General features: G+C 31.9%; 2 protein-coding genes and 1 pseudogene across 3 annotated transcripts; all 3 read right to left on the bottom strand.

Annotated features, from left to right (window-relative positions):
* Nucleotides 1-1,385: 1,385 nt before the first annotated feature.
* Nucleotides 1,386-4,473, bottom strand: LOC126721438 (probable LRR receptor-like serine/threonine-protein kinase At1g56140). Its single transcript, XM_050424470.1, has 7 exons — nucleotides 4,463-4,473; nucleotides 3,391-3,462; nucleotides 3,235-3,306; nucleotides 2,015-2,086; nucleotides 1,737-1,808; nucleotides 1,580-1,651; nucleotides 1,386-1,461 (listed from the first exon to the last, which is right to left on the bottom strand). Exons 1-7 carry the CDS (start codon nucleotides 4,471-4,473, stop codon nucleotides 1,386-1,388), a joined length of 447 nt encoding a protein of 148 aa, XP_050280427.1.
* Nucleotides 4,474-26,866: 22,393 nt separating this feature from the next.
* Nucleotides 26,867-44,116, bottom strand: LOC126720660 (probable LRR receptor-like serine/threonine-protein kinase At1g56140). Of its 2 annotated transcripts, XM_050423398.1 has the most exons (24): nucleotides 43,899-44,115; nucleotides 41,672-41,858; nucleotides 39,764-39,835; nucleotides 39,475-39,546; nucleotides 39,309-39,380; nucleotides 38,844-38,912; nucleotides 38,264-38,335; nucleotides 38,074-38,145; nucleotides 37,799-37,870; nucleotides 37,642-37,713; nucleotides 37,455-37,526; nucleotides 36,909-36,980; nucleotides 36,753-36,818; nucleotides 35,955-36,020; nucleotides 35,794-35,838; nucleotides 34,512-34,576; nucleotides 33,516-33,892; nucleotides 32,704-32,905; nucleotides 32,437-32,604; nucleotides 31,779-31,897; nucleotides 28,954-29,164; nucleotides 28,632-28,863; nucleotides 28,351-28,501; nucleotides 26,867-27,454 (listed from the first exon to the last, which is right to left on the bottom strand). In XM_050423398.1, the coding sequence occupies exons 1-24, from the start codon at nucleotides 44,068-44,070 to the stop codon at nucleotides 27,077-27,079; spliced, it is 3,156 nt and encodes a 1,051-aa protein (XP_050279355.1). In that variant the 5' UTR covers nucleotides 44,071-44,115; the 3' UTR covers nucleotides 26,867-27,076. The 2 variants fall into 2 exon arrangements, with proteins under 2 accessions (XP_050279355.1, XP_050279356.1); XM_050423399.1 differs by lacking the exon at nucleotides 38,844-38,912 and having other exon boundaries at nucleotides 43,899-44,116.
* A 4,805-nt stretch (nucleotides 44,117-48,921) lies between these two features.
* LOC126720665 (probable LRR receptor-like serine/threonine-protein kinase At1g56140) lies at nucleotides 48,922-55,620 on the bottom strand (annotated as a pseudogene).
* Nucleotides 55,621-72,089: the final 16,469 nt, after the last annotated feature.

Raw genomic sequence — 72,089 nt, 5'->3', positions numbered from 1 at the left:
GAAAATGAGGTATATTACAAGTAAGAAAGCAAACTCAAATTGAAAAGCAAGTCTGGAACCTGTCCTATTATATTGTTGAAGCTCAAATCCCTAAAAAAGTTATAAAAAAAATTATTATTATTATTATGTATTGATAACAACGCTATTATCACATGGTTGTGTGATACATAAAACTAGCTATCTACAAGAAGTAATTAAAAACTACAATCTTTATGCAACTACAGCCAGTAAAATATAAGCTAGATACACCATCCCTACAAGAAATAAGGAACAAGAAAAGCAGGGATGGACCTAGGTGGGCCCCCCTGGGTCCGAATTTTCTTTTTAGTTATAATATTTTTCATTTTTGTAATTAGCCCCCTTCCAAAACCTTAAGCTCCCTTTCTCCACAATAAGTTTAACTAGCCTTACCCAAATAGCAACTATCCAACCAAAAAATTTAATAAATACAATAATAAATATTCAGAATGGTGATTGTATTTTAGCAAAAAAAAAAATTTATTTTACCACCAAAAAACCAAAAAATCATGTGTTATTAGAGAAGGTAAAGTTTTTTTTTTTTTTTGGTTACACTAAACTAGTATAAATGCCAATTGGCTGTAGAAAGTTGTTCAAAATAAATATAATATCTTATTAAGATTATATCTCTTCCTTCAATTAAAAAACTCAAATTCTCTTGCTTTCTTTATTATTTTAATGAATTGTTTATATTATTTTAAATGAAGTTCTAATAAAAAAAAATTTAATATTGGGTGTATTATAAAGTGAGGTGATAAAATAGATAAAGTAACTTTTTGAGGTGCTAAAAGCTAAAATTTTTAGCACCACCAATGTGAATGCTCTAACTTCAACAAAAAAATAAAAAAAAAATCCTAGCTAACCATGTTTAAAAAAAAAAAGACATTATTTTGTTTTTGTTTGTCTTTGTTGGTAAATGATTGCATCTTAATGTATTTAGAAACAACAATTTTGAGTATTTATAATTTTTTAATACTATATGGATGCCTATTTGGAGTTTTTTTTTTTTTTTTGGTTTATACTCTGGCCCTGCTAACTTAAAATCCTAGGTCCATCCCTAAAGAAAATGATAGAGAAAAGGTAAGAGAAGTTGAAAAGAAATAGGATGAGTTTAAAATACTATGAAAAGGCCCCTTATTCGATTACAAACAGGTTGAAATCATTTTGCATGCCATGAGAAACCTGATAACAATATCACTTAATTGAACAGTATTTATGATTTAAAATTTAGTATAAGAACCCATAAAAATTTCTTTCTTCAAGTTGGGGTTGTCCAACCTAATAAATAGCAGAGATGTTCCTAGTTCCATTGCTTTGAACCAACAATCAAATTCAACCTAAATTCTAGCTGTGACAATGGGCATTACTTATAGCTGTGACAACTTTAGGTATTCTCCTATATTGGATGGAATTGAATTAGAAATACTAGTATTCCTTAGCACCCTGCAACACATGTAACTAAACTGTTATACCATATTCTGGAAGAGCAATAAAGAAGGAAAGAAAACATGTATATTCTTCGTTAGGAATTTGAAAGATAGCTGCTTTTGTGTTTTCTTAAAAGATACTTAGAGATGTCATATCCTTTATAAATTCCAGTGAAGAGCTCCCATTAGTCAAGTCACTTATTCTCCTACAATTTATATCACACATGATATTGTTAGCTTTATAGATCTACAAAATACAAATAAAAGTAACCAAGTGATGTAGACATTCACAAGTCTATCAGAGAAGTCAAATTGGCAAACATTAAGGATATTGGACCTTTAAAAGAGTTTCCTTCAAGCCTCCTGCAAAAGCATTTTGGAGTATATAATCATAAATTGTGCACAAATGAATATTTTCTGTAGATTGTAGAAGTAAACACTAATTTTTTTTTTTTCAATAATAACTCCTACAATAAACAATGTTACTTTGACTTTGTAATGAAACTTGAGCCTTATCAAGCATGATTTAGGGATAAGCAAATAGGATGGGGCCAGCCATATTGTCTTACAAGGTAGTAAGCTTTGACCAATTCCCTATGAAGTTGGGTATCCTGCCCGTGAGTTTAGTGTCGAATGCCCACCTGAGATCACAAGAAGTATTTCCTCACATCTTATCACAATCTTTTGTTTTTATATTTATCATTATGTGTATGTTGGAAAGTTTGCAATTGAGAAAAGAAGGATTCTCACCACTAACTCCAGAACTATCAAAGTAGCTGTCAAGGTAAAGAATTTACATGAATCAACTGATATTTGATATCCTATCCTCAGCCAAAACCAAATTTTAGCAGTAACAGTTAATGAATGTAACAACAAAGACAGGCCTCAAGCCAAAATTAAGTTCTCTCTACTAACTTCTTGTGAGAACAATTTTAAAAAAATTTCATAGTAAGTATCTACAAATCAAATATCAAATATAATGTGATTACTGGCACCAACTCTCTACAATAGCTATATCATTTCTATATCATGTAAATTATATTTTCAAAAATTATGATTCACATTTTTTTCAGTCCTGGGATATGGTACACAGTCTTGCACATGAAAAACCTTGCAATATGTCAAATAATATTTGTTGTCACAAAGTTCTTACAATCTTGAGCCACAGACATGATATTTCAAGAAGCTTTACAAGAAACATTTCCAAAGTCTAACTCACTGAGCTATATAATTCAATCATATAGATTTTCAAAACTTACACTGAAAATGGAAAGACATGTTGTACTAAAACTTACATCTATTCTAATTTCACTAAATTCCCAAGCTCAAATGGGAGAGAACCAGTGAAGTTGTTTGTTGAAAAAGACCTACAAAATCAACAAGTAAAACAATAAATTATAAACCAAGGTTTTGATTCTCTTCATCAAGATCAAGTGTGTGAAACACAGAGTACTAGCCCAAAAAATGTTGTGAAATGTAGAAGGCATTAGAATTGTACACTTGCATCTGGGTGACTACTACATTCATATTTTTGTAAAATTCTTCTTCAAAGATTTTTATTGAGAAGTTAAACATGCATCCTATGGGCCTTGAACCCTAGAACTTACCCTCAATCCTATTATTGAGGGAAGATGAAATGCTATTTGAGAAATTCCTCATTCACAAAACCCTTCTTGAAAAATTTTACCATAGAGAAATGGTTGTATTTGAAGACAAATAATACCTATAAAAACAACTCCACCAAGATGCCACACAGATGACTTACAAATTTTGAATGAGATTTACTTACAATGATATTAAGTCTGTAAGATTTCCAAGTTCCTTTGGAAGTGTCCTTGATAGTGCATGGATGCCAAAACTCCTACATCAGAAGAAGAGAAAGCTTAACTAACATCAGCTTCACTATGTCCTTTTGAGTTTTAAACCAAAATTCAGATAGGCTTACAGGTATTGCATGTGAGATAGATTGCTGATGGATGAACACAGGTTACCAGTCAAGTAATTTTGGCCCAAATTCCTGTAACAGATGTTGCAAACTTAGCACATTTAACAGAATATAATGAAAATGAACAATCCTGGAAAACTAGTATACCACATCTACTACAATTTTCAATTGGATGACATGATGAAGTACACTTTCAAGATCTAAGTTCAATCCTAGTTCCTATACAAAAAAAAAAAAAAAAAAAAAAGGGTTCAATTCTAGCTTACATGAAAAAGAAGGTAACTCTTCCCAAAAAAAGGAAAGAGAGAGGGGGGGGGGGGGGGGGGGGGGGGGTAGAGAAGTTAATCACACTATTCATACAAAACACAAGTAAATTCATACCAAAATTTTTAGAATATCTCAAGAATATTTAATTTTAACAAAGATTCATATACATAATTATTGGTTTGCACATAAAATTATACCACAAGGGGTTTAAGTGCTACACTCAAAACCTCAAGATGTGTCATATTTTATGGGAAAACATATGGGGTTTTGTCTGTATTTTTTCCTAAAATGAATGTAGGAATTGGTATTGAAAAATGACCTGGAGTATTATATATATCAATAAATGACTCTGTTATCCCTTATCTATTTCTCAGTGCAATATAAAGTAAATTTATTAACAAGCGCTAGTATGAATAAACCTCATCATTTCCTCTATAAAAACAAGATGGAAAACGAATTAAGATCTATGTTACTTACCCATAAAAAAATTATTATCGGCCATTAACTTCCCCCACCACTGTTGTTTTCCCAAGTTAAGTTCACTTTAGAGATATCCACCTCTATACCATGCTAACCACTGCTTTTTTTATCAACAAACTAACAGAATTTTCTATAATTAGTTGGTGTTTGTGTGATGGGGGACTACACACACTCAGCAGAATACTCAAGTACTTAAAAAGCTCTAGACACCCACCTTAAATATATAAATAAACAAACCTGGTCTAATAACCAAATGTTACAGACAGGCATATATAAAACAACAGATTAAAAAGGAATTTGTCTGTAATGCACAGTGGCAACTCACCTGTCAACCATTTTTTTTTTTTAAATTACTTCTTCTTTGCTCTTGCACTCTGTAAAGGTACATAAAATGATAAAATATGAGTTTAATGAGAATATATAAAAATAAGTTTTGCTTCTTCTTTGCTACTTTGTTCTGACACCTTAAACCTCTTCAACAAGCAATTAAAATAATATAATCCAACAGTTTTGATACTAATTTGCAACTGATATCGATCAATAACCTTACATCTTTTCAACAACTAGTATCATATAATAGAGGTGATCAACTAGATTATTTATTTTTGTTTTCAATTAAAAATATATATTCAACTAAAATAATTGATGTTAATATACAATCGTGACGAGTGATTACACCATAACATGGAACACCCTCACACACGTGCAATAACTTCTCATTTGATGGATAGCGTTACTTCATGGGATTTGTTTATAAAGTAATGCTACAGTTACAAACTATTTTACAATATTTTCACAAATTATTAATGTGGCCAACTTCTTACTAGTTGTCATATAAGCCCACTACTAATATCACTTTTTCATTTATCGATAGCCACTCACTACATTAGCAGTATGTAAAAAAAATTGTAAAATAGTTTATATGTCTAGCATTACTCTTGTTTATGTATTGATATATTAGTTGAAGTGGTATTTGGGTATAGGTGTGACTCTTGGAATTGATATATCTGTTCACAATATATGTCTCTTCCCAAGAGGTATATGCTTGCATATAAATACTTTGGACAATCATTTGCACAGGTTACACAATTTCTATGATTTATCTCTCTGCAAAGTCAAATCTCTACATCTGTGATTCCTAATTTCCTAGTCTAATGATACTACCATGTCAAAATATTTTACCAGTTGAACCAATTTGACATGAACCATGCAATTTAATTATTTCTTTTTTGAAAAAAATGTATAGAAATTGTAACTCTAAGCAAAAATGGCTCAAGAAACAAAACATGAGAATATATAAAAGAAAGACATCAATTGAGTGATGTGGCAAGTAGAGTTAGACGAACACTCGCATTTTATAAAGGGGTTGTGGTTTTGGTCATCGAAGGAGATGGAGTCATCGATGGCTGCTCCACTGCAGGGTTCTCCACCTATATTCCATTGATTTGAATTTGCTGAGATCTCCCATTTTTGAAATATTGTATTCAATGCTCTCACTGAAATCGAATTCACATAGTTATTAAATTAAATATCATTGTGATTAGCTTGGGAAACAATAGCAAGTAATGCTGTTCACTGACTTCACTATATCCCTACAAAACTGCCACCGTTTAAGATATTTATTGCGTAGAAGTATAATTTTATTTAGGGAAAAAAAGTGAGATTTTTTTTTTTTTATATGGAAAAAAACTATATTTAATAAATATGCTGCATATTTTTTATTTGGATAAATTACATAGTCCTTAACTTTTACAATATATATCAATTTAGTCTATAACCTTTCAATTGTGTCAATTTAATCCCTAACATTTTAATGTTGTGTCAATTTAGTTTCTACCGTTATATCTTAGATGAAAATTACTCATATTGCAAACGTCCAAAATAAAATTTAAGTTTATTATCACATCAATATAACCTAATTTTTTTATTTTGGCCATTAAACACGTTATCAATTTTCATCCACAAGATAATGACATAGACTAAATTGACATAGTATTGAAAAGTTAGAGACCAAATTAACACAATTAAAATGTTATGGATCAAATTGAAACATAATGCATAGGATAAGAACCAAATACATAGTTTACCTTTTTAATTTTAGTCCACCCAAACAGAAGAAAATGTTGTGTATTTAAAAATAAAACTTTCGAATCATTGATGCAAACATGATTATATACAAATGTAAATCTCTTTTTTGAAAAACATATACAAATGTAAACTCTACATATATGGGTAACGAACAAGTGAAAAATAGATATTCAATAAGTCTAGTGACAAATAAATAATAAAAATTGTATACTTAGTGAGCATTGCTCATCGGCTCATAGCTATTTGATTATTTACTTGAATAATTATTTTTCCTAAAAAAAGTACTAACTATTATTAATTTATTATTAGTATGTAATCCGTGCTTACGCACAACAATGATAAATTGAAGTGGTGCTATTGATGTTAGCTTAGGACATTAGTTCGACTAGGACATTTAGGATCCATTTGGAATCCACTTATTTTGTTGTTGAAACTGAAATTTTTTTACTAAAAGTACTGTAGATAAAGATAAAAGTTAACTAAAATAGTATAATGGAACCCATAAATAATACCAAAAAGAGCAATGAAACTCATGAATAGTATCAAAAATAAGCTGAATAGTAAAATAAGTTGGCAAAAATAATATTTACGAAACGGACACTTAAGGGTACTAAAATTGTTTTTCTTTAAAATTTTCATGGTATTAGTTACACTAAGTTTCTAATTACATTACTACTAGTCGCTAACCCGTGCGATCCATGGGAAAGCTATTACATATAAAGATGTAAATTATTCTTTTTCTCTTTCTCTTTGATTGTACATTAAGATTCCAGTCTTATAATTTCCTATCCTGATATGAAATATATGAAAAATTAATTTACATAATAAAAAATAGATCAATTTAGTTTAGATAAAAATAAATAAATATTTCTATTTAAATATAGATTTGCAACACATGCAATAACTCTAAAATTGAAACCTAATCATTCAATTTGAAATTCAAGTTCATCATGAATTATAAAATTCGTATCTTGAATATTCGACCATATATGAACATGACTTTGAATGCATCTATAATTTGAAAGAAGTATCACTTTGTCTTACCAACAAAGATGATTCACTCCTCTAAGTCTTGCTTTATCAACCAGCCTGAACTAAAATAAAATAAAAATTATATATATATATATATATATAAAAGACCATCAAACAAAAAGAAAAAAAAAAAAAATTACTTACTTATAGCCCTACACACAGCCAACTTGAAGATTCAAGACAAAGTGACATTAACAAAACCTTACCAGTTAGAACGAATGCTTCAAATCCTAAAAAGAATATTACTCTTGGTTCTTGAAATATATATAGATAGATAGATTATTGAGTACTGAGTATATGAGTTCAATTCCACTTGAAATTGTTTACCTAAGCATGATTTTAAGTAAAAGACTAAAAATTCCACCATTACATGTAAACACAAAATAATCAAAGTTATCTTGGTTCTTGAAATATATATATATATAAAGGTTCAGAGGGACAGAAACCTTAAGATTTTGCAGAACCTCCTCCCTCAAGTAGAAGAAGTTCACGGCACGAAGTCAGACCAAAAAATAAAATGTCCTTTTTATATATATTTATCTAACACGCACACCTCATCTATGATGCTACAGCTGAGTAGTATAGTTAACTTGTGTTGTGACGATCCACTCACAGTAAAGACCTATCACCTGTGACAAACTTATAACAAAAAAATTTTGACGCAGTGTGAGCGCGACTCTCTCTGTCTACCTTTTCTGAAATTCAACTTACTATTTTGATAGAATTATAAAACACACTAATCAATTTATACTGACTTAAGTTAAAAGAGTCCTATCATATTACTACTACTTTTTTTTTTTTTAATTTAAATAATGTTGATGTGTAAAAATGTGGGAGAAGTCAAAGCTTCGGTTATATATATATATATATAGAGAGAGAGAGAGCGAGAGAGAGAGAGAGATATAGATTAATGATAATGGTGAGTTTGAGTTTGAGTTAGACGTATTAGAAAGATAAAATTTTACTCTTTGTTAAATTTGGATTAAACAAAAATAATTTTATTTAAATAAAATGATAATTTTATTTAAATATTGTGCTGACGTGGAAAATTGTGGGAGTTTTAAAGGTTTCGGTTTTATATATATATATAGATTATGTAAATAATTTTGAAAATCATTGTTGGCTACTATATATACAATATCAAATCACAATCATTATACATGAAATTCTACTAAATACAACACAAAATAAAAAAGAATAGATTGGTCCAATAGTATCTCCTAAATTGAATGAGAATAGGTGCATGGGATCATTCAGCTTAATTACAATTTTTTAGGTACAAAATCTTCACATACAAAATATTTGAATAGAAATAGTATAAAAAATTTGCTCATTAGTTTAGAGAAAAAAATAACAGTAAAAATCTAAACAATTTAATTTTTATGGAAAACTAAAAAATGCAAAATCCAATTTTGATTCTAATTAAATTTTCTCTAAACTTTAGTTTAATACATATATTACCTAGTTAGTAATGGACTTAACATAATCACGGTATATTACATAAATAACTTATAAATTTGAATTATTTTTAGTTACACAAAAAAATGGCTCATAAATATAAAATCATTCAAACACTTTTTTCCTCTAATTTTATATATAGAGTTAGATATATGATTAGGCTTTTTTTATGGTTTATTAAAATTGGACTCGTCATTTTCCACACTGAATTAACTCACTTGGCACAAATATTAAAAACTTAGATTAGATAAGACACGTGGCGTAAAATTAAACTCTAATTGAAATCTAATTTTTACACTTGATTAACTCACTTGGCACAAAAATTTAAAAGATTAGATTAGATGAGACACATGGCACAAAATTAGACTCTAATTGAATTCTAATTTCAAATATAATTGGATTTTCTCTCAATTTTGACTATTAATATATATATATATATATAGATGACAAACCCAAAGACACCATTCACCATCTCGTACCAATAGAAAATTTTTTAGATACTTTCGGTGCATGAAAAAATAGTGCTTTCTTCTCTAGCATTCATGGCAATGAACCCCATCATAAGTTTAGTGAGTAAACTCCATTATAAATAAGAGATTACAAATATGAGAGAAAGAAGTACCATTCTCCGTGGTCAATGACTCAATCCTATGAATTACTCCCAACAATAATGTAATGGCTGACTTGACACCACAAGCTAGCCATTGAAATGATAATAATACTTCTATGTAATGGCTGACTTGACACCACAAGCTAGCCATTGAAATAATGATAGTACTTCTATTCCCACTTCTATGTAATGGCTGACTTGACACCACAAGCTAACCATTAAAATGATGATAATATCATAAGAACAATATCTACTTCGGACTTATCAGCATGATTCTTTGGTTTGTACAACAAATAAGTATGGAGCCTATATCTATATATTAATTGGGTTTTATTAAAGCATGCTCTTAGGACATATGTTAGTAAACGATTTTAGAAAAAATTTCATCCATAGAGGCTGGCCAATATTGTCAGCTTTCCCAGCTGCTCTTACCAAGAGTTGCAAGCTAATTCTAAGAGCACTTGCATTGGTGGGAGTAAAATAGAAAAGGTGCACAATTTTACATTTTTTTACTCAAAATTTAACCACATCAATCTATCTATATTACTGTTTATATACAATATTGCTGTGCAAATATATATGGATACTGCAGCTTTCTAAATGAATATTTTATTTTATTTTATTTTCTCTCTCCCTCATCCTCTACCCTCTTCCTCCTTTATCTTCTCTTCAATCCAGCTACATGCTATGCAAATCTATACAAATCATCAAAGTTGTTCTAAATCTAGATCCAAATTCATCAAACCCATATACAAATTCATATAAATAATCAAACCCAAATTGCAAAAGAAGAAAGAAAGAAGAAGATGCCGAAGAAGAAGCAGCATTTGCAAATCCGCCCAAACTATTTGCTTTCTTTGCCCAAAATCACTATCCATAATCAAACCCAAATTGCAAAAGAAGAAGAAGAAGAAGAAAGAGAGACACATTTAGGGAAAATAAAGATAAGGAAAAGAAGAAGAAAGGGAGTCTATGTGTTCAGAGAAAAAAGGAGAAAGAGTGTTAGGTGGGGGTAGATGTGAAATAATAACAAAAGTGAGGAAAAATATTATTTAAATAAAAGAGTGTGTATAATAGATAAACTGATGTGAGTGTTTTGTAAAGTATTTGTATAAAATAGAAAAAGTGGGTTCTTATACTAAAATAGACAAAAAAAAATTTAGATGGACCGATGCGAATGCTCTAAAAGCTAGCATTTTGTACAATCCTAGTTCAAGTTTTCACTTCAACAATTATAAACAAAACACAGTTTTCTGTATTCATTATTTACTTTGTAACCCCCAAAAAAAAATGTAATTTTGTATTGCTATTCATATGTATAACATATATATAGAAGACAACAAAGCTCTCAGACAAGAACTATAATATATGTAACAAACTGTGTGAGTCTAAGTGTGTGTGTGAGAGAGAGAGAGAGAGAGAGAGAGGGAGAGAGAGAGAGGAACACCTTCATCAGGATCTATTTGATTTTGAGCTTGAGCTAACCCAAACAGCTGGCAAAAGATGCAAGCAACACAAGAAGCTAAAACTAGAAGAGGTGATGTTCCTACCATGACTTTAGTAGAAGAGTAATGTAACACACACACACACACACACACACACACACACACACACACACACACACACACACACACAGAGAGAGAGAGAGAGAGAGAGAGAGAGAGAGAGAGAGAGAGAGAGAGAGAGAGAGAGAGAGAGAGAGAGAGAGAGCAAACCAAATTCCCATGTTAATATCCCTTTGGTAAATATCTATTAACTATGTAATAAGAGCCAATAGGCGTACGAATAGTGTTAGGATTAGTGCTTTGGTTTAGTCAAGGTTTTGGACTCATTCTAATGCTACTAAAAGACCTTTCATATTTATTCAAGGCATTTAGCCAATCTGGTGAGATGGATTTTTTTTCTTCTCAAGTAAACCATTTATTTTATTTTATATTATATTATCTATATATAAAAAGAGCAAATACCTTGAAGCTATAGTATTTTTGGTTTGTTCAACTTGCACTATATCACCAGCCGCTTTTTTTTTTTTTTTCAATGCGTAAAGCTACTATAGTTTTGTTACATTATTTTTGGTTTATTCAATTCGCAATGTTTCACAAAATAATAAAATATTAACACAACAAATTGGTACAATATTTTCACAATTGTTGAGGTGTTATTTTCTTATAAGTTAAAATAAAATAATAAATATCATATTGGAACCAACCGCAACTAAAAATAAACTTATTGTACAAAAAAAATGCTACATTTTTCACAACATTTTCATAACAAACTATCAGTGGTAAATTGTTATTGGTTCTAATTTAAACTTGCTAATAAAATTACTTTTTTGTCCACCAATAACAACCTATAACAACCTGCTATTTACAATTTGTTATGAAAATGTCGTAGACATAACATTTTTTTTATGAAAATGTTAAAACATCTTGTTGTCGTCACAATATTTTCAAAACTGCTGAGCTATCAATTCTTTACAAGTCAAAATAAAATATAAAAAAATTGTAAAGGAATTATGAAAATGTTGTGTCATTTTGTTGTGTTTCTAAAATTTTATTATTGGTTTAGTTAATGTTGTTGAGCCAAAATTCACTATTTCACATACAATTTTCTTCAGTTGACCTTTTGTATTTTTTTTTTCCTTTACGTACTATTTTAAGTAAAAACACACAGTTTTACACACACACACAACAAAACAAAATAAAAAACTTAGGATAAAAAAACTTTTCATTATTTATGTTTGAGGTGTTTTACAATTCCTCCTTTAACTTTAAAATCAAGTAATTTTTCCTTTAATATTTTGGAAAATAGCAAATATATCATATTGCGATTCTCTTAGTTAAACTCTAACGAAATCTTATGATTCTTAAAATATTTTATTGTGTAATGTCTAAAATACTTCCACTAAATTTTAACATTCCAAAAAAAATTTTCACGTATTTTGAGTTTTAGATGGTAGTAATGCTTAGAAAGTTGGAATGATAATATAACTATAAGGTATTTTATTTGTTATTTAAAGAACATTGGTTTTTTAGGTTTAAATTTTCGAAAATTATAATTTATCTAATGGAAAATTCCATGACACGTGCATTTTGTTATTTTTTTTCCTTTTCTTAGCAAAACTTAATTGTTTTTTGTTTGAAGATGATGATATTCGTCACATTCTTAGAAGTTTATATCGAGTGGATATATTGTCTTTAGCAAATAAATACTAAAAAAAACTATTATAGTAAAATAGATATTTATATGTTAAATAACTATCCTAATTTTGTGTTCTTATACGAATATAATTAACTTTTTATGACATAATTATCAAAAATCTTAAAATTAATATCTCTTTTGGTTAATGTAAATCTCTATATTCTTAAAAAATAAAATGATTTATATCTTTGTTTTGTGGTATAAATAAAATTTAAAATTGACCTTAATCATTACTTTTATTTCACATAATGTATCTTTTAGTTAATGTAAATCTCCATATACTTAAAAAATAAAATGATTTATATCTTTATTTTGTAATATAAATAAAATTTAAAATTTACCTTAACCACTGTTCTTATTTCACGACCAGCACGTACCCGGACTATACAGTCTATAGACTCTATACTATATAAAATGCGAATAGGGATAGAAAGCTGACCATTGTTTATAAAGTTATACACAATTCAAATTGGTGGTGCGGTTAACCTGTTACATCATGATTTAGCAAACAAGAAAAACCTCAAACCTGTTACATCATGTTCCACTCACACTCCTCTATTGGATAATTGGATGGTAGATTTTTTTTTTTTTTTCCTTGGTTAAAATGTAAGAGAATTGCTGTCATAATATTTTTATAAGAAATGTGCTAAGTTCATAACATTTTTACAACATTTTCACAACAAATCACAAGTGATTAGTTGTTATTGGTTCAAATTTGAACATAACACTAAGATTACTTTTTTGCCACAACAATAATAACCAATAATAACCTGTCATTTAGGATTTGTTGTAAAAATGTTGTGGACATATCATTTCTCTTTTTATAATATTTTCACAACAAATCATAAATGGTAAGTTGTGAAAATATTATGGATAAAGTTTTTCTCTCACACACACAAGCTTAATTTATTGAAAATGAGAGTTACAAAATTCAAAACGCAAATTATTTATATGACTTTTTATGTTTCACCAATCCTATCAAATATTTATTTTACTTTACTTATGAAATAGTTAATTATTTATAACTTTTTATTTTATTTTATATTTTACTAATTACAACTGATCATCTATTTATTTTACTTTCCTTATAAAATATCTAAAGTTTATAATATAAAAAGAAACACATAACAAATTGTAATTTGTGGAACATAAAATGACACACAAAAAGGGTAGAAAATTATTTATATTCCAAAAGATGAATACAAATCTTCTAAACCACTTTTTGTGTTCCACTTCATGCACCACCAATCACAACTTGGCATGAAATTGAATTTTTTTTAACAATTTAAACTTTGGTAATTTTATAAGAAAAGTTGAATAAATATATGTTAAGTTGTGATTGATAGAATATAAAGTGAAACATAAAAGTAATACAAAAATTGGTATTCCCAAAACACCACCCTATTGGTGGCAACTTGGTAGTCTTTATTTTATTTTATTTATTTTATTATTTATTTATTTATAATTTAGAAAAGCAACTGGGCAGTAAGTACATGTTCACACTTCGCATTTCATTTTCGAGTAAATTCAGCTCTAGGCCTTCTAGTCATAACTCATGGCCCTTTTTTGTATATTTTATACAAGTCAATAACTCATCGTGACCATTAAACCTGTTATAATTTCCAAAGATATTTTTGGGCAAGGAATCGGGTGCTTAGTCATATTAATTAATGCGGAGCAATTTCATGAGGCCCCCAGCACATTGACATATTTATCGCCTCTAGATCGCAGAGGGGCAGCTTCCAATTTTTCACTTTGAAGATTAGAACACATAACTAAGATATAGTAAAATCATATCACTAGTAAGGGAACAGTCTTTATATCTCGGACCTCATTCTCACTTGCTATAAGCACTATATAATTAAGAGAGGGTTATATATATGAAAAACTCAGGGAGTAGTTATTTTTATTTCCTTTACAGCTTTAAAATAGTATAAAACTTCAGTAATTAAAGTATTCTTACCATTTGCTTGTGTAACCCACCAAGCTTTTGCTTTGGAAATTTTAGGCAATAGAAGCAATTCAAGCCATAGTCGTCGCATTATTTTCGAAGGATTTCAACTTTGTAGAATTTCCAGAACCTTTTTCAAAGATGTCTAATCTTAGATTGCTGACAATTCATACTTTTGTGCCCATCCTGAATGAATTCAACTGTGTTCCTAATGAGGTAAGGTATCTTTCATGTGATTACTGTTCTTTAAAATGTTTGATATCCAGTTTCCAACCACAGGAGCTTGTTAAATTTACCATGCACTATAGCAACTTTGAATATCTTTGGGAAGGAGTAAAGGTAACTATATATATATATATATATATTTGTTTTAACTGCCTTTCTATTATATATTCATTATTTTCTGAAATTGCGTAGCTAAAATACACTTCCGTGCATTTGAGCTTCCTCCTTCCATTAATGTTGTTTTAATTTAAAAGAATTTTTAACTTATTAAACTAAATTCTATGTTTAATGGAAGTTATTTCTTTTTTGATTGTAACAGTGTCTAGGCCAGTTAAAGTTCAGTGATCTTAGTGGTTCTGAAAACCTGATTAAGACACCAGACTTTTCAGGAGTTCCAAAACCTAAGAGACTGGAACTTTCTAGGTGCAGTAGATTGGTTGAGATCCACCTATCTTTTGGGCATCTTGATAGGCTTGTTGATTTAGATATGGGTTACTGCAAATCTCTAACCAATCGTCCGAGCATGACTACTGAAATGGAGTGGCTCACAATATTCCAGAATTTAAGGGAATTATGGGAAGCCTTTCAAAACGTTTTTGGGGATATACTATGAAAGATCGTTAAGAGTGAAAATCTCATTAACTTGCTTAATGATACACGGCACTGATCCTTATATAAAATCAGAGGCTATAACAACTTCTTAACAGAAAAATAAAAGCTCACACGTGCACACTCACGTGCATTACTAAATCTATTTGCAAGACTAACTAAACTACACAGAGTTTAAGCTCTATTACAATACAAAGACTAAAACTACGGGTAGTTCAACCATGTACCTCTGCACTGGTCTGCTCTGCCTCTTCTTGCCCAGAGTCTTCTTGTTGCCTTGATCTCTGATATATACTGCTATTATGGAACTACCACTCTCATCAGGTGAGTGTTTGACTGCCCTTACTTATTGGATCTAAGCAGCTGCGAAAATCTTGAATGTCTTCCAAGCAACATGGATAATTTGAGGTCTCTTTGAAGAACTCATTATTTCTCGATGCTCAAAACTTGCCAATCTGCCAGAGAACTTATGGAAATTAAAGTGTTTGAAGAAACTTTATTTGAGTGGAATGTCTCGATTGGAAGCAATGGGGCTTACTGGCATTAGCTGCCTATCCTCGTTAAAATATTTAGCACTAGCTGATAACAGTTTTGTCACCCTGCCTACAAGCATCAGCCAACTTTCGAAACTGGAAGCTCTTGATCTATGCCACTACAATAACCTTCAAAAGTTGCTGGAACTTCCATTAACTGTGAGATATATATATATATATATGTGTGTGTGTGTGTGTTTATGTATATATATATATATATATATATGTGTGTGCTCAAAAGTGTTATTCTCTAGAACTATCTCTAGCACAAAGCAGTTTGTCACGACCTTGTTCTCACTCGCGTCGGTATAATGAGAGCATTGACGGAGTGGCATTTACGTTATTGAACCGTTACCTACAAGTAATCTACTCTCTCTTTCCTTTATTGTTAAATAAAGTATCTTGATTTTTTTCTTTTTTCTTTTTTGGTACAGGGACTTCTTTGTCAAAACAGGGGATATGAAACTTCTACCAAGAGGAAGAGGATAGATCTGGAACTGAATTTCATATATGTCTTCCTGGATATGAAATTCTGCGGTGGTTTACCCATCAACAGTCATAGAGAAGGAGCTAGGATTTAGAGTTAGGAGAGGCGGAAGTATTAAAAAAAATCATTACGAAACTCCAAATAAGCTTTGATTTTCCTCTAAAAAAAGCGTCTATTTAGTATTATCAAACGGTTAGTGAAGACAAAATCACAAAATTATTGTTTCTTAATACATTACAATACTATCATTTATAAAAATAGAACTAGACTCTTTTTTTTTTTTTTTTTTTTTTTTTGTGTGTTTATATTTGTGTGTGTCTTTAATGCATGCGTTTGCTACTAGTCAAAAACAAAATTATTTTGTTAAAACTTTTAAAAGGCCAGATATATTATTTGTTTTGGATAAAATTAGTTGGACTAATTTTTTGGGCTAGTTAATTTTGTTCTAGATTTTAGATCTATAACTTTTTTATGCTCTTAAAAGGATCAATAATATTGTTAAGGAAGACTAACTGTAATTTTATTGAACCAAATTACTAAAGTTAGTACATAAGTAACTATATACTAGTTTTTTTTTTTTTGTGGGGGGGGGGGGGGGGGTGTTTGCATTGCCCCCCAAGCCCAAGCATAGTTCCGTCCATGAATGGTCATTTACTAATGAAAGGCCAAAGAGCTCAATAATCATAAAACTGCCTTTAAATTGGTGTAACAATAGGTGGATGGGATTCACTCTCTGTGTTAGTTTGGATGCATATAAGGGACCTAGAAGTTATTATACCAATAAATATGGTGTTAGAGCTCATGTGGATGGTTGTGGGATCAGTTTGGTGTACAAGCAAGATTTGGAAGAGTTCAACCAAACAAATGCACAATAAGGCAGTAGCAGCATCATTACTTTTGAGGGTTGGGATGGTGCCCATCATGAATTTGACAATTCAGAAATAATCTGTTGTGACTAACAATTGGAGATCTCCATTTAGCGTTGGTTTAGGATATGCTTATTTTGTTAAAACTGAAAACATTTTACTGAAAGTACTATAGATATTTGATTCCCTGAAAGTACTGTACATAAAAGTAAAAGTTAGCTAAAATAATACAATGAGACTCATGAATAGTAACAAAAATAAGTTGAATAATAAAATAAGTTGGCAAAAATAATTCATGCCAAATGCACACTGAGTACTGATGACTAGTTCTGCATTTAGTAGGTGGGTGATAGTATTAGATCTCTCTGATGTTATCTCTTTTGTTCAATTTGCTCCTATAATGTTATTAGCTATAGAAGAAGATGGTTGTACTATTTGTTAAAAATCAACACAAATTTCTAAGTTGTCTATGTTAGGTTCTAAGTACTTAGGAACTAATGTATTAGAACTCTAATTTGTATTGTTGGTAAACCATGATCAAAACAGGTTTTTAGTCTTGCTCAAAGTATGTGTTTTATGTAAAGTTGGAATCGAGCTGTTGCAGAATTCATTGTGCAATTTGGTCTGGCTCGATCGATCAAGAATTAGACTCAATCGATCGAAAGTCAGGCAAAATGTTTTTCTGGAAATTTTTCCAACTTAGCCCTAAGCCTATATGATGTGTAGGGTTTTATGTTTGCCCTAGGTATAAAAAGGAAACCCTAGCCACGTTTTTGAGGTTGCTTTATTTGCTGTGTGTGTGAATCTCTTCTGAGATCTGAGAGGTGGTTGCCTTCACACATGCTTAGGATTATCAAGAAGGAGATTTTATTGAGAACTTGATGATCATTCAATTGCTGCAATAAAAGTTTAAAGATACACAAGAGGGTGTGCTTGTACTTGCTAGAGAATTCAAGAAAGAAGGAGTTCGTGGTCTCGGAGCTTGCAAGTGGTCGTGTCAGTAAGTTTTCTACTGATGGGTAACAATAGGATGTTAGTGGTCTAAGTCGCTATTGTAAAACTTCGATTCTTTCATAGTGGATTCAGGTTTACCTTGAGGATAGTTAGGTTAAATCCTCCCCAGGTTTTTTACCGGTGTGGTTTCCTGGGTTATCATATATTTGTGTTCTTTATATTCCGCACTTCACATTGATATGATTATATGATTGTGTTAACCTAGATTTGAAATCTGGACTAAGTAATCACTTGGCAAATTAACTAGGTTAATCTAATTGTGTTTTAAGGGATCTAAAAACTTAGTCTAGAAGTTAGGTGAAAGATATTTTACGGTTACTAAAATTTGGACTAGAACATTTAAGGTTGGTGGCTTTAACGGACTTGAACAATGTATAAGAAGTTCTGGTGCTCATTTGATGTGTGTGTGTCATAAGCACCAAGTCATAGTGTATTTAAAGGCAGCTTATCCCCTGAAATTAACTAAGGTGCAATCCCAGCAATGTGGCTTAGTTGGTCTAATTAGAACTTGTCAAGCCAATTAAAAATCCCTCTCTCTCTCTCTTTCTCTCTCGTTTGTTTTTATCGGCAACCAAACAAACCTATTTTATGGAATTCACATTTTAACATTACCTGAGCCACTCTCTTGGCATTGTAATTGTTAAAATCACTTCCTCACATGAGCTCACATTGAGCAAATTGAATATTTTAAAAATGTTTTGGTAGTATCTACCATTAACCCAAATCTCAAAAGTAATTTTATATTTTACCTTAAATTTTAGCCAAATTAAAAATTTTTGTTTCTTTTTAATTTTTCCTTTCAATTCTTTTACTGTTTGTGGTAAAAACCAGTGGATAGAAAATTGAGGAGCGAAAATGGGTAATGTGTGTGTTTGATTGGGAGGAGAAAATAGTGAGGCTCGACAGTTTTCTCATAGTTTTAAAAACCAAAACGGACAAAAAATCGAAAAGAGGATTGGTTCTCACTTCTCTAGTCTGATCAAAGTTCGACCGATGGTCAAACCAATAATATCATAAATATTTTAATTAATAATTTTATAATTTTAGATATATGTAAAAATGAAAATTGTTTTCAAAAACTTCTCTCTATTTCACACTTAGGATATAAACTATTTTATAATCTTATTTCTAAATATTTTCAAAACTTTATGAATTGATTCTAGAGAGTCTTTTATCTATGTTCTTTAGGATGAATATTTTGTCTTACTAAGTTGTTCATGCAACAATGTTTTTGGATTTTCAAAACATCTTTCTAAAAGAGTATATTTCACAATAAACCATTTTTCAAACAAGCTTTTCAAGAATCATTTTTATTTTGAGTTGTGATAACTAAAGTTCCATTGAATTCTTTAATTACCTTGATATCTCATTGATTATTGTTGTGTAGGCATTGAGGGGACAGTTAAATACTCAAAGTTTTAAGCTTCAAGCAAGATGAGTCCCTCTCCATGACTCTTAGTTTGAACATGTTTTAATTCATATTTTGTTGTTCTTGAATATATGTGATATTCTATGCATGATATTTTTTTATTCGTTTATCTTTGATTTGTTTATGTTTATTTTAGTTTGTTCTCAAGAGTTGAATTGATATACGAATATGTGAATGAACATGTTTTGGTCTGTGCTATGATGTTCTTAAGAAAAATTTGAGATTACATGCATGTTTAGGAATAGACTTTGATTTGTTTTCCTTGATTTATTTTCGGTGCATTCTTGATGATGTTTAGGAATAGATTTTGATTGTTGTGTCTCACCATGTATTGTTTAAAGGGCTGAATTGATGCATTAATGGATGTGGATTTGATTGAACATGTGAACACGTTTCTAGAATTTTGTTTCAATATCAAGACGTGGCAGATGGTTAAAGGTGCATATGCATGCTCGTAAAGATGCGTACTACGTACACAACCTCCTCCATGGGTACACCGTACACAGCTTAACCCAGAAAATAATAAATCTTTGTTTTAATTGCTTGATTTATGTTCTGTAATATTTTTTATATTTTTTTAAGAAATGTGTGACTCTGTTTGACTATGAACATTTCGGGTTAGGGTGATAAATGCGAATTAATTGCTTGCCATGATTTATTCTTTTGACTTTTCTATGAGATGTTTAGAATAGGATGTTTCCTTATTAATTTTTGGTTGATTTGTCTGATTTAATTAGAATTGATTTATTTCCATTTAGAATATTTTATTTGACTTGATATATTTGATTGATATTTGATTTGAGTTTATTTCCTTTTATGTCAAGATATGAGATATTTGCCTTGTGTGTTTTATTTAATGTAATGATTTCATGATTAAGATATTGGGCTTTGTTAATAATCTTACTTAAATATGGTCTATCAACAATAAAAAAGATCGGCCAATGGGTTGAGTGAGGTTGGGCACCTAATACATTCCCATTCACATATCTTAACTCTAGACTTAGTTTCTAGTATGTAGACCCACATAAGAAAGCCCAAGAGGCCTAATTTGGTTCATGGACATAAACTAAGTGGTGACTTCCAAGGAAAAAAGAAAGCGGGTCATACAACCCGCAAGTCCGGGGCATTGTGGTCATAGTGGCAATTTCACTGGGACGAATGAACATGTTGTTACCCCATAATTAAATAAGGACATTATTAATGAAGCCCAATTTTTTTTTTTTTACACACTTACACTGGTTCTTTACCCTATGTTATCCATGATTGGAGGTGAGTAATGGATTCAGAAATTTCTGAGTGACAAAAAGTGTTAAGTGCCAAGCGTAAAAATGAAGAAGGAAAAGTTGTACTGATTACATCCACCCTTAAGCTTTTTGATGGCATATATATCCACTAGATATCAGTTATTTTCATATTTTTTATTCTCTAGTTTCTCTCCATTCTTGCAGAGTTTCATTTTGTCTAATTAAAATCTTGACCCATATTTACTAAATTAATTATGACGGTTATTTAAGCAATTATTTCTAAAAAATATTTTTCGACCTACACAATTACTACTAGTTTATTTTATTCTCTCTCTTTTTATTTTACACCATTTTATTTTCATCTTTAAAATTTACTTTAAACTTTCCCAATCATCTATCAGTTATTGTAAATTATGATACTAAAATGATAATGTAAAATAGTGAATTGGTCTATTTAGTCCAATAAGAGCGATTTTTTTTTTTTTTAATGAGGAATAAGAAAGAACCAGTTACCTATTCTTTGAATTCTCTAAACCACCCCTAAATTTTAACTAATATTATTTAAATAAATAAGTGAGGGTCTGAAAGTCATTATTAAATTTTGTGTAAAATTAAAATACAAAATTCACCTCATTTTCCTAAAATTTATTTTATCTCTTCAAAATTTAAAATTTAAAAACTCACAATTTCTAATCAACAAACTTCCCACCACACAAAAACACATTCTCCCATTTGAATTCAAATTCCTTTTTTCCATGTTTCAATTCAATCAATTCAAGCTCCAATTACTCTTAGCATTAGCATCTAGAATTGCATAATAGTTTCAATTTTACTATCTAAAAATTATTTTATCTATTATATTATGCAATTTTATAATATACCTAATATTCAAAACTCTACTCTTTTTTTTTTTTTTTTTTGAAAAGGTCCCCAAACTTTATTTAAACATATAATTCATTAAAATACTATACACTATCCAATAAAATAATATTTCACATCTCTCTTCTCCTCGTCTCTCTATTTTCTTCCTCATTCTCTCTCTCCCTCTCTCTCTCTCAACCACCTAACACCCCAAAAAAATCAACACATCTACCGGCCACCACCCACCATCCACCAACCAAACCCATACTCAAATCATCCTATCTACAACCAACCACCGAAACTCAATCACTGCCATTAACAGAAACTGAAACCACCACTAGCAACCACTACAACCAACCATGCCATCAGCCATAACAACCACAGTTGCCACCACCATGCCAACCACCAAAACCCATTAAATCTAAAAACAGCCACCTAATCCAAATCCATGCTGCACCATAAACACCACCCAGCAACCATCACAAGAAATTTAGCACCTCCACCACCATCACAACCATCAACAGCCACCAAAAACCAAAAAATCACATACCCATACCCATATCTAAAATCACAACCTTCAATAGATGCAACACACTACCACCACCACCACCACCACCACCACACCAAACTAGCCCACCACCCATACAGACCGGATCCACCATCCCATGACCCACAGAAACCCAAAACTCACATCCCACCCACGGCCTACAACAACCCACACCACCACTACCCACGACCCACGCCACCACCACCGCACAACCCCTTGACCCACCAACAACCGACAACCCATGTGACCACAATCCACTACACCTTTGCCACTGAACCGCCTGAGAGAGATAAGTGATAGGGAAGAGAGAGAGAGAGCGATGGAGCGAAGAGAAAATTAGGTAGAGGAACAATGTCTAGTGTGCTGGCTGAGCGGGCATGGGGAGAGAAAGAGAGCATTTTGGTAAGGGAGATTTGGAGAGAGAGAGAGAGAGAGAGAGAGAGAGGAGATGAGAGACTGAAGAGAGACAAAGAATGGAGATATTTTAGGAAGAGAGAGACATTAAAGCATATTATTTTATTTTTCCCAACTGGCTACAATAAGTTCTATTTTTAGGACGTTAGGGTGTCCTTATGGGCTCTCTCATAAAAAAATGTGAGTTTGACAAACCAAAAATTAATTTTATTATTTTAGTACATCATTTTATAATATCTCATTTATTAGATGTTTTATTTTTCAATTTTATACATTAAAATAATATTTACTACAAATTAAAATAATATATTTATCCAAAATCCAACAAATATACAAATGCACAGCCAGTGGCAGTTGCCACCATGCAAGAACCAACAGCCACCGTTACAACAGCCACCACAACAACAACCACCGCTACAACCACCGCCACAAATTACAACCACAATCACTGGATCCTTCAACAAATTTCAAATCCAAAAACCTCAACAACAAATAATAATAATAATAAAAACTCAAAATTTTCAACAAAGCCCCAATCCAATAGATTAATCAATGACCAAACTCAACCAACCATCGGCGGCGAGAGCTGTGGAGGACAACAAGCAAAGATCGGCGACTACCCCTGGGCAAGCAAAGCTTCAAATCGACAAGCAGAGGTTCAAATCGGCGAGCTCTGCGTCAGATCGGAATCGACTTCTTCTTCGTGACAAGAAGCAAAGATTGACGACTGTGGAGGACGAGAGCAAAGATTAGCGACTGCCCCTGCGCGAGCAAAGCTTCAAATTGGCGAGTTTCAACCGGCGAGCTTTGCTTCAGATCGGAATCACCTTCTTCTTCATTACAGGAAAAGAAAAAGAGAGAGATAGTGATAGGGAAAAAAAAAAAGAGAGAGAGAGGCACAGAGACGGGTCAGATCTGCAATGATGATACCGAAATGCAGAGAGAAAGGAAGAGAATGAGAGATAAGATAAAAAAAAAATAAATAAATAAAATAAAATAAAATAAAAAAAAAAAAAAAAAAAAAGAAAGTGAGGAAGAAATAGGGAGCAATAGAGAGATGGAGACCAGAGAGGAGAGAGAGAGAGAGAGAGAGCTGTGTTGCAGACGGAGAGAGATGTGTGTTGGGAGGAGAGAGAAAAGTAAATAAAATAATCAAAAGAATTATAACATTCCTGTCCATACGCTCTCATATTTGAGAGCGTACTGTAGCATGTCTCATAATTTTGAGACATTTAGCACACCTCATGAGGGGCTATTTTCGGTGTTTAGTGTGCCAAATGCCAAATATTTGGTATTTGGCACACCTGATGAGAATGCTATTACTGGTAGCTAAGCTGTAATTTTTTTTTTACAAATAGCCTCCCAAGTAATGCATGTATTTTGTAGTTTGATGCTAAAATATAGCATATTGGGAGTTTTATCCCCTATATTTTCAATCAACAAGTAAAAATTTAAAACTATAGATATATCATAAAAATGATCTCAATGGTTGATGCTTTGCTAACACATAAGTTTTATTTATGAAACTGAATTAATGATTGATTTATTGTATTTCTCATGTTTATTGACTTAGAGCATTCATGTCCCAGTTTGTAAAAATAAAAATAAAAATATCTATTTTTCAATTAAAAGAACTACTTTATCTATTTTACCAACCCATTTTACAACTCATAAAACATCTCAGTTTTTATTTTTAGATACAACTCATTAAAATATTATAAACTATCTTATCAACTCATTCTCTATCTTCTTTCCCATTTTCCACTTCCCTCGTTTATGTACTTCTATATATTTTTATGTATACTTTTATGTTAGCAACCATGAACTGCAATTTGTATATATACATATTTACTATTTATGTTTGCTAAAAACTTTTAGCAACACACACTTGGGTAAAGCTCAATTTGAGCAGGTGTGTTGCTAAAGAAGCAATTTGGGGCATTTAACACCCCCCCCCCCCCCCCCCAATGCTAATGCTCTTATGGTTGGTGATGTTCCTAATTTTTATAGAGCAAGTTCGATCTTTTTTAAGGGCATTTTGGTCAAATAAAATGGAATGGGCTTAAGGGCCACAAAACTCTTCACAAACACTAGTGTAAAGCCCAAAAGTAGCTCGCTAAATTCGTGGCTTATTGGAGATGACCAACCTAGCACACAAATTGAGAGTGTGGCCTGTGGCCTCAACCCATGGGTAAAGCCCAATTAAAAGGAAGGAAAAGCAATGGCCCACATAAGTCCAATTCAAATTTGATCAAAGAGGGACCATTTTGATGCCAACCCCTGGCCTTTTGCAGCCAACCAAACCAGATCAAAATTGTATTACAATTTGGGCCCACGGATGAATTCCAGTTGAGCTCACCAAATTCATAAATGAGTGGTGATAGTTACACATTGTATGTATGAAACAGCTAAAATCATGTCAAAATCACCATTTACAATTATAACTAAAATTCAAAACACTATTTCAACAAGTGTGTACAAGTCATGGTGTCAAAAATAAAACTTTGAAGCAACACTATGTTTTCTTTTGCCAACAATTGAACCCAAAAACAAAGGGGTGATGGATTTTTTTACCATTTGGTGAGCTTTTGTTAACAATTTCGTTATATGAACCCAAAAACAAACATTTTAGCTAAGTAGCATCTCAAGTCACTAATAGTCAAGTTCTAAGGTCGTAACAGCTAATGTGGATAAATAATCCATTTAGAACTCGAGTTTCGTAAAAGAAGAACAAAGAAGAATAAAAAAAAAGAAGAAAGCAGAGTTACAAATCTAGAGAAGTAAAACAGAAAAGAAAGTAGAGTTATAGATCTGGAGAAGAGCAAATAAGAAAGCAGAGTTACAAATCTGGAGAAGCACAAAGCACAGATCTAATTTGTTGATTTGAGGATCTCTCTCTCTATCTCTCTCATTAAGAGTGTGCATAAGTTTTGTATTTGTTCATTTCCTTTATAGAACTCAAGTCTTAAAGACTCGAGATGCTACTTAACTAATAAGTTTGGTTGCCAAGCTTCATAACAAAAATGTTAGAAAATTAGTTCCTCTCCTAGGGCTTGGAATACTTGAAGGACCCTAGAGCCCATGGACAATGTTGTGTGCACAACCAATTGTGCATGGGAATTCTGGTATACCTGCTAAACCAAAGTCATTACCACACACTTATCCTCACACCTAATAAAAGGATTCAGATTCAATCAAGAATTAAATATTGATTGTCCTAATTCATCAAAATCAGCTTGTTGGGGAAAGGAAATCCCTCTTAAAGAAGCATTTTTCTTAGCCTACAATGAGCTAATGACAAGCAACTGATTAAAAATGTCCAGTGAGTTTAACAAACCTTCACTACATTGAGCTGGTCTTTTAAGAGCACCAAAAAAATCTTTAAAATAGGGAATAACCTGAAAATTAAAGGCATGAGTCCTAAAATGAATCAGAGAAACATGGAATGTCAAAATTGCAGAAAAAATCACCCTTACATTCACATAAAAATCCTTATACCTCCATAAAATTTATGACTAGTTCAATAGATAGCTCAATATATTTCCTGTGCATTCTTAAAGGCACTAAACATAAAATAATTCCTTCTCCTCCATTACAATTCCATTCACTTCGATTTTAGCACTTCTTGTAGTGCTTTCCCTCTGTTGTAGGCTTGTTAAGCATGACACTCCGCTAGCCTTCTTCACCAATTGTGCAAACCAGGGTGGTGGATTCGACTCCCACAACTAATTCTAGGACCACGAAGAAAACCAATCAAGCACAAGCAAGTGGCAATCTAGAAAAGGACCACAACAATCTTGTCATGCAATCTTTGTTTGAGGAACCAACAACCGACACCAACCATTGATACACAACTATTCTATTGCTTGCCAATTAAGTAGTATTTTTCTTTGGGGTAACTTGAATATAGATGAGATTCTTTGGGGATTAAAGCTCTTTCTTTCCTTATATATGTCTCAATTGAATGGACTCGGTGTGACTATTTAACTTACTCAGCCATGTGTCACTAGCCAACGAAGCTTAGATATCAGGGTTAGATGTCTTACTTGGTCATACTCACTCAGTATTTCACTATGGTGAACCATGAGTAGATAAGTGAAAGTGTTAATTCGTTTTCAATTATGAACTTCAACTAGTGAAATTTTAAATAAAAAAATAAATAAGGTAAATCTCCACGTGAAACATTTGTAAAACTTCTTGAATAGTACCTTACATTCGATAGTGTTTCTGTCACGACATGAAACAAACTAAACTATGCCTCTACCGAAAAATGTAAGGAATTACATTGTCAAACTCATAAAAGGAAGAATACACAAAACGTTTTTTAACTACACACAATAATAAATTTGAAGAAAAATAATGACGAATTCTCATCGACCCTGTTTGATAGTATCACCAGGCATAGGTTTAGAAGCATTTGCTGGTGAATTCCCTACATCACCCACCATGCTTGTACTAGCTGATGATGATTTGAAATAGGTAGTATCAATTGCATCCTCACTGGTTACGCTGGTTATATCATCATATTTCCAATCTGTCAAATATCCTGGCCTTGAAGTTACAGTGCTCACTTCAAAATCTCCTGAGAGCATTGCCACGACACGTGACATTGATGGCCGCAATGTTGGGGATGCTTGAGTGCACAAAAGAGATACTCCAATCAGTCGTTTTACTTCTTCCTCATTGAATTCTGATAATTTAGAGTCTGCAAGATCAACTTCACGGTTGTTTTCATGCAACTGCCAAGCCTGAGAAAGATATATATGCTATCAGAGTAGCTTCAAAATGTTGTGTACAAGTGGTGGCAGTGAGTGATCCATTTGTTTCAATGAGACAACTTTATTCAAGTTCAGAATATAATACAAAAGTGGTGGAAGTGAGTAATCCAATATTCCAATTGTTTCAATGAGTTTAACAGTCTAAGTGTTCATAACATAGTATAAATGTATTGGTAGTGAGTATTCAACTTGTCTGAATGAATAAGACAACCAAGTTTTACTGGGGATCTAAATAGAATCTAGTTGTTATCTCTAAAGTCAACCACAAGCTCATCTTGTGAATCTAATTGCCACTCCATTAACACATTTTAAATGTTTGGTGACATATGGATGAGTGACACTGACAGGTCAAGCTTGACATATATTTCAATATCTAAGTGTGTAAAATTCAAAATCAGGAACATCACAAAATTATGAATAAATAAGGTAAAAAACAAAACCTATGTGTTATCTTGAATTTCATAAAATAACTTGGAAAGAGACCATTACATGGTATTTGGTCATACAAAAAGTAGGCTCTTACTAGCGTAGATTTGAGCATGGAGACCCATTTGATTTCCTATTATACTGCAAATTGGACTCATTTTGCAAATACTCTAAATAAGCAAATAAAATTACTTCACTTCCTTTAGATGTCCTGACTTTCCTCTTTATTTATTTATTGATAAATTATGATCCAAGCTTTGCTGGTACTTCAACTTTTGGCAGAAGCAAAAAATATATATAGTTGTGGATGGATCATGACTGTCATGAACCCAAAACACATATCTAAACAAAAATATATACTACTGAAACTTTTGGAAGGAAAAAAATCCATCCAATTAAAGAAAGATGATTGTCATGGGGCACTAAAATATTGTTCATACCCATTCAAGAAGATATATCTTTTCTTCTTCCAAGCTTGAGTCAGAATTTGGCCTCCCACTAACAAGCTCTAGAGCCACAACACCAAAGGCAAAAACATCAGCCTTCTCTGTAAGGTGCCCACGCATGGCGTACTCCGGTGCAAGATACCCACTGCACCAGTAAAAATCACATGCACAAATTAGTACTAATCTTACTAAGCCTCTAGGATCTTACATGCACAAAATAAAAGATTATGTAATTCAAAAAGACAAGGTGACAAACTAAGCCTCTAGGATCTTACATAGTCCCTGCAACGCGCGTGCTTATGTGGGTCTTTTTATCATCATAAAGCTTGGCCAAGCCAAAGTCTGATATTTTGGGGATGAGATCAGAGTCAAGCAGGATATTACTAGCCTTCACATCTCTGTGTACAATCCGAAGCCGTGACTCCTCATGAAGATAAGCTAAACCTCTTGCTACACCCAAGCATATATCGAAACGTGTTGACCAATCGAGATTCAAGGTTCTTTTTCCTGTCTCATGCAAGCATATAAATTAAATCTACATAGTATAAATAAATACTTACATGCTCAGTTAGCAACAGCAAAGATGTGTTCACATACCAAATAATGCTTGATCAAGACTTTTATTTTCTAGATACTCATACACAAGGAGTCGTTTATCTCCCTCAATGCAACATCCATACAGCTTCACAAGGTTACGGTGTTGCACAGCAGATATAGTAGCAATCTCAGTCAGGAATTGGTTCTTTCCTTGGTGTGATGTGACAGACAGTTGCTTCACAGCAATTACTCTCCCATCATTAAGTGTTCCCTATTTTATACAAAGTACCAAACAAAATATTAAAGAATATGTTTAAAAAATATTACTGTACATATAATTTAATCTATTATAGTAAATATAAAAATGAGAGTTTGGATAATTAGGATGGATGGCTTAATAGATGTAATTTAGACTTTTTATCTGATTGATGCTAAGTAAAGTCAAAAAATGTAAAACAAAACCACACAATACCCATTTATACATAAAATTTATATGGATAAATTTCAAAACAATTTGGTTTCTTAATGGTCAGTGGTCATCTTCACCATGAAATTGCCTGTCAATTTTAATCAATTTCAATTTTATGCTTCAAACCATTCAAGGAAAAGTATCAGGCAGGAATGACAGGTTGCCCGATATAAATGTTCTACAAAGCACTAGATTGTCTTCGTATGGTCAAAAACTTTGATTTTTAAAATAAAAAACTTGCTTTCCAAAGTGTTTTTACTTCCAATGATACAAGCAATACATCTGGCAAGCTATAAACTACCAGAAATGTCATCTTATGGATCCCATTTCATAGATCAGGTAACCAGCCTCACTAACGTCTAGAAAAGAAGGAACCAAAAAAAAAAACCCATTATTTTTATGCTCCTAGTATATACAATCTTGTTTGCTAATGACTTCAATTATTTGGTCAGAGTCTCATAATACTAAAACATTTTGGAAATTATTTATTTGTACCAACTGTGGTTACTCAAACTACAATACCCTCCACAAAATGTAATTACTCATATATTGGTTCCTGTGATTATCAAATCTAATAAACATCAACCAGAGATGATTTTTTCTTGACCAGTCCATTTTGAACAATCTTAAAAAACTACTCAAACATTAAGCCATCATCCATGACGATATTAAATTTCCATAATCATTAAAATGTAATTTGTCCCTTATTTTGATCAATTCATCACCCTCTATAAGTAGTTTGCTGTAAATAAGTGCTTTTTAATAACAGATTCACTTCTTGAAATTGCAATATAGTGGCATAAAATGGGTCTCATTTCATTGTACAATACTTTCTTTTATAAGTTTACCCAGTGTAAAGAGTAGCCTTAAAAAAAGGGGACAGAACCATAATTTTAAATATGTAACCAGGCCATATAAAGGGGAAAATGTGTAACAGATTTTATGGCATGGAAACTTAGAGAAGTTTGAATTTGGGAATATGGCCTGAATCAGAAAACAATTAGAAAATAGGTTGGTTCATTTGATTAAGAACTTTAAAATAACTTTCAACTCTGAGATTTGGCTAGGCCATTAATCAAGTCCTGGTGGGGTATAGTTCTAACATTTACATGTGGCATGATAATTGGCACCCAGATAGCCGTCTCTATCAAAAATTTAGGCATAGAATAGTGTATGACACTGCCACCTTATTAAATGCTAAACTCTCTAGTGACTGTGATTCTAAACAAGGCTTGGAATTGGAGCTATTCAAGGTCTGATGATCTTGTTACTTTCTCTATGTCAAGTGCTTGGGACCAAATTCGGCCAAGGACGCCAACTATCAATTGGTGGAAAATTGTTTTATTTGCCAAAGCCATCCCAAGGCATGCTTTTGCTACTTGGTTGGCTTTGAGTGATAGATAATTAAGTGCATGGTTAGTTGGGTAGTAAGTTGTGACAGTTTGTGTGTACGATGTAGAGCATGCACTGAAAATAGAGAACATATCTTCTTCAAATGCCCTTTTTCTCAAAGAAGTTGGAGGATAATTAAAAGATGGTGCTGTCAAGAAGGCCTTGATGATGAATGGGGTAATCTCATCACCTGGGCAGTACAAAATTGAAAAGGAAAAATCTTTAGGGCAGATTGTAGCAGGTTAGGCTTCATTGCTGGTATAAACCATGTTTGGGCTCAAAGAAATGCTGTTAAGCACCAGGGCACAGTGAGAACAAAGGAACAAATTTAGGATAAAGAATCAGGAGAAGTATAAAATTGAAAGCAAGGGTGTATATCCCAGCTCTAGCATCAACAAAAAATTCTGCGCCAGATGGGGTATCTCAGATGTTGTGTTTAAGCCTAAAGTTTGATCTATGTGGTGGTACAACTTTCCACCTGTTGCAGATTCTTCTTCTTGCTGATTTGCTAAGCGGATGTGCGGCTGTCTAGTTTTGCATTATCTCATATTTTGGTTTGTTAGTTGCTGGGATTTTGTCCCTGATCTGTTTATCTGGGTGGTCAATCTTGGTTGTGTAGTTTAGATATTGTTGTCTAGTTGTAGTTGGGAGTTGTTTGCTCTGTTATATCCCTTAACTGTTGTGGCTGGTTTCCAGCTTGTTGCATATGGATATAGAATTACTACTCTTCATTTATTTTTGGATCAATTTAGTAATTGCAACTGCCAGCTTCTCGCCAATCACAGGAACAAGATATCATAATAAGGGTGGCCAAGGAATTTCAAAAAAAAAAAGTAAAAATAAAATAAAAGGATAATATAAATGAAATAAACAAAAAGAAAAAGGGGTGATGTTGCACTCTGTGATTTGTTAATAGCTATTGCTTGGAATTATCAATAGATGTATAGATGTATATCAGACAGTCAACTTTACAGCAATGGCTTGGTTTCAGCCACTGAAGTTATTGATTAGAATATGGAATTACCTTATAAACTGGTCCAAATCCTCCCTCTCCAAGCTTATTATCAGGAATAAAATCTTCTGTAGCTGTCTTTAGTTCAGCATAGCTGAAAGTGAATGTTTTAGCATCTATTCCGAGGAGCTCTGCAATTTCAACATAAACATAGGTTGTAACACTGAATCCCTTTTCTAGTAATCAATTTGCTTGAGTGGTTATAGCAGAAAATTCAGCAACGTTTTTGTAAGCTAAATGAGGAACTATCCTTTTCTTAAGAATCAATATCATCAATGTGTTTTAGTCCAGAACGTTGTTGGACTGAAGCAGGAGATTAGGTAGCAAGCATAATAAATGGGAATCTGTATATAGCCTGGGGCTTCGTTGGCCACATAAATTATGTTTCTCCCTATTACTTATTGGTCATAAATGTCTGTTTGTGTGTGAATGCATATTATTCCAAGACATGAATAGAATGAGGTCTTAGTAAAAATGCCTATGTACACAAGAAATGATACACTGCATTTTATACTACTTAATATGGAATATGCAGAGGCCACCTCACTAGTCATTAATAGTGAGTACCATAGCATCACATAAACGAAAGAGTTCCATTTTTCTAATATGTTGAGAAAACTGAATGAAGTTTGACAACTATCATGTATATGTAACATAATTTTTGGCTTACCTTCATCATCATTGGTAAGTGGTTTTCTTCTTCGAAGAATATAGAAAACCAAGAAAACAGCCAGAAAGCTCAAAACCCCAACGCCAACAACAACACCCACAATCAGGCCGGTCCTATTCTTGTTGCTGCTTGTGCTTGGAGGTATGTTACTAACAGTGGGTGTAAATTCTATACCAAAGTAAGATAGTCAATAACATGGTACTAAAATGTGAGGAAATCAGTACCTAATCTTTCTAAATTGCATCTACAGTTTCTGCACTTTTTTACCTGGGGTAGCACTGATGGCTGAAATAGAAGGTCCATAAGTACCTTGAGCAGGTACACAGCAAGTCCCTTTTCCAGCCCAAAAGAGATGGATTTCAAGGTAGTTTTCTGATACCTGAACATTCTTATATTCCTTTGGAACAGCTACGAAAGAGGCACCACCGGCTTCCTTTTGTATGTCAAATTCCTTTAAAACAAGATTCCCCTAGAGTAAACAAATTCAAAAATTAGCAAAATAGAAAGGAATGAGGATAAGAGGAAAGAGGTCATTTTATAGGAATATTGGAGAGGGAAAACATCAAAGGTTTCATTCAAAATCCTTATCATGATTATAGACATATTTTAGATATCAAAACTATTTTGAGTTTCGGAAATAAATTGTAAAAAAAGTGAAGAAATCACAGAGGTAATGGTTGTACTGTAATTGACAAAAATTCAGAGAAAACTAAGAGCAAAATAGTTGGTTAAAGAAAACATGTGGAGGGGCAAAATAGAGAACTGCTAGTGGCAAATTTAGAATTGATTAGATAATTTCAATTGTAAATATGCATCATATTCAACAAAAATCTATATTGATGAATAAGACAGTCAATATATTTGTATCTTATACTCTTTTTTTGTAAAGAAATATAAACTTAGATTGCCATCATAATCCCTAGACACGATCATGGTGCGGAATTATTAAACTTCACAATTAACGGTTATCAAAGAAACTAACACTTATTTACTAGGGTGAATAAACTTTTTAGGCAATGCAAACTTCATTTTAAAGAAAATGCAGAAGTTCTAAAACAATTCTATAATATGATGCAGACCTGGATATAAATATCAAAGATACGCCTCCCAAGACTTTTCCATGAGTTAGAGTTTACAAAAGCTATTTCTGCAAATTGGAGGCTCACAGTGTAGTTTCCATTCTCGAGCCCTAGGCCATAGTATCGTAATGATGAAGCAGAGAGTCGAGCTGTTTGGAACAGCTCTGAGTCTAAAGTATTTGTGAATTGAGATGACGAAGAACTTGTATACGAAGGACTATTGGTCCCACTAAAATATCCAACATTGCTAACTGCCCACCTGTCTGTGTCAACCACATAATATGTAGCTGGACCAAGTGTCTCATTATCCCTCTCATACACAATCCCATTAGAAGAGGTAATTGGAGGACCTCCGCACTTAATTGCAAACTCAGAATCTGAAAACAAATATATATAAAATAAAAAAACATTCATTGATGTGTAAGCTCAAAAAAGGTAATTAAATTAGTGCATTCATAAGTATGCCACACATTTCAATAGTGTACATGCTTGAATTTAGAATCCTGATCAGTAGTCTGTTATAAAAAAATCAAGAATGTAGGTTGAAAAATAGTTTAATTATCTGTATTTGAATGTGAGACTTAGTTCTAAGCACAAAATATTGACCTATTCAAACCCGATCTTTTTAAATACTCTTTTAATGATCGCCAGCATAGGGTTCTTGGTAGAGGTTCACAGACCTTGCAATTTTTCGTTAAAGTAAATCACGATGCCATTTAAAATTACTGTATACTAAATTGACACTGGAATGTAGCTTTGATGCATTTCCAATTTAGCCTTTAAAAAGACAAGTCCAATATTCATGTGTACTAAAAATTTGGACTGCATTATTGTACCATGTCCATATCAATATTTTGTAAACATCTAAAGTTTCATCACTTCGTATTCTGCTTAGAAGCACCAAAACTAGCGTATAATCTTCTTGCAGTTTGGCTTCAATACTTGCGAATGCTTTCCAATCTTACAATCAGGTGTGATATTTTAAATTGTACTTACATCTTCCAGTGCCTCGATTGCAAGGAAAACCCCGTTGAAGACAGCTCAATCCTGAAGGCAAAACACTAAAGCAGAACAGAAATGCACTTAGGCATGGAATGTGTAATTCAACGACATAAAACATTAGCTATTAAAGCAGATATATCTAATTGATACAAATATTATAATTAGGATTAAGTTTTCACTCATGTAATGAGAAATGATCTCTTGGCAATATGCTCATAAGCATTCTCCTAAGAATACTAACTCATCATTGCCCCATGATGAAAGAGGTTTCTTTAAATGAGTTACGACTTGTGTTTTCCCAATGTAAGGCATTATTTGCAATCACAAGAAGTAAATATATATATATATATATATATATATATATGAAATTGATCATGAAGAGAAACATATAGTATCTAGGTAGAAGTGGTGTTTTTATTTTTACTTTTTTTTTGGGGGGGGGGGGGGGGTGTGGGGAAGAGAAGGGAGGGGTAATTTAATCAAATGGGCTTTGATAGTCCCCATTACTCTCCTAGGTATCAAATAAGCTAATTACACTTCATTTTTATCAATGTTCTATATCAACAGAACATATAGATTAGGTGTCATTTGACCATGTAAATAAGATGATATAACCAGGCCTGACCCATTCTAATTATTATTATTTTATTTATTTATTTATTTCTTTTGGGCATATTTTGGTAATTGATGAATCTTGAGTTATTGGAGCCAGAAACTCCATTTCTCATGCACAAAATATCCATATGTGCGGCTTAAGAAAATATTTTCTACTTCTTCCTTTATCTGTTCAACTTCCAAAAATTTTCTTTTTCACTTCCAAATATTTTCCAGCCTTCTCCAAAACAAACACTATCCCTACCTATCCCAAAACCCAACAAATCTCAAATTAGTTTGGTATCAAAGCTTTTGTCCTGCATCAGATGCCTAAATTCACTCCTTTTAATAAACATGTAAGTAATATACATTGCTAGACACCAGCTAATTAATTTCTATCTATAATATAGATTTTTCATTAGTAATTTCTATCTATAATTTACTTCTAGTAAAACATTTTAATTCTCTGAGGTAGTGAGTTAATGATAATTCACACTCCATGTAAAGTTCCAAAATATTTGAGAGGATAAGTTACCATGTTGAAAATCATGGCTATTAGCTTCTAACAGCTTCACTACTTTAATTGACAAGACTAATAACATTTTAAACTTGATTAGAAACTTGTTTCATTATGGTAAAACTCAAGATTTTAAATAAGAAAATATAGCATCGAGAAATTTACCTGCTGTTTGAACTTTCTATTGTGAAATTGTTGGCAACTAAATTACTGCATATTATACAACATAAGATCTGAATGTCAGTTTTTATTCAAGAGTAGCAAGTTGTAGAATATTAGAAGCATATATATAACATAAATATTTTCAAATACAATAGTATACATACAGTTGTAAATTTTGTTCGCTGACCCAAGAAGGAAAGCTTCCCTGTAAATTATTGTAAGACAAATCACTGCAATCATAACATAATAAGGATGTTAGATACATGATCCATTCAACTGGTAATCAATCCCATGTTCAGTACTAAATTACGCATTAGTCAATTCACGTTGATGCTTTGAAACAAAATTTTGAAACCACATTATTCAAAATCTAGGACCTCTATTTTTCTATGTTTGCTAATAATGCCATGCTTGTTTATGCTTTTAGCTACACATGGAAATCCATGTATCTAGCATGACATTACTCTTTTATGAGACTATATGATTAGGACATTACAATTAATCCATTGGTGATACAGCATTTAGTCTTTTCTGTAATTGCTTGCTTATTGATATACAGAAAATACCCTCCCCACCCACCCCCCCCCAAAGAAAAAAAGAAAGGGAACATTTCCATCATTTTCGAGTAATTGCTAAATTATTACATGGAGATCAAATCTTTGATTAACCTGAGTGTGCTATAACCTCCAAATGTAAAAGCATTTGCTCCATAAGATTGTTATAGCTCACTACATATAAATGATCACTTAGCTCATACAAGATTTTGGATGCGGTACCCAACATTTTTCTACCAAAATACTTGACATTAGATTGAATATAACTCCTTGTACATATGCATCGGAGATTCAAAATATCCTTATACAAATTAGGGACTTTTTCAATTAAAAAGCAAATTATTAGACACCACCATTTTAAATGTATCATAATGTTGTAAAATGCAAGTGATGTCTTTATGTACTTACATGTTGCGAAGAGATCCACTTTTTTGTGGAGGCACAATGCCATTTAACTTATTATTTCCAAGAAACCTGATAAAGAAGGTAGTAGTACATGCTTCAATATAATACAAAGTAATATTGGAATGTATAATATGAAATTAAGAAAATTAGGTATATTACAAGTAAGAGAGCGAACTCAAATTGAAAAGCGCGTTTGGAATCTGTCCTGTTATATTGTTGAAGCTCAAATCCCTAAAAAAGTTAAACAATATTATTATAATGTACTAATAACAAAGCTATTATCACATGGTTGTAATACATAAAACTAGTTATCTACAAGAGGTAATTAACAATTATAATCTTTATACACTATCCTAACAATAAAGAAGGAAAAAGAAAAGGATAGAGAAAAGATGAGATAAGTGAAAAAGAAATAGGTTGAATTTGAAATACAATGAAGTGGCCCCTTATCACATAGTTACAAACAGGGTGAGTTCATTTTGCAAGCGAAGAGAAATCTGATAAAAATATCACTTAAATTTACCATTTAAATTTTAATACAGGAACCCTACATAAATTTCTTTCTTCAGGTTGGAGTTGCCCAACCTAATAAATAGCAAATATGTTCTCAGTTCCATTGCTTTGAGCAGCAATCAAATTCAACTTAAATTACAGCACCATGTATATCTAAAACTCTAAAGTCACCCACCAATGGGCATTACTTACAGCTGTGACAACTTTTGGTATTCTCCTATATTTGATGGAATTGAATCAGAAATGTTATTATTCCTCAGCACTCTGCAACAGATGCAACTAAACTATTATGTTATATTCTGGAAGAGCAACAAAGAAGGAAAAAAAAACATGGATATTCATAATTAGGAATCTGAAACATAAAAACTTGTTTTCTTACAAGATACTTAGAGATTTCATATTTTGTATAAATGCCAGTGAAGAGCTCCCATTAGACAAATCACTTATTCTCCTACAATAATATCAAACATGAGCTTGTAAGCTTTACAAGATTTGCGAAATACAAGTAAAAGTAACTAGGAGATGTAGACACTCACAACTCCGTCAGAGAAGTCAAATTGGAAAATGTTGAGGGTATTGGACCTTCTAAAGAGTTTCCTTCAAACTTCCTACCAAAATCATTTTGGAGTAGTTAATCATAAATTGTGCACAAATGCATCTCTTCTGTAGAATGCACAAATACACACTAAAATTTTATCAATAATAACTCTTACAATAAATAATGTTACTTTGACTTTGCAATGAAAATTGAGCCTTATCAAGCATGATTTAGCAAGAAGCAAATAGGATAGGGCTAACAATATTGTCTTACAAGGTAGTAAGCTTCGACCAATTCCCAATGAAGTCAGGTATCCGGCCCGTTAGTTCAGTGTCTGAAGCCCACCTGATACCACAAATATTTCCTCACACAATCTAATCACAATTTTTTGTTTTTATATTCATCATTATGTAAATTTTAGAAAGTTTGTAGGTGAGAAAAGAAGTAGTAAGCTAGTTCTTACATTGTCTTAAGGCTTTTTAAATTAGCAAACGTCGAAGGAATCGCACCACTAACTCCAGAACTATCAAAGTAGCTGTCAAGGCAAAAAATTTACATGAATAAAATTATATTGAAATCCTATCCTCAACTCAAATAAAAATTTAGTAGTAACAGTTAATGAACTTAACAACCAAAGGAAAGGTCTCAAGCCATCGTTAGATTATTGTTCAAGCTGCTGACTTGTTTAGAACAATTTTCACAATTTCTCATGATAAGTATCTTTAAAATATATCATTTTCACCATATCATTTCTGGCTGTTAAAAGTATTTGACTTTATCATGTAAAATGTATTTCTAAAAATTATGATTACATTGTTTTCTGTCCTAGGATAAAACAGATAATGTTGCATTTGCAAAACCTTGCAATACGGCATATGAGATTTATTGGCACAAAGTTCTTATAATCTCGAGCGACCGACAGGATATTACTAGAAGCTTTGCTAGAACCATTTCTAGTCTACCTCACCTAGCTATAAAATACAATCAAATAGATTTTCATAACTTACACTAAAAATGGAAGGCTTTATGGTACTAGAACTTACAGCTGTTCTAATTTCACTAATGTCCCAAGATCTGGAAGAGAACCAGTGAAGTTGTTTGTAGAAAAAGACCTACAAAATTAACAAGTAGAACAATATATGAATTATTATTTATAAACAAGGACTTGATTCTCTTAGGGTGCAGATCATCAAGATCAAGTATGTGAGATATAGAATTCCAGCCCCCAAAAAAAAAAAAAAAAAAAATGTAAAATGCAGAAAGCATCAAAATAGGTGTACAATTGCATCAGGGTGACTTCTAAATTCATATTTTTGTGAAACCCTTCTTCATTATTTTTAATGGGAAGTCACACATGCATCCTATTATTAAGGGAGGAAGAAATGCCATTTGAGATAGACCTTATCACAAAACCCTTCTTCAAATAAATTACAATAAAAGAATGGTTGAAACAACATCACCAAGATGCCACATAGATGGCTTACAAATTTTGAATGAGGGTAACTTACAATGATAGTAAATTTGTAAGATTTCCAAGTTCCTTTGGAAGTGTCCCTGATAATGCATTGATGCCAAGACTCCTAATTTATTAAACATCAAAGGAAAGAGAAAGGTTAGCTAACATTAGACGTACAATATCCTTTGAGTTTCAAACCAAAACTGAGACAGGCTTACAGGTATTGCATGCGATATAGTTTGCCGATGGATGCAGACAAGTTACCAGTCAAGTAATTTTGGCCCAAATTCCTGTAAGAAATATTGGAAACATAGCACATTTAACAGAATATAATGAAAATGAACCATCCTAGAAAACTAGTACACCACATCTACTACAAAATTCAATTGGTTTACATGACGCAGTACACTTTCAAGGTATAAGTTCAATCCTAGCTTACATGAAAAAGAAGGTAAACTATATTCATGCAAAACACAAGTAAACAAACATATCAAGAAGATATCGTACAGATTGAAGAGGAAAGTCAAAGTCCATAGTTCATCTGGAATAACGCCAACAACATCCAAGGCATAAGCCTTCCTGTAAAAGGGAAAAAGAAATCAACCACAGAAAAAAGATTTATATACTGAAGATGCCCAAGATATTTTGAAGAGTAGTTTCTTTAACCTACCAAATTTTGCAACACTTTCAAGGATTTAAAAAAAAAAAAAAAAAAAAAAAAAAAAAAATTGAAAAAAGGGGGGAGTATCATATGAAATAATTGTGCTTCAACTTGTACATGAATTTAATTCATGGATCGCAAAAACTGTAAGCTTAGTAAAGGTGGCAAATTGAATGATTGCTCAAGAATATTAGTAATTAATATCATAAATGCTCTTTGCAAGCACAATGTTTACATATAATGGCAAGTGTCCAATTAATGGCCATATACCCTAGTGGCATTCTGCTCCCTTCTTATGAGTTTAGATCTGAGGATCAAACTCAAATCCCCTTAACTTGCACTTTGCAAAAAATAATACATATTGAGGCCCCATCTGATAATCCTTTGCAAGGATTTAGATTTTATTCTTTTGTTTGTGCTAAATGCATATCAAATTGTGCTTGTATACTCCAATGGCATAAAATTCATGGTTCATTGTACAAAACCACGCTTGTACTAGTGAAATGTGGTACAAGGAGAAAATGAGCATAGGAGAAGATAAAATTAACCATCAATATATAAATCCAAGAAACCACATGAGGAACTTTTAAGTTATAAAACACACACTTGTGTTGCGTGCACACACAAAGAACTTATCTCTTCAATTTTTTTTTTAATCAATTCCTTTCCCCATTTCAGCACTGGAACATTGAGTTCAAGTAAAGTTCCCATTTCATATTACCATGTGAATTTATAAAGTTGACACATTTTATCTTTTCATTTTTGGTCATCATATAGATGATTCATACATGAGATTTTCTTTTAAGAGGATATTATGACAAGGCCTCCTTATGATGTCTCCATGACCTCGCCTTAGTCCTTAGGATTCTATGGCCAATTTCATGCAAAACTCAATAATTTCAAAGCGCACACATCCATCATAGGTATTGGTTTGACCAACAGATGCCACCAACTTAAATTGGTGCATGAAGATATATTTCATCAAAATTTTAAGCAGCAAAATATTTTATCTTTTATGCTCAAATTTGATGGTATGATGTTTGTATGACATTACATGCTCAAAAACCTTTAAAATAAAGGACAGAACATGGGAAGCACCATGAGGGCACACCCATGGCAGATTAGATCTTCTAATTAGAAAAAGGCTTGACTTGGGTAGCAAAAAAATTCTCGTTTGTTTGACTGCTCTCTCACACACACGCGCACACACACACATATGTATATTTAGAGGGAAACACAAAAACACCACTCCTCCCACACACACAACCCCCCCCCCCCCCCCCCCCCTCCCCCTGAGTTTTAATGTTACAGTACTGAACTCCATGTGTATCATTTTATGTGAAAACCATAGACATCCATTAAAATAAAAGATGCATTGCTCATGTGATGACACCTGTCAATATTAACTATATATTCACATAAAGAAATACCATAGGGGGTTGTGTTAAACTCAAAATCCTCAAGAAGGTAAAATGTTACATAATTAACAATTTACAAGTAAATTGTATGCCGCAAGGGGTCTAAGTTAGGTTCACTTTAGAAATATCCACCTCTATACCCAACAAACTAACAAAATTCTCGATAATTAGTTGGTGTATGTCAGATGGAGGTAATACACACACTCGGGAGAATAATCCAGAGCTTGAGGTGCTCTAAACAGCCTCCTTAAATAAATAAATAAATAAATGCCTGGTCCAATAACAAAACATGAGGATATATATATATATATATATATATAAAAGAAAGAAACGTACAAGTGGGTAATGTGGCAAGTAGAGTTACTATTGGCAGAACAGTCACATTTGATGAAGGGGTTGTATTTTGTGTCATCGAAGCTGGTAGAGTCGATGGCTGCTCCACTGCATGGTTCCCCACTTACATTCCATTGATCTGAATTTGCAGAGATACCCCATTTTTGAAATATTGTATTCAATGCTGTCACTGCAATCATATTCACAATTAAACATCATTGTGATCAATCTGATATACACCCTCCAAAATTGCCACCGTTTAAAAGTATAATTTTATTTAGAAAAAAGAGTGAAATTTATAAAATTATTATACTAAAAATGGTAAATTGCAAATTAATTACACAGGTTTCACCCCACTGTTAGTTTGTGCTTTGCCAAATCAGCCCTAAAACTACGTCGTTTTAGTGATGACCAAGTGAGTAGCTAGCACAATTAAAACTATGTCGTTTCAGGTCTAAAACTTAAAACACAAACCTGTAGTTTAAACGACAGGCCAAACTCTAAAATTAAAAACATAAATAAACCACGAAGATGGCAGACCTCATACCTCCCTAACCCAAACCCCACGAACCCAGGCGGCGGCGGTGAAGGCTCTAGGCAGCAGCTCCGCCGATAGTGAGCTGTTCCTCTTTCTCTCTGTTTTCGAATTTGGCTTTTGTCATCTTAGTTTGTTGATGTGGGTTGCTAGATCTGCATTCACGAATCACTGGGCCATAAACAAAAATGACGTCCACCTTTGTTGGTTAGCCTTTGCCGCTGCCGCTTGGGTTCGTGGGGTTTGGGTTAGGGAGGCCTCGGCTTGTGGGGTTTGAGTTAGGGAGGTATGAGGTCTGCCATATTTGTGGTTCATATTTTTAATTTTAGAGTTTGGCCTGCCGTTTAAGCTATAGGTTTGTGTTTTGAGTTTACGCCTGGGATGAAGTAGTTTTGATTGTGCCAGCTATGCATTTAGTTATCACTGAAACGCCATAGTTTTAGGGCTAATTTGGCAAAAATAAAATACATCAATATGATGATGTGTTACTTAACAGTAGAAACTAACGGCGGGAGGTTAATTGCTAACAGAACTAACTTCAAGATGTAAAATTAAGTTTTTGAAACTTTAAGATATATAATCTAATCAACTCCAAACTTCATGATGTAATTTGCTATTTACCCACAAAAAAATAAATAGCTTATGTTTATTTTGAGCCGATCCCAAACAGAAAAAAATAAAAATGTTGTGTTTGTAGAAAAGAACTTTCTAATCATTGATACCCATCACAGATTGAACCGTAAAATAAATCCCACTTAATTAAAAAATATCCGGATTGTCCAAAACTATTAAATCTACCAATATTTTCCTAAAAAAAAAAAAAAAACAAATGGATCTGCCAATATTTTTTTATTTATTTTAAGAATTAACCCACTTTTAAAGCGTGTAAAAAAAATATCAATCAGTGAATGATGTTTTTTTTTAAAATGAAAAAGTGAGTAAAATCCATGTAACATAGATTTCTTTTTCTTTTTTCTTTTTTTTTTTGGTCACTATAAAGATTGATTGAATTAAAAAAAAAAAAAAAAAAATTCAATCAATCTATATAGAGACCCAAAAAAAAAAAAATCTTTCATAACTTTTTCTTTCTTTTTAAATTACTAGGGTGGTAGCCTTTGAAATTTATATATATATACACAGAGAGAGAGAGAGAGCATCGCTCATAGCTGTCTGATTAATTAGTTAAATATGTAATTATTAATTTATGATGTACCCAAGCCTCACTAATACTACTTAGTATTTACCACCACCCCAATAATGTAATGGCTGACCCCAAAAGTAGCCAGCACAATGGAAAAGCTAAGCTAGCCATTGAAATGATGATAATATCAAAAGTACAATATCTACCTTGCACTTATCAGCATGATTCGTTGGTTTGGGGCTCTTATTAATTTCATTCATAGCTAGATTTGCAAGCTATAGCACGATCAAATTCTAAAAGCTAGCCTTTTATATATTACTTCAAGTTTTGTACTCAACAATTATAAACAAACACAGTTTTTGGCATTCATTGTTTATTGATTGGATTATAACCCAAAAAAATACAAAAAAAGAAGTTTCGTATTGCTCTTCATATGTAACATATGCAGAAGACAAAAAAAGATCTGATCAGCCAAGAACATTAATATATGTAATAAACTGTGTGTGTGTGTGTGTGTGAGAGAGAGAGAGAGAGAGAGAGAGAGAGAGGCACACCTTCAGCAGGATCTGTAGCAGCTTGGGTTTGATTTTGAGCTTGAGCTAACTCAAAAAGTTGGCCAAAGATGCAAGCAACACAAAAAGCTAAAACTAGAAGAGGTGATGATCCTACCATGACTGACTTCAATTTTTTCTCTATATGGGATTCATTAACAAAATAGAAGTGCATTGAGAGATATTACAAAAGGGCTAGAGAGAGAGAAGAATAGAGGAAGATAAAAAGCTTCTCATACAGATATGCAAAGCCACCACACCAGACCATCTACTCTGACTATAAATGCATTTCTTACAATATACAAATTCCCATGTTCAATTATCCATTAGTAAATAAACTAAACATAAAAATGCCAATATCTAGAAACAGAAAGTTGACCATTGTTTATAAAACACTACATATATAATTGATAAATTCATGCGGTTTATAGAACACTACAACATGCCCCACTGGCGCCCCTAGCTATTGGCAACTTGGTAGCTCGAGATTCACAAACCGGACCCTATTGGTGGCAACTTGGTAGCTAGTAAGTATAAGTTGTATAACTTATAAGGCATTATTCACAACTTGGCATCTAGGCTCTTTTCTCTAGTCATGACTCGTTGGCATTGACCTTGTTAATTGCTTTTCAAATGTTGAATTTTCTTTTATTCATAGAAAGGGAATGTATCTGCACATTTGTTCGCTCGCTGGGCAGTTCTTATAAACTGGTCTAGGCCAGTTAATTATTTTGTTAATTACTTTGGTAATGTATCTACACATTTGTTTGCTCAATGAGCAGCACTTGTAAACTGGTCTGGGCCAATTCTCATCTTCAATCTGCCTTCTCATGTATTTCAGGCCTCTGTTAGAGATGGTTCCAAGCCCAATTTTTGTTTCTCCCTTGTTTCAGGTTGAGTTTTTTGAATAATAAAGTATTTATTCAGCAAAAAAAAGAAAAAAAAAAAGACAATTGTTAATAAAACCATTTTAGAAAAATTTTGACATAACTTTTATAAAAAATATAAAAAACCGTCAAAACAATTTTTGTTTTTCTTTTCCCATAAAAGAAATTTTAAAAAAATTTCTTCAATTAATACTCTCAAGGCATCCGTTTACGTTTCCCCTCATTTATTTGTGCAAGTCTCAGGACTTGATCATCATGACCCTTAAGATCATTTGCATTGCAAATTTTTTTTCATTATATTTTAACGTAAAAACCTACGTTTTTATTTTACATATTTATTTTTCAAAACATCACACATCATATTATCTATTTTATTCTATATTTTCCTATTAAAATATTAACTTTTCTTGATTTTTTAAAGGAAAATGTGAAGGGATGCCATAAGGGCATTGGTTTAGGAACTATTTTAATAAATTTTTATAGAAAAAAATGATTAATTATTTTAACGGCTCTTCATATTTTTCATGAAAATTGTGCCAAAACTTTCCTAAAATGATTTATTAACAATTGTCTTAAGAGCAACTATTAATCAACTGTGCTATTTCAAATGTCATTTTAATACACTAAAACCTACTTTATCTATTTTAACACACCACTTTACAAAAAATTCTACATCATATCTTCTATTTTAGGATTAACACATTAAAATAATATAAACAAACCAATAAAAATATTGATTTATTTATTTCACTTTATCACTTTATCATTGTGAAAATTACTTGCTCAGTAGAAGTTATAATGACTGAGGTATAATTGTGGTCCTTGTGGATTATAATTTCTCCTCTTTAGATGTCCATCAGTGTATGGTAATTTTATCTTCTTTATATTCCTTATCATGCTCTTTCGGATCTTCTTTGGATGAAGTTGCGACTATAGCTATATCTATAGTTAAAGAGTCCTCAAATGACTTTAAAGAGGAGAGAGAGATAGAGGGTGATGGGTGAGAGAAGAGAAGAAGAAGAACATATGATCATACAGTGCCATTGATAGAGCAGTACTGTAGCAAATGCCAATTTTATTTTGGGCATTTGACACATCTAATGAGGACTGGTTTTTGGTGTTTGGTTTGCCAAATGCCAAAAATTTAGCATTTGGGACACCTAATGCTAATGTTTTTAAGAGCATTAGTATTGGGGTGTAAAACCCCAAAATGGCTATTTTAGCAACGCACACTCTCAAATTAAGCTTTACATGGGTGTATATTGCTAAAAGTTTTTAGCAATTGTGAAAGCAAGTTTGTATTTATTTCATACTCTCACTTCTCTCTCCTCTCTCCTCTTTGACTCTCTCATTCTTTGTCTCTCTCTCTCTCTCTCTCTCTCTCTATTATTTTATTTTATTATGTTGTATGTAAAAATAAGAAATGGGATGTTGGTTATATTATTAAATGAGTTGGTAAAATAGGTAAAGTAGCTTTTTAGAGTGTAAAATATGTATTTTTTTAGTAACCTGGATGTGAATGCTCTAATATACTATTTAGGGTCAACTACATGTATTCTTTTTCTCATTTTATTATATCCGAAACTAGGGAGAGTTAAGGACCAAAACTGTAATTCTTTTTCTCTATCTTTTTGTAAACTCAAAAAGTTTTAGATAGTTATTTTTTACCCTTTACGTGATGTAGATTGTAGAGAGCTCTCTTTATAGGATTGAATGAGACTAGATCTAGTTAAGTGTTCTAATAGGAATTATTTCTCTAATTTGCTTCCCTGGGCCTAACACACCAAGAATTCTTGTAGATCAAAGTTATTGGTAGCCAATCAAGTAGTATCCTTCTTTGGTGTAACTTGAATACAACACAAGATTGTTTGGGAAATTAAATCTCTTCATTCCTTGTTGGGTTATATATAGACCCCAGTAAATTAATTCAATCACCTAAGTTGATTAGATTAAATTATATGCAAATAATGTGGAGGCACAAAAAATCACCAAATAATCTAGAGTGCAATGGAAAATAAATTTGATATGGTAATTTGTTGACTAATGGGGAAAACATTCATAAGGCAAAAATCTCATTAGGTGATTTTCAGATCACTACTCTCAAGAATTACTAATCAAAATCAAAAGATTACAAGTACAAGGAATTTTACCCCTACCCAGTCTATCCTAAAGTGCCAATTACAGTTGAATCCGTACTCCAATTCTCAATTGGACTTGATCTTGTAGAAGACTTCTTACCTTTGCACAAATCTTCAATCTATGTCTAACAGCTTTACATGAAGCCCAGTATGTGACTAACTCCATAACAACCATTTTGATTGTTGTAGTTGATTTGTAGTAGGTTCACATAAAAACACCAATAAGATCTTCAATTGTTGGTGCCATAGACTTTGCTTGGTACAGAACCTGAAAGTGCACACTAGCTACAAGATCTTTTTCTTCTACTTTCTGAACTCACAAGTTCAAAAGATGGAGGCTAGGATCTCAATAAGAAAACCTTATGAAACTCTCTAAGGTTAGGGTATTCTTTCTCTACCACCTTATTTAAATAGGAGCTTAATGGGCCTTTTAAATGAGCTTTCCTATTCCTATTAGGTTTACACAATCCCATAAACAATAGCCAATTAGAATCCAAATATTGCAGGCTATATTATGAAATCCGTCAGCTTGATAGATTGAGATAGGTATCGAGGTTCATTAAACCTTGATAGATCGAAGGTGTCGAGCTAGGTATCAAGACATGCAAATTTAGCTTTTCTTGAGCTAGGTATCCCCAATTTCACGTAAAGTGCATTTTGTCATAAGATATGTCAATTACATAAAAATATGACCCTAAAATTCCTTATAAGTTTCAATTGAATGGAGCCTGTGACTATCTAACATACTCGACCATGTCTCACACGCCAACAAAGCTTAAATATTAGGGTTAGATGCCTTACTTGGCGGTACTCTCCAATTAGCTTAGCTAACTGCCATATGAAATGTGTAGTTTAATCATCACTAATTGGTTATCTTCTTGTTTTCATACTTTAGCCTCACTCACTCTTGATGTCAGGTGTTGACTAATTGAAAAAGTTTACCTCTAAATTAGTTCAGAGAAAAATTCCTCTAATCCACTACATGATGATTGATAAAACTATCCATGTGTACTTTATGCTCTGTTTGTTTTGAAGTAAAATGTTTTCCCTTTTTTAGGTGCTTGTTTACAGGTAAAATATAGTCAAACTTGTAACATATTTTCAGTTGACCGTAAAATCATTTAAAAAAAGTTGTAAAATGTTTTACCTTTAAAAGTTTGGTAAAATATTTTCCAAAAACACACAATAGCTTCCCTCCCCCATTTGGTTGCGAGGTCACTAGTCTGATGGTTGGGAGACACCGCTCCAATGATCGGTGTTGTTAGTCCAGTGTCTAGTGACTCCATTCCGCGATCAATGCCGATGCTTCGGTGGCCAATGACTCTACATCAATGGTTTGGTGGCAAGATATGCCTCACTGACAATTGGTGCTGGCAGTTTGATGGCCGAAGATGCCGCACTGCCGACTAGTGTTGGCGGTCCTATGGCCAGAGGCAACACATCACAACCAGTGCTAGAGGTCTTGTAACCAAAGACACCATTTTGTCGACTGGTGTTGGCAATCTAATCACCGAAGATACCATTCCAACGGTGATCTTCGGTAGTCTAGTTGTTAGAGCCACTACTTTGATTGCCGCTTCTAGTGGTCTAGTGCTAAGCCATCGGCTTTTGTGGTTTGCTTGAAAAATTTTACTTGTCATACTAAATACCTGAAAATATTTTACTTCAAAATAAACGAAGCTTTAGTCTCATGACCTATTTAATGAGTCATGTAGCTTGTTTTAAAAATACATGTGGATAGTTTGACTACGCAATATAATGCATAAAAGGAAATTCTTCCAAACTAGCTTTTTCCCGCCTAATACTAAGCGTATCAGCCTTCACGCTCAATATTAAGTATGTATTATATAGTATTTTTGTATACTTTCCATTTCACCTTGATGAATAATAAGTGAGATAGTTATTCTCCTTTTAATAAGAACTTCACCCAAGTTAATCTCCATGTGAAAGTATCGCTTCTTGAATAGTGCCTTAAATTTGATAGTGTTTCAGTCACAACATGAAGCAAATTACGCCATGCCATAAAACGTAAGGAATTACGGTGTAAAACTTACAAAAGGAATTTCGAAAAATTCATACTAAACAATAACATCTTAGATTATATAAATAAATTTACAACTAGCTAGGACTTGGAGAATACACAAAAGTGTCTTTATTTACACACCAGAAAACTTTTGAAAAAAAAAATACTAATTCTCATTGGCCCTCTTTGATAATCTCACCAAGCATAGGTTTAGAAGCATTTCCTGGTGAATTCCCTACATCACCTACCATGCTTGCACTTGCTGATAATGAGTTGTAATAGCTAGTATCGGTTCCTATAGTTGCACCCCCACTCATAGTTGTAACGTTGGTCACATCATCATATTTCCGGTCAGTCAAATATCCTGGCCTTGAAGTTACAATGCTTACTTCAATATCTCCCGAAAGCATTGCCACCACACGCGACATAGATGGCCATAACGTTGGAGATGCTTCAGTGCACAAAAGAGATAATCCTATCAGTCGTTTTACTTCTTCCTCATTGAATTCTGATAATGTAGAGTCCACAAGGTCAACTTCACGGTTGTTTTCATGCAACTTCCAAGCCTGAGAAAGATGTGTGTTACAAGAGCAGCTTTACAATATTGTATCATGGTGGTGGCAGTGAGTGATCCATTTGTTTCAGTGAATCAACTTTCTATAGGTTCAGAATATGGTACAGAAGAGGTAGAAGTGAGTAATCCAATGGCTTAGAACTTTCAATGAGTCTAAGGTTTCATATTGAAGTATAAATGTATTGGTAGTGAGTATTCTAATTGTTTGAATGAATAAGACAAACATGTTTTACAGGGGATCTAGATAAAATCCAGTTCTTTTCCCTAAACTCATCCATAGGCTCATTTTGTGAATCTAACAATCAATCTATTTTAAGAACTCTAATTTAAATGTTTTGGGACATATGGATGAGTGATAAATCAAGATTAACACATTCTTCAATATCAAAGAAAGTGTAAAGTTCAAAATCATGATCATTACAGAATTATGAATAGATAAGAACTAACCAATCAAAATAAGACTTAAGTTTTATCTTGGAATTCATGAAATAATTTTGAAAGAGGCTATTACATAATGTTGGTCACACAAAAAGTAGGCTCTTACTAGGGTAGGTTTGGGTATGGAGACTCATTTCATTTCCTGTTAAGTTGCAAAGTGGACTTATTTTCAAATACACTAAATTAGCAATTAAAATTATTCGGCTTCCTTTGGACGTCCAAACTTTCTTCTTCATTTTTATCTATTTATTTTTGGAAAAAAAATTATTTATTTCTGATAAGTTATGATCCAGGTTTTAATGGTACTTCAACTTTTGGCAGAAGTAAAAAATATATAGTTATGGATGGATCATGACTGTCACAAACACAAAACACATGTCTAGATGAAAAAAAAAAAATGCTACTGACTTTTTGAAGGAAAAAAATCCATCCAATTATAGAAAGATCATAAATACATGGAACACAAAAATACTGTGCATACCCATTCAAGTAGATATATCTCTTCTTCTTCTAGGCTCGAGTCAGCATTTGGCCTCCCACTGACAATCTCAAGAGCCACAACACCAAAGGCAAACACATCAGCCTTCTCTGTAAGGTACCCACGCATGGCATACTCCGGTGCAAGGTACCCACTATATCAGTAATAATCACACGCAAAGTTTAGTACTAACATAACTATAAAATAATTAAATAAAATAAAAGGATTATATAATTCAAAGAGACAAGGTGACACACTACGCCTCTAGGGTCTTACATGGTCCTTGCAACGCAGGTGCTTATGTGGGTCTTTTTATCATCATAAAGCTTGGCCAAGCCAAAGTCTGATATTTTGGGGACGAGATAAGAGTCAAGAAGGATATTACTAGCCTTCACATCTCTATGTACAATTCGAAACCGTGACTCCTCATGAAGATAAGCTAAACCTCTTGCTACACCCAAGCATATATCAAAGTGTGTTGACCAATCGAGATTCAAAGTTCGATTTCCTGTCTCATGCAAGCATACAGATTTAATCTACATGGTATAAATAAATAGTTATACACGTATAGCAAATGCAAAGATGCTTTCACATACCAAATAATGCTTGATCAAGACTTTTATTCTCTAGATACTCGTACACAAGGAGTTGTTTATCTCCCTCAATGCAACATCCATGCAACTTCACAAGGTTACGGTGTTGCACAGCAGATATAGTAGCAATCTCAGTTATGAATTGGTTCTTTCCTTGGTGTGGTGTTACAGATAGTTGCTTCACAGCAATTACTTTCCCATCATTGAGTGTTCCCTAATACAAAGTACCAACAAAATATTAAAAAATATACATATATATTTTTAAAATAATTACACATCTACATTACTACATATGAATTTAATCCATTAAAGTAAATTAAAAATGGGAGTTTGACCAATTAGGATGGATGTCTTAATATATATAATCTACACCTATTATCTTATTGATGGCTCAAGTCAAACAATGTAAAACAAAATAACATAATATCCATTTATATATACAATTATAAGGATAAAACTCAGAACATTGTAGTTACTTTATGTTTATCTACACTGTGAAGATGTATGTCCAATTTAATAATTTTCAATTTTATGCCTCCTTTTCTCAAAAAATAAAAAATAAAAAATTTCATGCCTCCTACCATTCATAGGAAACGTATGAGCAGGGATGACAACATTTCCCAATGTAAATGTTCTTCAAATCATGGATTTCCTTCTTTTGGTCCAAAACGTCGATTTTTAAAATAAATAAATAAGGAAAAGGTTTGGCTCTAAATATGTTTGGAGCCTTGGGCTCCAACCATCAATAGGAAAATGACATTTGTCTTGTCATGTGCAATGTAAATGACTCACTTAACCCAACCAACCAAGTGAGTCACATGCATTGCACATAACGGGACATATGTCATATTTCTATTGGTGGTTGGAGCCAAACCTTGTCCAATAAATAAATAAACTTTGCCTTCTAGAGTGTTTTCCCTCCAATGATACATTCAATACAGTAAGAAAACTATTAACAACAAAAAAAAGATCATCTTTTGGATCCCATTTCATAGATAAGGTAAACAACCAGACAAATTGTAAAATAAAATAAAAAATAAAAGCGTTATTTGATGCTCCTACCTCCTAGCAATTAAATTAGTAACAAAAAAAAAAAAAAAAGATTAATCTTGTTTTCTTATTACTTCAATTATTTGGTCAGAATCTTCTAAATCCTAATAGTAAAACATTTAGGAAATCCTTTATTCAAGCCAAATGTTATGACTAATTAAAAATGCTATACCCTCCACAAAATATAATTACTCATCTAATGGTGCCCATTAATATCAAATCTAATAAACGCAGAGTCCAGTCCATTTTTAAAATTTTTTCTTAGACAACTGCTCAAGCTTTAAACCATCCAAGAGGATATTAAATTTATGGAATCATCAATTCATCATTTTAAGCGTAATTTGTTTGGAGTGTGACTAGTTAGAATGTGTGTCCAATAATTATATTTGACTAAATTACATTTTAAACATTATAGTTTGGGTTGATTGCAATTAAACCCCTAAACTTTAAAAATGTTTCAATGTACACCTTGATCTTTGAACAACGGCGTTTTACAAACATATGTTCCTAAACAATGGCGTTTTACAAAGATTAATGTCACACAAAAATGACAACTCATAAACTTAAAACAAAAACAAAAAAGGGAAATACGACATTATTTTGGACTTACCAAAATGCACCATTTTGGACTCATGTAAGTAAACGACAGCATAGGAAATATGGACAGAAGGGGATAACTGAAACATTTGATAAAATACGAGGTTTTATATGTAAATTGTTAAAGTTTAGGGTTTATAAGTAGTTTTCTCTAAATCAGTGATTTTACAGATTCACTTCTTGAAATTGAGATATAGTGCCATAGTGGAATAAAAAATGGACCTCATTTCAATATACGATGCTTTCTTTTATAAGTATACCAAGTGTAGAGAACAAGTTGCATTGAAAGGTTTGAATGTGCAACCAGGGCCAAATAAAGGGTAAAAAAATTGTGTTACAGATTTTACGATATGGCAGATTAGAAAGGTTTGAATTTGGGAAAATTGCCTGAGTCAGAAGATAACTAGAAAATACTCAAAATAGGCTCATTCATTTCATTAAGAACTTAATTTGAATAAATATTTTTTTTTTTGAATAAATATTTTTTTGATAAGTAACTTTGAATAACTTTTTACTCTAACTAAAGTTTTTTTTGATGAACGTGAAGATGCATGTGCATTAGAACTAGTACAAGAAATAGAAAAGGGCTTATGCATATGAGGTTATGAATCTTCATATATTTTTGATCAATTTACTTCTACAATAATTGCAAATGCTAGCTTCCCACCCATCACAGGAACAAGATATACTTGTAAGGAGCCATGCAGACTCACAAAAAAAGTAAAATTAAAATAAATGGAAAAAAATAAGTATGAAACAAAAAGAAAAGGGAGATGTTGCAATCTGTGATTTGATAATTTTTATCGCATGGAAATAGAAACAGATGTATAGCAGCCTTAAACTTATATCAGACAGTCAACTTGAAGGCAATGGGTTGGGTTCAGCCACTAAAGTTTTAATTAGAACAAGGACCTACCTTATATACGGGTCCAAATCCACCCTCTCCAAGCTTATTATCAGGACTAAAATCTTCTGTAGCTGTCTTTAGTTCAGCATAGCTGAAAGTGAATGTTTAGCATCTATTCCAAGGAGCTCTGCAATTTCAACATAAATACAGGTTGTAACACTGAATCCAGCATCTAGTAATCGATTTGCTTGAGTGGTTTAAAGCAGAAAATGCAGCAAATTTTTTTCATGCTAAAATGAGAAACTATCCTTTTCATAAGCATCAACCATAAATGTGTTTTAGTCTACAACATTGTTGTGTTGAAGCTGGAGATTCAATAGCAAGCTTAATATATGGAAAGTTGTCTATAGCCCCGGGTTTCATTGGCCATGTAAATTATGTTTCTCCCTATTCCTTTTTGGTCATATATGTCTGTTTGTGTGTAAATGCTTATTATTCCAAGACAAGTATAGAAAGAGGTTTTAGTAAAAATGCCTACGTATACAAGAAATGATACACTGCATTTTATACTAAACCTAATATGGAGTATGCAGAGGCCACCTCACTAGTCACTAATAGTGAGTACCACAGCATTACATAAAGGAAAGAGTTCCCTTTTTCTAATATGTAGAGAAAACTGAAAGAAGTTTGACAACTATTATGTATGTGCAACATGATTTTTGGCTTACCCTCATCATCATTGGCCGGCGGTTTTCTCCTTCGAACAATATAGAAAAATACGAAAACAGCCAGAAAGCTCAAAACTCCAACACCAACAACGAGACCCACAACCAGACCAGTCTTATTCTTGCTGCTGCTAGGAGGTCTATTACTAACAGTGGGTGTAAATTCTATACCAAAGTAAGATAGTCAATAACATGGTACTAATATCTGAGGAAACCAGTACCTAATCTTTCTAAATTGCAGCTACAGTTTTTGCACTTTATTACCTGGGGTAGCACTGATGGCTGAAATAGAAGGCCCGAGAGTACCTTGAGCAGGTACGCAGCAAGTCCCTTTTCCAGCCCAATAGAGATGGATTTCAAGGTAGTTTTCTGATACCTGAACCGCTTTATATTCCTTCTGAACAGCTACGAAAGATGCACCACCAGCATCCTTTCGTATGTCAAAATCCTTTAAAACAAGATTCCCCTAGGGTAAACAAATTCAAAAATTAACAAAATAAACAGGGAGGATAAGAGGGAGATAATTTTTTAGGAAAATTGGACCACATCAAAGGCTTCATTCAAAATCTTTATCATGATTATAGACATATTTTCGATATCAAAACTATTTGTTTTGTAAATTAATTGCAAAAGTAGTGAAGAAATTACAGATGGTCAAATAAAATTTGAGGGGCCAAAATAGAGAACCTCTAGTGGTAAATTTTGGAATTAATTAGATAATCTCAATTATAAATATGCATCATATTCAAGGAAATTTTTGCATTGATAAAATAAGACCGTCAATATATTTTTTACATGCACTCTTTTTTTTTTTTGGTTAGGAAATGTACACTTTGATTATCATCATAACCCCTAGTCATGGTCATGGTGTGTGATTATTAAACCACACAATTAATGGTTAACAAAAGAAAGTAACACTTATTTACTAGGATGAATAAACATTTTAGGCAATGCAAAGTGCAAACTTTATTTTAAAAGAAAACACTGTAGTTCTAAAACAATTTGATGAGATTATGAAGACCTGTATATAAATATCAAAGACACGCCTCCCAAGACTTTTCCATGTGTTAGAGTTATCAAAAGCTGTTTCTACAAACTGGAGGCTCACAGTGTAGTTTCCATTCTCGAGCCCTAAGTCATAGTATCTTAATGATGAAGCTGAGAGTCGAGCTGTTTGGAACAGCTCTGAGTCTAAAGTATTCGTGAATTGAGATAATGAAAGCCTTGCATACTTATCATCATTGGTCCAACTAAAATATCCAACATTGCTAACAGCCCACCTGTTTGTGTCAATCACATAATATGTAGCTGGACCAAGTGTCTCATTATCCCACTTATACACAATCCCATTAGAAGAGGTAATCTAAGGACCACCTCACTTAATTGCAAAGTCAGAATCTTAAAAAAAAAAAAAAAAAAAAAGCACTCCTTGATGTTTAAGTTCAGAAAAGGTGATCAAATTTGTGCGTTCATAAGCATGCTATACATTTCAATAGTGGACATGCTTGAATTTAGAATCTTGATCAATTCTAGTAGTTTATTATAAATAAACTAACAGTTGAAAAATGATTTAACTATCTGTAAGTTGAATGTGAGACTTAGTGCTAAGGACAAAAGATTGACATATTCAAACCCAAGATTTTTAAATACTTTTTAATGATAACCAGTAAAGGGTTTTAGTCAGAGGTTCATTGACCTTATAATTTTTTTCTAAAGTACGTCACATTGCCATTGAAAATTATTGAATTGACACTGGAATATAGCTATGAGCATTGCCAATTTAGCCCTTAAAAGGATAGATACAATATTCATGTGTACTAAAAATTTGGAATGCATCTTCTAAGTACTGTGTTCATATCAATATTTTGTAAGCATTTGAAGTTTCATCACTTCGTATTCTTCTTAGAAACACCAACCCTAAAGTATAATCTTTTCATTGCTTGGCCTGAATACCTACTAATGCTTTCCAACAAGTGTGATTTTTAAATTGTACTTACATCTTCCAGTGCCTTGATTGCAAGGAAAACCCCGTTGAAGACAGTTCAATCCTAAAGGCAAAACACTTAAAGAACAAAAATGCACTTAGGCAAGAAACATGGTGTTTAACGACATGAAACACTAGTTATTAAAGCAGATATATCTGATTCATACAAATTTTATTATTAGTATTAAGTTTTCATTCATGTAATAAAAAATGATCTCTTGGCAATATGCTCATAAGCATTCTCCTTGTAATACTAACCCATCATTGCCCTGTGATGAAAGAGGTTTCTTTAAATGAGTTACAACTTTATTCATTGCAATCACAAGAAGTAAATATATTATGAAACGAACTTCCATGACGAGAAATATACTCAATTGGGCTTTGATAGTCTCCCCTTTACTCTCCAGTCTCCAAGGTATCAAATCAACTAATTACTCTATATTTTTCCAAATGCTTTATATCAAGAGAACATAGATTAGATGCTCATTTGAGCATGTAAATCTCAGTAAGATGATATAACCGGGCTTGACCCATTCTAGTTAATAAAATGAATTCTTTAATTTGAATATTTTGGTAACTGATGACTCCTGAGTTGTTGGAGCTGGAATCTCTAGTTGCCATGCTCAGGATCTCCACGTGTGAGGTAAATATTTTCTTCTTCTTCTTCTTCTTCTTCTTTCTGTTCAAATTCCAGCAAATTTCAATTGATTTTACTTATTTCTTTGTCACTTCCTAACAACAAACACTGACCCTACCTATCCCAAAACTTAACAATAAATCCCAAATTAGTTTGGTATCAAAGCTTTTGTCCTCATCAGCCGCCCATTGGTCCACTCCTTTTAATGGACATGTTTAAGTAATTTACATGCTAGACAGCAGCTAATTGCTTTTCTCTCTATGATCTACTGCTAGTAAAACATAATAATTCTCATAAGTAGTGTGTTGATGATAATTCACACTCCATGTAAAACGAAAGTTCAAAAACAAATGAGAGGACAAGTTACCATGTTGAAAGCTTCATGGCTATCAGAACCTAACAGCTTCACCATCATAATTGGCAAGACTAATAGCATTTTAAACTAGATTAAAAATAGCAACTTGTTTCATTATGGTAAAACTCAACAGTTAAAATAAGAAAATATGGCATTGAGAAATTTACCTGCTGTTTAAAGTTTCTATTGTGAAATTGTTGGCAACTAAATTACTGCATGTTATACATCATAAGATCTGAATGTCAGTTTTTATTCAAGAGTATCAGTTTATGGAATCTCAGAAAAATACATTTATTATAAATTTCAAATACGATAGTATACATACAGTTGCAAATTTTGTTGACTGACCCAAGAAGGAAAGCTTCCCTCTAAATTATTGTAAGACAAATCACTGCAAGCATGACATAAAAAGGATGTTAGATACGTATCCATTCGTTTGGTAAACAATCCCATGTTCAGTATGAAGAGCAGAAGGTAGAAGATGTTAAAATGTAATTTGTAATTGACAAGTGGCTCCCTAAGTGTCAAAGAAAGAAGCAATTGAAATCTAGGAGTCAACAAATAAAGAATCCAGCAGCAGCAAAATTGAACAAGCATGCAAGTGGACACCTCATGGACAATTGTCAATTAGAGAGAAATGAAGCAAACTTCTGTAGTACTCTTGAAGCTTGTAGTCATCCTAAACTCCTAACACATCTATATATAGATGTGAGATGTAAAATGAAGCATGTAACATCCAGAAAAAGAACAATGAAATATTTGTGCTGCAATACTTTGTTTTTTCTTCATATCTAGCATATCAGTAACAACTCTATAAAAGTTAAAAACTAAATTCTACTTCTAGCCATATAATTAAGAACTTGCACCCAACAGAAGAGGCTGGTTCTGGTGATGAAGGTTCAGCTGATGCAACAGCTCCCAACTCTGCAGCAGTGAAGATGAAAACGGTGGCGTATTGATATCCATCACCTATATATGCGCACGGTATCATTAAAACCAAAACTCTGCCGTTTAATCTCAGAGTGTTTATGATCAAGCCAAAACGTTACGTTTCATTTAAGTCAGATATTTTGCCTAAAACTCTGTTATTGCACACGTGTAAGAGGTAGCCATTTTAATAAGATTAGTAGAAGTTTCTCTTCGGCTTTTCTCTTTGAACAATTTCTCTCTGTTTTTTTTTTTTTTTTTTTTTTTTTTTTAACATAATCTTTCACGGTACTAAGTTAGACATTAGTCAAGTGACGCTGATGCTTTAAAACAAAATTTTGAAACCACATTATTTAAATCCAGAACCACCATTTTTCCATGTTTTTTATGCCATGCTTGTTTATGCTATCAGCTGAACATGGAGATCCATGTATCTAGCATGGTGTTACTCTTTTCTGACTATAAGATTAGGTCAATACAATTAATCCAGTGGTGATACAGACTTCATTCTTCTCTGTAATTTCTTGCTTCTAGATATAGAGTATATAGAAACCTTCCTGATCTCAATACTATGCCTGATCTCAAGTTATTCTCTTTTAGAATTTTATTGGACTAGTTGTCAGATCTTTATTTTCAGTTGTTGATTTGCTAGATTTATGTAATTTTGGTGATTGATTGTATGTCCCGTGTACTCCTTGTATTTTTTTTTTTAATAAATTAAAAAATAATAATAATGAAAAATTTCTTATTAAAAATATATATACATTGGAGATTCAAAAAAGCCTAGTATACAATGAACAAATAAGGGACTTTTCCCGATTAATAAGCTAATTGTTAGGCATCACCATTTTCATTTTGAATGTGTCAGAATGTTGTTAAATGCAAAGAATTTCTAAAATACTTACATCTTGAGAAGAGACACACTTTTTTGTGTAGGCAGAGCACCGTTTAACTTATTATTTCCAAGAAACCTAATAATGAACAAAATAGTACATGCTTCAATACAATAAAGAATAATATCAGAATGTATAATATGCAATTAAGAAAATGAGGTATATTACAAGTAAGAAAGCAAACTCAAATTGAAAAGCAAGTCTGGAACCTGTCCTATTATATTGTTGAAGCTCAAATCCCTAAAAAAGTTATAAAAAAAATTATTATTATTATTATGTATTGATAACAACGCTATTATCACATGGTTGTGTGATACATAAAACTAGCTATCTACAAGAAGTAATTAAAAACTACAATCTTTATGCAACTACAGCCAGTAAAATATAAGCTAGATACACCATCCCTACAAGAAATAAGGAACAAGAAAAGCAGGGATGGACCTAGGTGGGCCCCCCTGGGTCCGAATTTTCTTTTTAGTTATAATATTTTTCATTTTTGTAATTAGCCCCCTTCCAAAACCTTAAGCTCTCTTTCTCCACAATAAGTTTAACTAGCCTTACCCAAATAGCAACTATCCAACCAAAAAATTTAATAAATACAATAAAAAATATTCAGAATGGTGATTGTATTTTAGCAAAAAAAAATATATATATATTTTACCACCAAAAAACCAAAAAATCATGTGTTATTAGAGAAGGTAAAGTTTTTTTTTTTTTTTTGGTTACACTAAACTGGTATAAATGCCAATTGGCTGTAGAAAGTTGTTCAAAATAAATATAATATCTTATTAAGATTATATCTCTTCCTTCAATTAAAAAACTCAAATTCTCTCGCTTTCTTTATTATTTTAATGAATTGTTTATATTATTTTAAATGAAGTTATAATAAAAAAAAATTTAATATTGGGTGTATTATAAAGTGAGGTGATAAAATAGATAAAGTAACTTTTTGAGGTGCTAAAAGCTAAAATTTTTAGCACCACCAATGTGAATGCTCTAACTTCAACAAAAAAATAAAAAAAAATCCTAGCTAACCATGTTTAAAAAAAAAAGACATTATTTTGTTTTTGTTTGTCTTTGTTGGTAAATGATTGCATCTTAATGTATTTAGAAACAACAATTTTGAGTATTTATAATTTTTTAATACTATATGGATGCCTATTTGGAGTTTTTTTTTTTTTTTTTTGTTTATACTTTGGCCCTGCTAACTTAAAATCCTAGGTCCATCCCTAAAGAAAATGATAGAGAAAAGATAAGAGAAGTTGAAAAGAAATAGGATGAGTTTAAAATACTATGAAAAGGCCCCTTATTCGATTACAAACAGGTTGAAATAATTTTGCATGCCATGAGAAACCTGATAACAATATCACTTAATTGAACAGTATTTATGATTTAAAATTTAGTATAAGAACCCATAAAAATTTCTTTCTTCAAGTTGGGGTTGTCCAACCTAATAAATAGCAGAGATGTTCCTAGTTCCATTGCTTTGAACCAACAATCAAATTCAACCTAAATTCTAGCTGTGACAATGGGCATTACTTATAGCTGTGACAACTTTAGGTATTCTCCTATATTGGATGGAATTGAATCAGAAATACTAGTATTCCTTAGCACCCTGCAACACATGTAACTAAACTGTTATACCATATTCTGGAAGAGCAATAAAGAAGGAAAGAAAACATGTATATTCTTCGTTAGGAATTTGAAAGATAGCTGCTTTTGTGTTTTCTTAAAAGATACTTAGAGATGTCATATCCTTTATAAATTCCAGTGAAGAGCTCCCATTAGTCAAGTCACTTATTCTCCTACAATTTATATCACACATGATATTGTTAGCTTTATAGATCTACAAAATACAAATAAAAGTAACCAAGTGATGTAGACACTCACAAGTCTATCAGAGAAGTCAAATTGGCAAACATTAAGGATATTGGACCTTTAAAAGAGTTTCCTTCAAGCCTCCTGCAAAAGCATTTTGGAGTATATAATCATAAATTGTGCACAAATGAATATTTTCTGTAGATTGTAGAAGTAAACACTAATTTTTTTTTTTTCAATAATAACTCCTACAATAAACAATGTTACTTTGACTTTGTAATGAAACTTGAGCCTTATCAAGCATGATTTAGGGATAAGCAAATAGGATGGGGCCAGCCATATTGTCTTACAAGGTAGTAAGCTTTGACCAATTCCCTATGAAGTTGGGTATCCTGCCCATGAGTTTAGTGTCGAATGCCCACCTGAGATCACAAGAAGTATTTCCTCACATCTTATCACAATCTTTTGTTTTTATATTTATCATTATGTGTATGTTGGAAAGTTTGCAATTGAGAAAAGAAGGAATCTCACCACTAACTCCAGAACTATCAAAGTAGCTGTCAAGGTAAAGAATTTACATGAATCAACTGATATTTGATATCCTATCCTCAGCCAAAACCAAATTTTAGCAGTAACAGTTAATGAATGTAACAACAAAGACAGGCCTCAAGCCAAAATTAAGTTCTCTCTACTAACTTCTTGTGAGAACAATTTTAAAAAAAAATTTCATAGTAAGTATCTACAAATCAAATATCAAATATAATGTGATTACTGGCACCAACTCTCTACAATAGCTATATCATTTCTATATCATGTAAATTATATTTTCAAAAATTATGATTCACATTTTTTTCAGTCCTGGGATATGGTACACAGTCTTGCACATGAAAAACCTTGCAATATGTCAAATAATATTTGTTGTCACAAAGTTCTTACAATCTTGAGCCACAGACATGATATTTCAAGAAGCTTTACAAGAAACATTTCCAAAGTCTAACTCACTGAGCTATATAATTCAATCATATAGATTTTCAAAACTTACACTGAAAATGGAAAGACATGTTGTACTAAAACTTACATCTATTCTAATTTCACTAAATTCCCAAGCTCAGATGGGAGAGAACCAGTGAAGTTGTTTGTTGAAAAAGACCTACAAAATCAACAAGTAAAACAATAAATTATAAACCAAGGTTTTGATTCTCTTCATCAAGATCAAGTGTGTGAAACACAGAGTACTAGCCCAAAAAATGTTGTGAAATGTAGAAGGCATTAGAATTGTACACTTGCATCTGGGTGACTACTACATTCATATTTTTGTAAAATTCTTCTTCAAAGATTTTTATTGAGAAGTTAAACATGCATCCTATGGGCCTTGAACCCTAGAACTTACCCTCAATCCTATTATTGAGGGAAGATGAAATGCTATTTGAGAAATTCCTCATTCACAAAACCCTTCTTGAAAAATTTTACCATAGAGAAATGGTTGTATTTGAAGACAAATAATACCTATAAAAACAACTCCACCAAGATGCCACACAGATGACTTACAAATTTTGAATGAGATTTACTTACAATGATATTAAGTCTGTAAGATTTCCAAGTTCCTTTGGAAGTGTCCTTGATAGTGCATGGATGCCAAAACTCCTACATCAGAAGAAGAGAAAGCTTAACTAACATCAGCTTCACTATGTCCTTTTGAGTTTTAAACCAAAATTCAGATAGGCTTACAGGTATTGCATGTGAGATAGATTGCTGATGGATGAACACAGGTTACCAGTCAAGTAATTTTGGCCCAAATTCCTATAACAGATGTTGCAAACTTAGCACATTTAACAGAATATAATGAAAATGAACAATCCTGGAAAACTAGTATACCACATCTACTACAATTTTCAATTGGATGACATGATGAAGTACACTTTCAAGATCTAAGTTCAATCCTAGTTCCTATGCAAAAAAAAAAAAAAAAAAAAAAAAAAAAAAAAAAAAAAAAAGGGTTCAATTCTAGCTTACATGAAAAAGAAGGTAACTCTTCCCAAAAAAAGGAAAGAGAAGGGGGGGGGGGGGGGGGGGGGGTGTAGAGAAGTTAATCACACTATTCATACAAAACACAAGTAAATTCATACCAAAATTTTTAGAATATCTCAAGAATATTTAATTTTAACAAAGATTCATATACATAATTATTGGTTTGCACATAAAATTATACCACAAGGGGTTTAAGTGCTACACTCAAAACCTCAAGATGTGTCATATTTTATGGGAAAACATATGGGGTTTTGTCTGTATTTTTTCCTAAAATGAATGTAGGAATTGGTATTGAAAAATGACCTGGAGTATTATATATATCAATAAATGACTCTGTTATCCCTTATCTATTTCTCGGTGCAATATAAAGTAAATTTATTAACAAGCGCTAGTATGAATAAACCTCATCATTTCCTCTATAAAAACAAGATGGAAAACGAATTAAGATCTATGTTACTTACCCATAAAAAAATTATTATCGGCCATTAACTTCCCCCACCACTGTTGTTTTCCCAAGTTCACTTTAGAGATATCCACCTCTATACCATGCTAACCACTGCTTTTTTTATCAACAAACTAACAGAATTTTCTATAATTAGTTGGTGTTTGTGTGATGGGGGACTACACACACTCAGCAGAATACTCAAGTACTTAAAAAGCTCTAGACACCCACCTTAAATATATAAATAAACAAACCTGGTCTAATAACCAAATGTTACAGACAGGCATATATAAAACAACAGATTAAAAAGGAATTTGTCTGTAATGCACAGTGGCAACTCACCTGTCAACCATTTTTTTTTTTAAATTACTTCTTCTTTGCTCTTGCACTCTATAAAGGTACATAAAATGATAAAATATGAGTTTAATGAGAATATATAAAAATAAGTTTTGCTTCTTCTTTGCTACTTTGTTCTGACACCTTAAACCTCTTCAACAAGCAATTAAAATAATATAATCCAACAGTTTTGATACTAATTTGCAACTGATATCGATCAATAACCTTACATCTTTTCAACAACTAGTATCATATAATAGAGGTGATCAACTAGATTATTTATTTTTGTTTTCAATTAAAAATATATATTCAACTAAAATAATTGATGTTAATATACAATCGTGACGAGTGATTACACCATAACATGGAACACCCTCACACACGTGCAATAACTTCTCATTTGATGGATAGCGTTACTTCATGGGATTTGTTTATAAAGTAATGCTACAGTTACAAACTATTTTACAATATTTTCACAAATTATTAATGTGGCCAACTTCTTACTAGTTGTCATATAAGCCCACTACTAATATCACTTTTTCATTTATCGATAGCCACTCACTACATTAGCAGTATGTAAAAAAAATTGTAAAATAGTTTATATGTCTAGCATTACTCTTGTTTATGTATTGATATATTAGTTGAAGTGGTATTTGGGTATAGGTGTGACTCTTGGAATTGATATATCTGTTCACAATATATGTCTCTTCCCAAGAGGTATATGCTTGCATATAAATACTTTGGACAATCATTTGCACAGGTTACACAATTTCTATGATTTATCTCTCTGCAAAGTCAAATCTCTACATCTGTGATTCCTAATTTCCTAGTCTAATGATACTACCATGTCAAAATATTTTACTAGTTGAACCAATTTGACACGAACCATGCAATTTAATTATTTCTTTTTTGAAAAAAATGTATAGAAATTGTAACTCTAAGCAAAAATGGCTCAAGAAACAAAACATGAGAATATATAAAAGAAAGACATCAATTGAGTGATGTGGCAAGTAGAGTTAGACGAACACTCGCATTTTATAAAGGGGTTGTGGTTTTGGTCATCGAAGGAGATGGAGTCATCGATGGCTGCTCCACTGCAGGGTTCTCCACCTATATTCCATTGATTTGAATTTGCTGAGATCTCCCATTTTTGAAATATTGTATTCAATGCTCTCACTGAAATCGAATTCACATAGTTATTAAATTAAATATCATTGTGATTAGCTTGGGAAACAATAGCAAGTAATGCTGTTCACTGACTTCACTATATCCCTACAAAACTGCCACCGTTTAAGATATTTATTGCGTAGAAGTATAATTTTATTTAGGGAAAAAAAGTGAGATTTTTTTTTTTTTATATGGAAAAAAACTATATTTAATAAATATGCTGCATATTTTTTATTTGGATAAATTACATAGTCCTTAACTTTTACAATATATATCAATTTAGTCTATAACCTTTCAATTGTGTCAATTTAATCCCTAACATTTTAATGTTGTGTCAATTTAGTTTCTGCCGTTATATCTTAGATGAAAATTACTCATATTGCAAACGTCCAAAATAAAATTTAAGTTTATTATCACATCAATAGAACCTAATTTTTTTATTTTGGCCATTAAACACGTTATCAATTTTCATCCACAAGATAATGACATAGACTAAATTGACATAGTATTGAAAAGTTAGAGACCAAATTAACACAATTAAAATGTTATGGATCAAATTGAAACATAATGCATAGGATAAGAACCAAATACATAGTTTACCTTTTTAATTTTAGTCCACCCAAACAAAAGAAAATGTTGTGTATTTAAAAATAAAACTTTCGAATCATTGATGCAAACATGATTATATACAAATGTAAATCTCTTTTTTGAAAAACATATACAAATGTAAACTCTACATATATGGGTAACGAACAAGTGAAAAATAGATATTCAATAAGTCTAGTGACAAATAAATAATAAAAATTGTATACTTAGTGAGCATTGCTCATCGGCTCATAGCTATTTGATTATTTACTTGAATAATTATTTTTCCTAAAAAAAGTACTAACTATTATTAATTTATTATTAGTATGTAATCCGTGCTTACGCACAACAATGATAAATTGAAGTGGTGCTATTGATGTTAGCTTAGGACATTAGTTCGACTAGGACATTTAGGATCCATTTGGAATCCACTTATTTTGTTGTTGAAACTGAAATTTTTTTACTAAAAGTACTGTAGATAAAGATAAAAGTTAACTAAAATAGTATAATGGAACCCATAAATAATACCAAAAAGAGCAATGAAACTCATGAATAGTATCAAAAATAAGCTGAATAGTAAAATAAGTTGGCAAAAATAATATTTACGAAACGAACACTTAAAGGTACTAAAATTGTTTTTCTTTAAAATTTTCATGGTATTAGTTACACTAAGTTTCTAATTACATTACTACTAGTCGCTAACCCGTGCGATCCACGGGAAAGCTATTACATATAAAGATGTAAATTATTCTTTTTCTCTTTCTCTTTGATTGTACATTAAGATTCCAGTCTTATAATTTCCTATCCTGATATGAAATATATGAAAAATTAATTTACATAATAAAAAATAGATCAATTTAGTTTAGATAAAAATAAATAAATATTTCTATTTAAATATAGATTTGCAACACATGCAATAACTCTAAAATTGAAACCTAATCATTCAATTTGAAATTCAAGTTCATCATGAATTATAAAATTCGTATCTTGAATATTCGACCATATATGAACATGACTTTGAATGCATCTATAATTTGAAAGAAGTATCACTTTGTCTTACCAACAAAGATGATTCACTCCTCTAAGTCTTGCTTTATCAACCAGCCTGAACTAAAATAAAATAAAAATTATATATATATATATATATATATATAAAAGACCATCAAACAAAAAGAAAAAAAAAATTACTTACTTATAGCCCTACACACAGCCAACTTGAAGATTCAAGACAAAGTGACATTAACAAAACCTTACCAGTTAGAACGAATGCTTCAAATCCTAAAAAGAATATTACTCTTGGTTCTTGAAATATATATAGATAGATAGATTATTGAGTACTGAGTATATGAGTTCAATTCCACTTGAAATTGTTTACCTAAGCATGATTTTAAGTAAAAGACTAAAAATTCCACCATTACATGTAAACACAAAATAATCAAAGTTATCTTGGTTCTTGAAATATATATATATATAAAGGTTCAGAGGGACAGAAACCTTAAGATTTTGCAGAACCTCCTCCCTCAAGTAGAAGAAGTTCACGGCACGAAGTCAGACCAAAAAATAAAATGTCCTTTTTATATATATTTATCTAACACGCACACCTCATCTATGATGCTACAGCTGAGTAGTATAGTTAACTTGTGTTGTGACGATCCACTCACAGTAAAGACCTATCACCTGTGACAAACTTATAACAAAAAAATTTTGACGCAGTGTGAGCGCGACTCTCTCTGTCTACCTTTTCTGAAATTCAACTTACTATTTTGATAGAATTATAAAACACACTAATCAATTTATACTGACTTAAGTTAAAAGAGTCCTATCATATTACTACTACTTTTTTTTTTTTTAATTTAAATAATGTTGATGTGTAAAAATGTGGGAGAAGTCAAAGCTTCGGTTATATATATATATATATATATATAGAGAGAGAGAGAGAGAGAGAGAGAGAGAGATATAGATTAATGATAATGGTGAGTTTGAGTTTGAGTTAGACGTATTAGAAAGATAAAATTTTACTCTTTGTTAAATTTGGATTAAACAAAAATAATTTTATTTAAATAAAATGATAATTTTATTTAAATATTGTGCTGACGTGGAAAATTGTGGGAGCTTTAAAGGTTTCGGTTTTATATATATATATAGATTATGTAAATAATTTTGAAAATCATTGTTGGCTACTATATATACAATATCAAATCACAATCATTATACATGAAATTCTACTAAATACAACACAAAATAAAAAAGAATAGATTGGTCCAATAGTATCTCCTAAATTGAATGAGAATAGGTGCATGGGATCATTCAGCTTAATTACAATTTTTTAGGTACAAAATCTTCACATACAAAATATTTGAATAGAAATAGTATAAAAAATTTGCTCATTAGTTTAGAGAAAAAAATAACAGTAAAAATCTAAACAATTTAATTTTTATGGAAAACTAAAAAATGCAAAATCCAATTTTGATTCTAATTAAATTTTCTCTAAACTTTAGTTTAATACATATATTACCTAGTTAGTAATGGACTTAACATAATCACGGTATATTACATAAATAACTTATAAATTTGAATTATTTTTAGTTACACAAAAAAATGGCTCATAAATATAAAATCATTCAAACACTTTTTTCCTCTAATTTTATATATAGAGTTAGATATATGATTAGGCTTTTTTTATGGTTTATTAAAATTGGACTCGTCATTTTCCACACTGAATTAACTCACTTGGCACAAATATTAAAAACTTAGATTAGATAAGACACGTGGCGTAAAATTAAACTCTAATTGAAATCTAATTTTTACACTTGATTAACTCACTTGGCACAAAAATTTAAAAGATTAGATTAGATGAGACACATGGCACAAAATTAGACTCTAATTGAATTCTAATTTCAAATATAATTGGATTTTCTCTCAATTTTGACTATTAATATATATATATATATATAGATGACAAACCCAAAGACACCATTCACCATCTCGTACCAATAGAAAATTTTTTAGATACTTTCGGAGCATGAAAAAATAGTGCTTTCTTCTCTAGCATTCATGGCAATGAACCCCATCATAAGTTTAGTGAGTAAACTCCATTATAAATAAGAGATTACAAATATGAGAGAAAGAAGTAGCATTCTCCGTGGTCAATGACTCAATCCTATGAATTACTCCCAACAATAATGTAATGGCTGACTTGACACCACAAGCTAGCCATTGAAATGATAATAATACTTCTATGTAATGGCTGACTTGACACCACAAGCTAGCCATTGAAATAATGATAGTACTTCTATTCCCACTTCTATGTAATGGCTGACTTGACACCACAAGCTAACCATTAAAATGATGATAATATCATAAGAACAATATCTACTTCGGACTTATCAGCATGATTCTTTGGTTTGTACAACAAATAAGTATGGAGCCTATATCTATATATTAATTGGGTTTTATTAAAGCATGCTCTTAGGACATATGTTAGTAAACGATTTTAGAAAAATTTTCATCCATAGAGGCTGGCCAATATTGTCAGCTTTCCCAGCTGCTCTTACCAAGAGTTGCAAGCTAATTCTAAGAGCACTTGCATTGGTGGGAGTAAAATAGAAAAGGTGCACAATTTTACATTTTTTTACTCAAAATTTAACCACATCAATCTATCTATATTACTGTTTATATACAATATTGCTGTGCAAATATATATGGATACTACAGCTTTCTAAATGAATATTTTATTTTATTTTATTTTCTCTCTCCCTCATCCTCTACCCTCTTCCTCCTTTATCTTCTCTTCAATCCAGCTACATGCTATGCAAATCTATACAAATCATCAAAGTCGTTCTAAATCTAGATCCAAATTCATCAAACCCATATACAAATTCATATAAATAATCAAACCCAAATTGCAAAAGAAGAAGGAGAAGAAGAAGAAAGAAAGAAGAAGATGCCGAAGAAGAAGCAGCATTTGCAAATCCGCCCAAACTATTTGCTTTCTTTGCCCAAAATCACTATCCATAATCAAACCCAAATTGCAAAAGAAGAAGAAGAAGAAGAAAGAGAGACACATTTAGGGAAAATAAAGATAAGGAAAAGAAGAAGAAAGGGAGTCTATGTGTTCAGAGAAAAAAGGAGAAAGAGTGTTAGGTGGGGGTAGATGTGAAATAATAACAAAAGTGAGGAAAAATATTATTTAAATAAAAGAGTGTGTATAATAGATAAACTGATGTGAGTGTTTTGTAAAGTATTTGTATAAAATAGAAAAAGTGGGTTCTTATACTAAAATAGACAAAAAAAAAAATTTAGATGGACCGATGCGAATGCTCTAAAAGCTAGCATTTTGTACAATCCTAGTTCAAGTTTTCACTTCAACAATTATAAGCAAAACACAGTTTTCTGTATTCATTATTTACTTTGTAACCCCCAAAAAAAAATGTAATTTTGTATTGCTATTCATATGTATAACATATATATAGAAGACAACAAAGCTCTCAGACAAGAACTATAATATATGTAACAAACTGTGTGAGTCTAAGTGTGTGTGTGAGAGAGAGAGAGAGAGGGAGAGAGAGAGAGAGAGAGAGGAACACCTTCATCAGGATCTATTTGATTTTGAGCTTGAGCTAACCCAAACAGCTGGCAAAAGATGCAAGCAACACAAGAAGCTAAAACTAGAAGAGGTGATGTTCCTACCATGACTTTAGTAGAAGAGTAATGTAACACACACACACAAGAAGCTAAAACTAGAAGAGGTGATGTTCCTACCATGACTTTAGTAGAAGAGTAATGTAACACACACACACACACACACACACACACACACACACACACACACACACACACACACACACACACACACACACACACACACACACACACACACACACACACACACACAGAGAGAGAGAGAGAGAGAGAGAGAGAGAGAGAGAGAGAGAGAGAGAGAGAGAGAGAGAGAGAGAGAGAGAGAGAGAGAGAGAGAGAGAGAGAGCAAACCAAATTCCCATGTTAATATCCCTTTGGTAAATATCTATTAACTATGTAATAAGAGCCAATAGGCGTACGAATAGTGTTAGGATTAGTGCTTTGGTTTAGTCAAGGTTTTGGACTCATTCTAATGCTACTAAAAGACCTTTCATATTTATTCAAGGCATTTAGCCAATCTGGTGAGATGGATTTTTTTTCTTCTCAAGTAAACCATTTATTTTATTTTATATTATATTATCTATATATAAAAAGAGCAAATACCTTGAAGCTATAGTATTTTTGGTTTGTTCAACTTGCACTATATCACCAGCCGCTTTTTTTTTTTTTTTTCAATGCGTAAAGCTACTATAGTTTTGTTACATTATTTTTGGTTTATTCAATTCGCAATGTTTCACAAAATAATAAAATATTAACACAACAAATTGGTACAATATTTTCACAATTGTTGAGGTGTTATTTTCTTATAAGTTAAAATAAAATAATAAATATCATATTGGAACCAACCGCAACTAAAAATAAACTTATTGTACAAAAAAAATGCTACATTTTTCACAACATTTTCATAACAAACTATCAGTGGTAAATTGTTATTGGTTCTAATTTAAACTTGCTAATAAAATTACTTTTTTGTCCACCAATAACAACCTATAACAACCTGCTATTTACAATTTGTTATGAAAATGTCGTAGACATAATATTTTTTTTATGAAAATGTTAAAACATCTTGTTGTCGTCACAATATTTTCAAAACTGCTGAGCTATCAATTCTTTACAAGTCAAAATAAAATATAAAAAAATTGTAAAGGAATTATGAAAATGTTGTGTCATTTTGTTGTGTTTCTAAAATTTTATTATTGGTTTAGTTAATGTTGTTGAGCCAAAATTCACTATTTCACATACAATTTTCTTCAGTTGACCTTTTGTATTTTTTTTTTTCCTTTACGTACTATTTTAAGTAAAAACACACAGTTTTACACACACACACAACAAAACAAAATAAAAAACTTAGGATAAAAAAACTTTTCATTATTTATGTTTGAGGTGTTTTACAATTCCTCCTTTAACTTTAAAATCAAGTAATTTTTCCTTTAATATTTTGGAAAATAGCAAATATATCATATTGCGATTCTCTTAGTTAAACTCTAACGAAATCTTATGATTCTTAAAATATTTTATTGTGTAATGTCTAAAATACTTCCACTAAATTTTAACATTCCAAAAAAAATTTTCACGTATTTTGAGTTTTAGATGGTAGTAATGCTTAGAAAGTTGGAATGATAATATAACTATAAGGTATTTTATTTGTTATTTAAAGAACATTGGTTTTTTAGGTTTAAATTTTCGAAAATTATAATTTATCTAATGGAAAATTCCATGACACGTGCATTTTGTTATTTTTTTTCCTTTTCTTAGCAAAACTTAATTGTTTTTTGTTTGAAGATGATGATATTCGTCACATTCTTAGAAGTTTATATCGAGTGGATATATTGTCTTTAGCAAATAAATACTAAAAAAAACTATTATAGTAAAATAGATATTTATATGTTAAATAACTATCCTAATTTTGTGTTCTTATACGAATATAATTAACTTTTTATGACATAATTATCAAAAATCTTAAAATTAATGTCTCTTTTGGTTAATGTAAATCTCTATATTCTTAAAAAATAAAATGATTTATATCTTTGT

This window comes from Quercus robur, chromosome 4 (genome assembly GCF_932294415.1).
Source record: "Quercus robur chromosome 4, dhQueRobu3.1, whole genome shotgun sequence".
In the NCBI taxonomy this organism is placed as follows: Eukaryota; Viridiplantae; Streptophyta; class Magnoliopsida; order Fagales; family Fagaceae; genus Quercus; species Quercus robur.
Note: the sequence above shows the minus strand (reverse complement) of the source record. Positions and strands in the feature narration are given on the sequence as shown.

Coding starts and splice junctions, on each gene's coding strand:
- LOC126721438 (XM_050424470.1), bottom strand. Junction 2,087..3,234: donor CTTACAGACTTAATATCATT/GTAAGTAAATCT, acceptor TTGTGATCTCAG/GTGGGCATTCGACACTAAAC. Junction 1,652..1,736: donor TTGACTTCTCTGATAGACTT/GTGAATGTCTAC, acceptor TATAAATTGTAG/GAGAATAAGTGACTTGACTA.
- LOC126720660 (XM_050423398.1), bottom strand. CDS start 44,070: ATGCACTTCTATTTTGTTAATGAATCCCATATAGAGAAAAAATTGAAG. Junction 37,871..38,073: donor TGGTCGAAGCTTACTACCTT/GTAAGACAATAT, acceptor TGATTTTGGTAG/GAAGTTTGAAGGAAACTCTT. Junction 35,839..35,954: donor AGCGAACAAAATTTACAACT/GTATGTATACTA, acceptor TATAATATGCAG/TAATTTAGTTGCCAACAATT.